This window comes from Pongo abelii, chromosome 12, assembly GCF_028885655.2.
Source record: "Pongo abelii isolate AG06213 chromosome 12, NHGRI_mPonAbe1-v2.0_pri, whole genome shotgun sequence".
Classification (NCBI taxonomy): domain Eukaryota; kingdom Metazoa; phylum Chordata; class Mammalia; order Primates; family Hominidae; genus Pongo; species Pongo abelii.
In genome coordinates, this window is record NC_071997.2 from 42641275 (window position 1) to 42712390 (window position 71116).

The following is a 71116-nucleotide window of genomic DNA, read 5'->3' on the forward strand; positions in this document are numbered from 1 at the left end:
AATTAGCCAGGCATGGTGGCAGGCTCCTGTAATCCCAGCTGCTTGGGAGGCTGAGGCAGGAGAATCGCTTGAACCAGGGAGGCGGAGGTTGCAGTGAGCCGAGATCGCACCATTGCACTCCAGCCTGGGCAACAAGAGCAAAACCATGTCTCAAAAAAAAGAAAAGAAAAGATTGAATCTGAATATATCTGGCCCTAATGGGTTCAGATTAGGAATTGTAGACCTGCAACTCCCAAGTGTGCCTCAGCCCAGGCCTCCCCAGCTCATGAATGGGGCCGTTCACCCTCCTGACAAGCCCCCTTCCTTCTGGCATCCCTGGGTGGGTGACCCCACACTCTTCTGGCTCCTTAGAATCTAAGCCTCTTCCCTCACCAAGATCCCCTACGGCTCATCAGTTCTCAAGTCTTGACTAAGGTAGTGTAGTGAGTCTCTGGCCTGACCTCCCTTCTCTATTTCCCATCAATTCAGGCTCTTGGTAGTGCCTTCCTGGGCTACTGCAGTGGCTTCTCAGCAGCTCTGCTTTATCTGAGCTTCCAATGCCTCCTTGAGCTGACACCAGGGGCAGCTTTAGAAACATGGTGGAGCACATCCTCATCGTGCTCAGGATGCTGCCTGGCTCCCCACCACCTACAGGATCAAGGTCAAGCTCTTTAGTGGAACACAGGAGCCTTCCCAATCTGGCCTTGCTCCCTGCTCCCATCTCCCATGGGTCCCTGGGACTGGATGTGGGGGGTCACACCCCTTCTCCCTTTCACACCCACTGTTGTTCTGCTAAGAATTCTTCTTGTGGTCTGCTCAGGGGGCTCCTGTTCAGTTTTCAAAAAAGAGTGGGCATCACCTTCTCCTGGAACTGCCTTCACCCCGGACCCCTACAAAGGCCAGGTTTTTGGTGAAATACAATTCTCCTGTTGATGTCCTGCTTCTATATCTTATGCCCAAAGCCCCATGACTGTAATGGGGCCAGGGGGATCGACCCTTCTTGCACAGGGGACCAGGTCGCTCTCCCTCTTGCCACTTTCCACATATGGTCTGTCGCCTACAAGATAAAGTCCCTGGAGAGCCACTGCAGCGTGCCCCAGCTCACCCCTCATGCCCTTCTGCTGCATTCCCAGTCACGTGTGTCCCCCTTCCAGCCAGGCCTGTCTGCCTGCGATTCCTGCCCACTGGCCAGGCTGTCGCTCAGCACCATTCGTGGACACCCTTGCGTGAGTGCGGCTCCACCCGCCCTTGCCTGGCGGCTTATCCTTCAAAGCTTCCTTCTCCTGAAAGCACTCCCTGATCCCCCTGGGTGCTCAAGGACATGGGCTCATCTTTTCACTGTTTCCTAGTAACATGTGTTGTCTGTCTCCTCCTATACTGTGAACTCCCTAAAGGACAAGTGACACATCTTACTCATAGTTTTGAACCCAGCTTCCAGCGTGGGCGTGGCGGGAGGCAGATGCGTAATCAATGCTTGTTGTCTGACTAGGATGGTTTATGAATAGGAGCTGCCTGGAATACACAGATCTCGGACTCCCACAGCTTCCTTTGCCTCTGAACTCTGCCCTGGCCCCTCCTCATCTCGCCCACATCCTGCTGTGTAGATACTCGTCCCTTCCGACTCTGAAGGTTGCAGGGAGGGGTCCCGTGGCTGTCTGTGGGAGGGTGCCCCAGCTTTGGCTCTTGGCCTCCCCTGGCTGAACCTCCGTGGGAGCTGAGCAGGTTTGCCGTGGCCTTGGATGCCCTTCCTTCCGCCCCAGATCTTGCCTCGGTGCTCTCCTGCAGCTCCCTGCCCTCTGCTGCTGGACTAGGAGGCCTCCAGCACCCTCCCTGACATGTTCCTCCAGGAGAGGACACAGCTGTCTCCTGAGACTCCGGTGCCCTCCACCTCTGTGATCCTCAGATGCTTCCCTGGGGAGACACGACCTGTCAGGACTGCACAGCTGCTGAGATGAGGGACTCCTTGGTGTTCCAATTCAGGAGTAAATAAGGCTTCGCCCCCTCAGGGGTTAAAGAGGAGTCCCAAGAGCCTTGCACTGATGGCACTTGGGGGAACTCTTGGCTCCTGGTCTCCCCTGCCTTCTCTGGGCTGTGTAATGACATTCCTGTCCCCACCTCCCTTCCACCTTTCCCTGAGACTGTAGGCTCCAAGGGCTCCAGCCCAAGCTCAGGGTCAGTGTCTGGCACGCCCTCTGCCCAGCCCTGGTCCCAGCACGCCCACCCAGGTAACATAGGTGCACCCCGTTACCCACCCCCGCACCCACGCTCACACATGCATGCAGGCAATCACACACGCTGACAGCCACACTCATGCACATGCATCCTGCTCACATGTGCACATATACCCACACTCACACATATCCCCCACTCACAGACGGACTTACACACACACCACAAACTCGTAGCAATGTCCATTGTTTTGATGGAAGGAAAGACAGGTTTTTGGAAATTTCCTAATCTCTTACCCCAAATCTCTCCCTCCATGACCCTGAGCCCCTAAAAGGGGCCAGCATTTGCCCTGGGTAAGGTAGAATTGAATCTGGGCCATGGTGCCCCATGTCCCTGACTCATTATCTGACCCTCCCGGCCAGTAGAGACCACCCTTTGGTCACAGACTGGTCGGAGTCCCTTCCCAGCCAGCCTAGAACATGCCTTTTAGCAGTGTGGCCACATCAGAGGGGAGCAGACAGCTGGGGACCATAGCAGGGCTGGACGGCCGTTGCCCTCAGAGCAGGTGCCATCCTTTGCTGTCCCCTGTGGTTCGTTTTCTTTCTGCCTCCCAGCACTGGGCTCCTTGCTGGCTACGTGAAATTCCTTTCTCTTCTAAAGTAACTAATAAAAATCCTACATTTTCTTTAATACCTCATCCAAGACTCTCCTCTGTTAAAAAGACTCCCTGGTGTACTGGTTAGGTTCCCCCCTCAATCCCTCTGTACCAGCTGCAACTGTGCGAGGAAGGCCCTGTCTGGAAGGAGGTTTCTGGTCACCTCAATGGTTTCTCCAAGCTCAGGAGAATGGAAGTTGCCCCATCCTCAGGCCACAGGTTCCGCACTGCTAAAGCTGTGGTAGATGCGATGTGGGGATCCGGAATTTTGCCTCTTACAGAAGGTGAGGGGAGACAGCCACGCCCTGCACTTGGTCCCTGCCCCACCATGCACCCCGGTTCTGGTGACCTCTTTGAGTGCAGGCAGTAGTGGTGAACAAAGCCTGCTTGGCCTTGACACTTTTTGTTTTTAAGAGAATGGGTCTCTCTCTGTTGCCCTGACTGGAGTGCAGTGGTGCAATCATGGCTCACTGCAGCCTCCACCTCCTAGGCACAAGAGATGCTCCCCACTCAGCCTCCTGAGTAGCTGAGACTGCAGATGTGTGCCACCATGGCTAATTTTTTGAAATTTTTAAAGAGATGGGTCTTATTATGTTGCCCAAGCTGGTCTTGAGATTCTGGCCTCTAGTGATTCTCCTGCCTTGGCCTCCTGACTCACTGGGATTATAGACATGAGTCACCGTGCCCGGCAACACTTTTTAAATGGATACAGTCTAGGTAGAAGAATCAAGAGGAACGCTGGCTGGGTTGGTCCTGTTTCCACCTCCCTGTAATAAAGGAGAGCTGCCAAGCTGGGGGCTCAGAAGAAGGTGGGAGGAAGAGGGGAAGAACTCCAGGATAGCAATAAGGAGGCCGGAAAAGGGGTCTTGGAACATAGACCTTCTCTTTTTTTTTTTTTTTTAGCTTTACACATTTTTTGACTTTACTCCAAAAGTGATATATTTTTACAAAAGTAATTTGTGCTTAATACAAAAAGATTAGAAAATAAAATGTGAAAGACAAATATATAAAAATCATCCATAATCCAATCACTGGAAATAAACATTTCGTTGTACATTCTTTAATATCATGTACTATATACATAATCACTATTTATTTGAAAAGTAAAAATAAACCTTTAATTTCTGGTGTGGAGGGCATTAGGTCCTCTGAGAGACTCCTCCAAGGTAGAACAGTTAGACTGTAGACAGAAAGCAAAACTCATGAGCTGATTGCAGAGTTAGTGGTAATGATATTTGGCTACACAGGGGCATGCAGATTGCCTTGCAGTTAGATTTTTTTTTTTAAATAGCACTATACCAGGAAAACTGAGTCTTAAACTAGCATCAAAGTGTTAGTGTTTTAACTGTAACTCAAATTAAGCCAGGACATCAAGGATGGCTGAAGTTGTTATAAGTCCAGAAGTAAATCAAAGATTTCAGCAGAAGTAGACAAAAATCAACTCTACAAAAACAGTGATCTAATTTAAGCCATATAATTTGCATAGATGAAGGTCAAGTACCAAACTCACAATCAAGGACAATCCCAACATGTTAAAAAGGCGAGTCAGCATTTTTTCTGTTTTTTTTTTTTTTTTTATTATTATACTTTAAGTTCTAGGGTACATGTGCACAACGTGCAGGTTTGTTACATATGTATACATGTGCCATGCTGGTGTGCTGCACCCATTAACTCGTCATTTACATTAGGTATATCTCCTAATGCTATCCCTCCCCCCTCCCCCCATCCCACAACAGGCCCCAGTGTGTGATGTTCCCCTTCCTGTGTCCATGTGTTCTCATTGTTCAATTCCCACCTGTGAGTGAGAACATGCGGTGTTTGGTTTTTTGTCCTTGCAATAGTTTGCTGAGAATGATGGTTTCCAGCTTCATCCATGTCCCTACAAAGGACATGAACTCATCATTTTTTTATGGCTGCATAGTATTCCATGGTGTATATGTGCCACATTTTCTTAATCCAGTCTATCATTGGTGGACATTTGGGTTGGTTCCAAGTCTTTGCTACTGTGAATAGTGCCGCAATAAACATACTTGTGCGTGTGTCTTTATAGCAGCATGATTTATAATCCTTTGGGTATATACCCAGTAATGGGATGGCTGGGTCAAATGATATTTCTAGTTCTAGATCTCTGAGGAATCGCCACACTGATTTCCACAATGGTTGAACTAGTCTACAGTCCTACCAACAGTGTAAAAGTGTTCCTATTTCTCCACATCCTCTCCAGCACCTGTTGTTTCCTGACTTTTTAATGATCGCCATTCTAACTGGTGTGAGATGGTATCTCACTGTGGTTTTGATTTGCATTTCTCTGATGGCCAGTGATGATGAGCATTTTTTCATGTGTTTTTTGGCTGCATAAATGTCTTCTTTTGAGAAGTGTCTGTTCATATCCTTCGCCCACTTTTTGATGGGGTTGTTTGTTTTTTTCTTGTAAATTTGTTTGAGTTCATTGTAGATTGTGGATATTAGCCCTTTGTCGATGAGTAGGTTGCAACATAGACCTTCTTTTTAAGAAATTTTGAAATTTGGAAGTAATTTCAAGTTTATGAAAAGTTGTAAAAGTAAAAAATAGTACAGAGACTATCCTTACAGGCTTTACCAAGATGTACCTGTTGCTAACATTTTACTCTGTTTGCTTTGTTGTTTGTCCCCTGCTCTATATGAACACACATGGGTATGTATGTATGTATGTGTATGTATGTATGTGTGTGTATGTATGCATGTATGTGTATGTATGTATGTATGTATGTGTATACACACAATTATTTTTCCTGAACCACTTGAAGGTAATTTACACTTATCATGAGCTTTATCCTAAATTCTTTAGTGAGTATTTCCCAGGAATAGGGATATTTTCTTACATTACCACAATATAGTTCATAGGTTTACATTGAGACAGAACTTTCATCTAACCCACCACCCACACTGCCATCTTATTTGTTGACCCCATCATGTCCTTGGCACTATATGTGCCTGCAGTACAGGATTCTGTGTAGGCTTGAATATTGCGTTCATTCACCGTGGCTCTTTAGCCTCCTGCAATCTGGAACATTTCCTCTGCCTTTCTTTGTCTTTAATGACATTGAAAAGTCAAGGGACTTTTGTGATGGGCCATGGGAAGAGGCGGTTTTGCCTACCGATTAAGAATACAGATGCTGGCACCCAGCTGCCTGGGCTCAGTCCCACTCTGCCATTTATCAGCCTGGTAAGTGTGGGCGAGTTGCTTAACCCTTCTGTGCCTCAGTTTGATCATTCATGAATCCAGTGAACAGTTAGCCTGTCTGTTGGGGCTGTTAGGAGGCTTGGCACACCGTAAAAATGGGCAACCATTTGCTTATTGTTATGGTGGCAAGTCTTTTCTTGAAGGGGCTCCCAGTGCATCAAGCCTCACAGGGGTGCCTTAGCATTGGCTCAGGGATCAGGACCAAGGGGGGCCTGTGGCAGCCTGCAGTCCTCCCTGATTGTACATGCGGTTAGCCTAAGGACTCTGGTCTGGACAAGCAGCCATATCCTAAGATGGTAGCAGAAACCATGCCAGCCAAAGACTCAACAGAGATGTGGCTACCTCAACAGACAGCAATGTGAGGACCTGGGACCCTCCAGGAAGTGAAGCCCTTCCCAATTACCAGTGTGGCTGGGGATAAGTCCCACATTGTTGAGTCAACCCTAGAAGAGGTACCTGGAGAAGGCACCCGAGAAACCACTGAAGTGATTTATCGTACCTGAACGTTGCTGGATGGCTTCACCAGCCTCAGGTGCAAAGAGACTTCAAGATAGAGCCTAAGTTCAGCTATAGGAAAGGTAGGTTTTGTACAGCTGCCATGATGCCTCCCAGTGGAAGGGCTGAGCAACCCCTAGAGACTTCTCCTAATCAGGTATTACTCCTCCTTCTCTTTTCTGACCTAGAGAGGAGCCAGGCAATGTGGAAAAGGGGCTTAAAGGGCTCCCATGAGATGAGCAGAGTGCATGGAATAATGGGTGGAAGGGACTCCAGACAGCCTCCTGATTTCTGAAGCTCAGTTCTCCCCTGATACCCTCCGTGAAGGCTGCTGTATATAGCCTGCTAACCATCAGCCCGTCTATCCATGAATCTACCTATCCAACTGTCTGTCCATTCACTCATTCATGCATCCACCCATTTCTCCATCCATCCTCCATCCCTCCATCCGATGAGGAAACACATATCCTACAGCCTCCATACCCTTGCCTCACCATCTTAATACAGTCATGTGGGGCTTGATCACAGGGATCTGTTCTGAAAAACGTGTCATTAGTCGATTTCACCACTGTGTGATGTCATAGAGTGCACTTACACAAACCTAGATGGTACAGCCTACTACACACCGGCTGCAGGGTACAGCCTATTTCTCCTAGCCAGCATCACCACAAACATGTGAGTGATGCTTTGCATTATGATGGTGATGAGGTCACTAGGCCATAGGAGTTGTTCAGGTCCTTATCATCTTATGGGACTAAGCGGCGTATGCAGTCCACTGTTGGGCAAAACATTTCCGCAGCACACAACTGTGCTTGCTCATCTGGCTTTGTCAAGGAAGGAGCTCTTCCGTGGATATGTTTTTCTGTTGTTGTTCCAGATAACTTTTATCCTTTTAAGAGTGCCACCTTCATTTAGTTTAGTTTAGCCATTTTAGACAGAAAGTGCTGAAACCGACTGCAAACTTGTCTTTTTTTTTTTTTTTTTGAGACGGAGTCTTGCTCTGTTGCCCAGGCTGGAGTGCAGTGGCACGATCTTGGATCACTGCAACCTCTGCATTCTGGGTTCAAGCGGTTCTCCCACCTCAGCCTCCTGAGTAGCTGGGATTACAGGCATGTGCAACCATGCCTGGTTAATCTTTATATTGTTAGTAGAGATGGGGTTTCACCGTGCTGGCCAGGCTGGTCTCTAACTCCCGACCTAGTGATCTGCCCACCTTGGCCTCCCAAAGTGCTGGGATTACAGGTGTGAGCCACTGCGCCCTGCCCTGCCCTGCCCTGCCCTGCCCTGCCCTGCCTTGCCTTGCCTTGCCTCTTTCCCTTTTTATTGATGGGATCTCACTCTGTTGCCCAGCCTGGAGTGCAGCGATCTCAGCTCATTGCAAACTCCGACCCCTGGGTTCAAGCAATTCTCCTACCTCAGCCTCCCGAGAAGCTGCCAAGAGGCTATTTTTTTTTTTTCTCCTGCCTCAGGCTCCCAAGAGGGCAATTTTTTTTTTCGTATTTTTAGTAGAGACAGGGTTTCACCATCTTGGCCAGGCTGGTCTTGATCTCCTGACTGCGTATCCACCCGCCTTGGCCTCCCAAAGTGCTGGGATTACAGGTGTGAGCCACCGTGCCCAGCCTTGTCTTTCTTTTTAAAAGAGGGGCCTGGCACTTCAGTTAAGTCTTTCTGGATGATCCAGGTCACCACTCCAAATGGAAGTCACATGCTTCGTTGTGGAGCCAGTGGTATGAGCCCTCAGGGAGTATTTAGAACTCGACACTAAATGGCCCCAGTGGCTCTGCTTTTTGACACTTCCTTTTGTACTTTCTGCCACCCCCCCATTCTGAGATCCCAGTTATCTTCCCAATTCTTATAGCCCTTGGCATGCTTCTAGCAATGTCTTCTCTAAATGGCCTTGAGCTGGGAAATTTGATAACCAAATGTGTCAGAATTGTGCATAAAGCAAGAGTACTGAGTTATTTGTTTTATCATGAGTACAGTACAGATTCTCCTGCTTTTGTATCCTGTCATTTGCCTCATTCTGGGTTCTCCGCTACTCTCCAGGCCGCTGAGGTCCATGGATGCATAAGCCCTAGGAATGAGGAGGGTGCAGTGGACATGAATTGCTCTTCCTAGATCCTTGCTGCTTTTGCTCTAGAGAAAAGGATGAGATACCAGAGCCTGTCCTGGCTGACTCCTCCCTCAAAGGGGCTCAGGGGAGATGGGAGCACCGGGTGGAGCCAGCTGGGTCAGTGGTGCCTGAAGCTTCTGAGAGAGAGGAGAGTGGCTGGGCCCCACTGATAGTGTGCAGGAGGCTGAGGAAGGGACCCTTGCCTCCTCCTCACTCTGGGTGACAATGGCCAGTGTAGACTGGGGAGAGCCCGAGGGACTGGTCTCCCCTCAAGGCCCGAAGCAGGATTGGCACCAGCGGTGAGATGGGCACCTGGGGTGGGGGCCAGGAGTCTCAGCTCATAAACACCCCACACGCCACAGCAGCACACAGGGGCTCCTTTAAATACCTAGCTATGGGGACTCCCAAAATGCAGACGAACACTTGCACTCACAAGGGACGCACTTCCATAGCTGCAGCAACCCATCAGGGAACAGACCACACACACTCCGGCAGGAGGTCCTCTTCACTTCCTTCCCTCCACAAAGATCTCTCCCCTTGACCACGGACACAGTGACATGTGCTATCCAATTGTGACAAACACATCATCTCTGAATTTGGACACTGGGGTCCCATTTCAGAAGGTGACAACCCTCACACCAACAACTGCACATACTTTCTTACAGGGTTGGATGCCTATAACACGCCTGCATGGCGGGACAGCAAGCTGCTGATCGCCCGCACACGGTCAGATGCATGCTTGCACACATGCTCACACACACTTACACGCATACTCACACTTGCCTTCAGACACACATGCGTCCAGGCAGGGCCCTGGCTTGGCCCGACCCGCTTCCCCTATCCTTTCTGCAGCTGCAGGGGGTGCTCTGCCCTCCTCTGCTGGGTTTCCACCCACTCTGTCCTTGGGCCTTGGATTCTGGGGGGCTGGTGGGCTGATGCCAACATCCTCCTCTCTCTCCCCAGGATTTTTGTCAACCGCAGCCTGGCGCTGGGGAAGATTCATTGCTTTGGCTTCAACATGGACTACACTCTGGCTGGTAGAAAGGGCTGGAACACAGCGTATTGGGAGCTGGAGGGAGCAAGGGCGGGCAGCTGGGCATCAACCCCCTGACTATGTCCTGGCCTCTGCAGCCTACAAGTCCCCAGCTTATGAGGCCCTAACCTTCGAGCTGCTGCTGGAGCACCTGGTGTGCATCGGGTACCCGCATGAGATCCTGCGCTACACCTACGACCCCACCTTCCCCACCAGGTGTGTGGCTAAGGACAGGTGGGAGGCCACCCAGCCTTGGTACCCCCACCCACAGTGCCCTCCGACCCCCGTCTGCAGGGGGCTGGTGTTCGATGTGCTCTATGGGAACCTGCTGAAGGTGGACACCCACGGGAATGTTCTGCTGGGTGCCCATGGCTTCACCTTCCTCTCGGAGTAAGGGACAAAGGTGCCGGGAGGGTGACAGGCCAGGAGGGGAGGACTGCTCACCGTGGGGAAGGACAGAGGGAGGAAGGGAGGAAGGATGCAGGCCCACGGTGGAGGCTCAGCACAGAAGGGATGCGTGGCGGTTGGAAGGGATGGCCAGAGCCTGGACAGGCCTTCAGGAGGCACTGGGGAGGGGTCATTGGCTGCACCCAGCCTACCGTCTCCCCAGGGCAGAGATCTGGAGCTTCTACCCCAGGAAGTTCATTCAGAGGGACGACCTGCAGCGCTTCTACATACTCAACACGCTCTTCAACCTACCCGGTGGGTGGAGGGTTGGGGGCACTGGAGGTGGTCCTGAATTCCGGAGCTGAGGGTCCCAGCTCTGGCCTGGTGGAGAACTGCCTGGCTCCCTGGGCTGACAACTGACCATCCTGTCTGCCCCCAGAAACCTACCTCTATGCCTGCCTGGTGGACTTCTTCTCCGGCTGCTCCCGTTACACTAAGTGCGTCTTGTGCCCTGCCCAGCCCTGGGGCGACCAGTAGGACACTGCCGCTGCTCAGGGATCAAACCCCAAAGTGGGGCCCCCCAAGGGTTCCCCAAGGGGCTGGAAGGGCTCCAGGAGGCTCAGTGGGAAGGCCTCTACTGCAGGGCAGCCCCCAACCCTGCCACTGGTGCTGCCCCAAAGGGGTGACCCTTAGCTCTGGGTGACGCCCCTCCCAGGATGGCTGGGACATAAGCCCAGTGAAGGCCCCAGTGTGGCTGGTGGGGTTGCTCTGGTGTGGGACTTAGGGTTGGAGGTCATGTCAGGCCCCCTTATTGGCCTCCGCATCTTCTCTTTGCCTGCCCCAGTTGTGACACCGGCTATCAGCATGGGAACCTCTTCATGTCCTTCCGAAGCTTCTTCCAGGATGTGACTGATGCCATGAATAATGTCCACCAGTCGGTGAGTGAGTGGTCCAGAACCCCCGGACCCCTGACCTGTCTGCTCTTGGTTCTCCTGGGCAGCCTTCAGGCCTCCAGTCCCCATAGACTTTCCATCCTCTTCTCACTGAGGACTGAGGTCTAGTCTGGGCTTCCCAGAGCCGCCCACTTTCCTCATCTTGGATACAGACATGTGGGTGGTTACACACGCACACGCGCGCGCGCCCACACACACACACAAGGTGCTTTGCTCCCTCCTGCAGGGCTGTCTCAAGGAGAAGATCCTGGAGGACTTGGAGAAATATGTGGAGAAGGATGTGAGTGGCCACAGACCCAGGGCCATGGCCATCACCCCCGAAGCAGCAGGGCTACCCCCGCAACCCTTCCCTGGCTTTCTTCGAGGTTTAGGCTGAGCTCTGCTCCCCGGATGGCTGGGGGTCTTTCTATGGGGCCTGGTGCCTACCTGCCTGGGCTGGGGTGGGCTCCCAGAAGGCTGAAACCTGAGGAGAGGATCCCCGGGCAGCTCTGGGAGTCCCACCCCTGCAAGTCCCTCTATCTCTGCCCCAGCCACGCCTCCCCATCCTGCTGGGGAAGATGAAGGAGGTTGGGAAAGTGTTTCTGGCCACCAACAGCAGCTACAACTACACCAATGTGAGTATGTGTATGGAGGGGTGGACCCTCAGCCTCCTTCCTGGCCCCAGGGATCACAGAGGCACTGCAAGCAACAGGGAGGGGTGGGGTGGGGAGCCAAGACCCTCCTACCCCCACCACTGGGCTGGTCTCCTGGGTTCCATTTCTTGGCCTTTCAAGGCCTCAGGGAAATGAGCAACTTTCTCACCATCTTGCTCCTGTGGCCACCAGTGTGCTGGGGGGATGGTGGGTGAGGGCAGAGGCAGGCGGTGGCCCAAGCTTGGAGCCCTGACCCTGCCTTGTCCTTGCCAGGCTATCACGACCTACCTGTTCAGCATCAGTGAGGTGAGTGTTGAAGTGTTGCGTGCACGGCTGGGGAGGGCTGTGCAAAGGGCTAGGGTACCAGGCTGCACCACGATGCTGAGGGCCTCTCCCACGTCCAGCCTCCCTTTGAGGAAGACCCGAGTGTGTGAGTGGTCATTTCTCATGAGTGGAAGCTCCCCAGTGGGTAGGATGCTGGGGACCTCAGCCAGGCCCTGGGAGGAGCCTTTGGGGGTGATAGGAGGCAGTCAGGTATGTGGGGAGGGGCAGCAGAAAGTGGGTGAGACGAGGGCATGGCATGTCAAAGGGAAGGGTGCTGGGAGTGACAGGTCCTGGGCACTGGGAGTGACCAGGTGTCACTGGGCAGGCAGCAGGGCCCTAACTTGATAGCCGTGCTGGTGCCACCTGTCCCCGGGTCTCTGTGCTGTGAGGAGCTCGGGAGGCTGGCCTGAGGCTGCACATGATGATCGACACCCACCTCCACAAGTTCCTTTTGAGCACTTCCTAGTGCCCAGCTTGGCTGGGGAAGCTGGGCAGCGAGACCTGGTTCCCAGGGGCTGAAGAGGTCTCATCCAGCTGGGAGGTTGGTGGGGAGAGGCAGGCTGTGGTGGGTGACCGGCTGTGGCAAGGTCAGATTTACCAGGCTGTGCGTGTGCGGCCCGTGTGCACCCCCAACAGGCTGAAGCCTCGGGCAGGCCCTGGAGGTCCTACTTCAATCTGATTGTGGTGGACATGCAGAAGCCCCGCTTCTTTGCAGAGGGGGTGGTCCTGAGGCAGGTCAACACGGTAATGGCAGGTGCAGAGGTCAGTCCACCTGCACCCATGGACCACGGTTGGGGAGGGCAGCCTGCCTGCCCCTTAGACTTGACCTGCCTTTATGGCTGGCAGCTCTGCTGGCCTGTCTGTCCCTGGAGGCAGGGAACCTGAGGCCACCTTCAGCGCCCTCTGCTGCCTCCTTCCTCCCACATCCCCATGGTTACCTCTGCCACTCCCAGCTCCCTGCGACCCTCCCTAGCTAGAGACCAAAGATGTGGTTCTCCTGGCTCCAGGGCACCCCTCTGCCCCTCCAGGACTCAGGAAAGCTCCACGTGGGCACCTACACAGGGCCCCACCAGCACTGTGCTGTCTACTCTGGAGGTACCAGCTCCCACCATGCCCCGTCACTCCTTGGGCACCCTCCCTCCCTCGACTAGGAGCCCGGGCCCCTCACCTGCCCTGAGTCACCTACCCCAAGGCAGGAAGGGCAAACGAGTGTCTGTCCTCCCCTTGGTGGGACAGGCTCTTCGGACATGGTGTGCGAGCTGCTTGGGGTTCGGGGGAAGGACATCCTGCACATTGGGGACCACATTTTTGGGGACATTCTCAAGTCCAAGAAGCAGCAGGGCTGGCGGACTTGCCTGGTGGTTCCTGAGCTGTCCTGGGAGCTGGACATCTGGGCCCGGGAGAAGGGTGAGCTGTTGGGGTCGGGAACAGTCAGAGGGGTACTGGCCTCCCATGCAGAGGCCCCAGCACTGCCTTCTCCTTTTTCCCGTTGCGGGTTAGTAGTTGTGACCAGGAATCCTGGCCACTCTGTTGTTTCTGAGGGAGGAAACAGACAAGGAAACAGAGACCCAGAGAGGCTAAGCGGCCTGCCCGAAGTCACACAGCCAGTAGGGGGAAAGCTGAGAGTCAAATCCACTTCTCCTGACCCAAGAATCCGGTGGTGTTTCTGCAGGCGGCGCCTTCCTCCTGCACCTGACCCCACCCTCCCCACCCACCCCAAGGATGTTCAGTGAGTGGAAGGTACACACCTTCCATCCAGGAATGACTTGAAGTCATCCTCCAGGGCAGGGAGTTGTGTGAGCCCACACAATTTGGGCTTTGTCCTGAAAACTGAGGCTTTAGGTTTGAGTCATTGCCATGTGACCTCAGGAAGGTCACCTGACTCCCTCACCTGTCCCATAGGGCCTACGGGGCCTATGCTGTCCCTGCTTCAGTCTGGGCAGAGTCTCACCTGATGTAAGGGGCCAGGGGTGTTATGCACACAGCTCGGGGAGTGCAAGTCCTCCGAGGGGCCAGGGCAGACACAGGTAGGCAGGGCCAGTGGGTGACACAGGCCATCACTCACCCCCACTGACCCCTGGTGGCTTTTCAGAGTGGTTGGAGGAGCTGAAGAGGCTGGACACGCACCTGGCAGACCTATGCCAGTGAGACCCTGGCCTTTCTGGGGGTGGGATGGGGCAGGGAGAAGTATGGAGGGGCAGTGGCTCACATCCCTGCCTGGCGGCGAGGTCCCGGCCAAGGTCAGAACATCAAGATCTGTTTCAGGCTGGGCTTCCCTAGCAAACTGAATGTGGGGACCCGTCTCACCCCCTTGGGACTGCTCACACTCTGTTACCTCTAGGCCCTTCCTCTGAACCCATCCAGCACTCAGGGACCTGCCCTTGCACGCGTGCACACACCCAGCCCGGCACCCCCACTGGATGCCCGCACAGTGTCCCCCAACGCGACCCCTGCTGGGGTCTAAGGAGACTGTCCTGGCACTTGGAGGCTCTGTGCCTCCCCTGGGTCACCTGGTTATTTTTGTACCAGGCACATGGATGGGAGCTGTTGTAAGCGGCGAGTCATCAGCTTCACAAAGAGAGAGATCCAGGTGAGAGCTGGGTGGCGAGGGAGGAAAGGACAGGCCCAGCAGGGGCGGAGCCGGGTTCGCTTCCCCACTGCTTGCCTGTCGGCTTTGTCCTTGGTGCCAAAGGCCCAGTTACCCGATTCTCCTCAACCTCGCCTGGGCTCCACCTGCCTTGTCAGCCAGTGCCCTCTGCTGGCCGACATTCCAAAGGGCAGCGGTGCCCTCTTGAAGGGCTGAGTTGAGCCTGATTTGCAGGCTTTGCCTCCAGTCCCACAGTCCTCGCCGATCACCCTGCCCGGGAAGTGCCTGCGTGCTGGCTGGGCCCTTATTGACGGACTAGCCAGTTCTGATAGGAAATGTGATTTAGGGCCAGTGAGCCCAGGGTCCTGGGAAAAGAGAAGAAAAGACAATGTTCCCTTGTGGCATTACTGACCGGCCACCAAAAAGCTGGAGGTGCCCATGGGTCGGCCAGGTGGAGGAAGTCAGGTCACTTGGTCATCCCAAGCCCAGCTGGGGCTGATCACAAAGGGTCTTTACAGAGCCTTTTACAAAGCACAGCCGTTTGATCTTCCCCACAGCCTTAAGAGGTGGATGGAGCAGGGATTGTCACCTTTATTTTACAGATGGGGAAACTGAGGCTCAGAGAGAGGTCATCCTGGGAGTAAATGTTGGAAACATTCTCTAGGCTCTAAAAGCAGGCAAGGAAACAGGGCCTGGTGGCGGGGTGGGGCCTGCCAGGATAGTAGGAGTGGGGCAGTGGGTGTCACCTTGCCAAGTCCTCTGTTGGACTCAGATGGTAAATGAAGCTGTGGGTTTAGTCCTGGGTGGTCCATCTTCAGGGCCAGGCAGGTGACTGTGATGGAAAGCTGCAGCGAGGCCTGTGGCAAAGTGGGGAGCTGCCCCACCTCCAAAAGCCAAGTGTGCAGCCTGTGGGTCTACAACATGCTGCTCCTTCCCTACAGAGGGGCACAGGTTTCAATGTCCTCCGGTGAGAGGCCCAGAGAGGCCAGGGTTGCCCAGAAAGGGAGTAGGCCAGGGCAGGCCTAAGTGGGCTGGGATTTCAATTCAGTGTGTTGCCCCTCTGGGCAGACGGTCACCCAGGAGCTGGACCTGTGCTACAGCACCATGGGCAGCCTGTTCCGCTGCAGTTTCCACCAGACACTCTTCTCCAGCCAGCTGATGCGCTACGCTGACCTCTACACTGCCACCTGCCTCAACTTCCTGTACTACCCACTCAGCTCACTGTTTCGGGCGGGCCTGGAGTTGGTGGGTCCCTGCGGAATCTCCACGGCTGTTCATGAACATTTATCCTAGAAGGACCCACTGGTTCCCAGCCTTGCTAGGAGCTTGCAAGGTCACCAGCCCCAATCTCCCACCTTCAGACTCAGTGGGGTCACAGTCTTGCAGATAACTGTCCGTATCTTAACAGATGCAGTTAGGTTTATACAGATAAGATGCCTCGGCAGGGATGTTCTTCCTCATGCCCAACCTTAACTCCTGCTTTAGATTGAGACCACACTATCTCATCATTTCCTTGGTAGAAAGGATACCAGTTGCAAGGAGGAAGGCACAGTCCTCCTACCCTCAGTAAACATACAGTGGCTTCCGAGGGGGTGGAGGAGGCAGCAGATGATACAGTAAACACTCTGGCTGGTTTTCCTCTGGGAGACCGGAGGATGCTTCTGGGTTAAGAACAGGGTGGTAGAGGCGGCTATGATGGCACTGGGCAAGGGTTAGCAGGAGTCATGGGACTGGCCAGCTCAGGGCTTCCCTGGAACCTGCACGTGTCAGTCCTCCCAAGTTGGCATCATCATTTCCATTTGATAAGATGTAGAGCTTGCAGTTTAGGATCTGGACTTGAAGCTAGACCTTTAAGGCTATCGCCTGCCTTCCCTGCTGCCCTTGGCTGCCTTCCAGACGTTTGAGAGGGGAAAAACCATTTATTGAGCGTCTGCTGTGTTTCCTGCACTGGGCTGGGTGCTTTTCATCGATTATGCTTAATGCTCAATATAACTCAGCAAAGTAGGTTTTATCTTTCTCGTTTTATCATTGATGAGGAAGCACAGAGAATCTAAGTGACTTGCTGTCACACAGCTAGTGGACCACACAGCTGGGATGTGAGCCTGTCAAGCTCCAGGGGTCACACTCTGTCCCCTGCACTGTGCTGCCACACACTTGGGGTAACTGGCTTTCACCGGGCGGCCTCATCTCATCTCTGGACTCTTAGATCGGCTGGACCAGAGAGCTCCTGTGGGCGAAGCTGGGGGTCCAGGCATAGCCATCTGTGCTGGTAGATATTATTGTTAAAGTAGAGACCAGACAGGTGAAGAACACACCAGCCCCCCTCCCCAAAAGTGACAAGGCGAAACACTTAAAGAAATTTGACCTTGCCAATCTTCCTGGCTTGGGATTTTTTTTTTTTTCTGGCCAAGTCTAGCTCTGCTGCCCAGGCTGGAGTGCAGTGGTGCAATCTCTGCTCAATGCAACCTCCACCTTCTGGGTTCAAGCAATTCTTGTGCCTCAGCCTCCCAAGTAGCTGGGATTACAGGTGTGCACCACCATGCCCAGCTAATTTTTATGTTTTTATAGAGACAGGGTTTCACCATGTTGCCCAGGCTGGTCTTGAACCCCTGGGCTCAAGCAATCCACCTGCCTCGGCCTCCCAAAATGCTGGGATTACAGGCGTGAGCCACCACGCCTGGCCTTGGCCTGGGATTTTTGAGGAAGTGAAGCCAGCTGCCAGAACCTTCCTGCCCCTGCTGACCTTCCGAGGCTCCTTCCTCTGCAGCAACATCGTCGGGCAGGAAGTTGGCAGCTGTGGGCAGGGGAGCCTGTGCATAGCTGAGGAATCCTGGAAGGCCGTACCCGGGACGGAGTGCTCCACCTCCACCTGCATTTATCCCTACAGATGCCACGAGTCAGTTGTGGAGCAAGAACAGGCCAGTCTGGACCCTGCCTCCTGCCTCCTCTCCTGCAGCCAGAGGGTGAGTGGCCGTGGCCGACGAGCTCTGTGGCTTGGGGTCCCATGGGCTAGAGTAGTGGTTCCCAGTGGGGTTGTATCAACCCCAGGGCATATGAGGCAATTGGTGGGGGGGCTTGTGGGCTTGTTTTTGTCTGCAAGCATAGTCATTCCTCATTATTTATGTAAAAATGCATATTATTTTATTATAAAATGCTTTTCTTTTTATTTCTCCTTTGTTATATTTAGAGTATTATCTTGATATTTTAAATTATAGAGATGATAATTGTATCGATGAATTTCAATTCAGGATGGAAAAGTAGAAGTTAAATATTTGTTTTTAAAATGGGATATTGGGGCCAGGTGTGGTGTTTCACACCTGTAATCCCAGCACTTTGGGAGGCTGAGGCAAGTGGATCACCTGAGGGCAGGAGGTCGAGACCAGCCTGGTCAACATGGTGAAAACCCGTCTCTACTAAAAATACAAAAATTAGCTGGGCATGGTGGCGGGAGCCTCTAGTCCCAGCTACCCGGGAGGCTGAGGCAGGAGAATCACTTGAACCCAGGAGGCAGAGGTTGTGGTGAGCTGAGATTGCACCACTGCACTCCAGCCTGGGCAACAGGGCAAGACTGTCTCAAAAAAAAAAAAAAAGTGGCAGTTGGATCCAAAAGGGTGACAGGTTCTGCTCAGCAGTGCTTTGTGCACTGTTGGGCCCTGCACCCCTACAGACTGCTATTGGCCAATCCATACACATTATTCCCTCCAGGGGAAGTTTCAGGACGTGCCCTCTTCCACATTGAGGCTTCCTCCCCAGACAGGCTTTGTTAACATCAGTGACCAGTGGCTCTAGCTTCAGATTTCTTTGACACTTTGTGAGGCCTGACCCGCCTCTGAGCTGAGACAGGAGTGGATGCCTGGGTTCCTCGTTGGGTTCTGCACCCCCAAAACCCTGCATAAAGGTTCCTCTTCCTCCCTTGGCTTTCTGGGGGCTCACTTTAAAAGATGTGCATCCCATAGGTCCCCTTTAGCTGGGTTGTACCAGGCACAGTGTTTGTTCTTTCAACCAGTGTTTACCGAGCACCTCCTGTGTGCTGGGCAGTTCAGAAAATAAAGTGTAAGTTACTTCATTCCTGCTTAGGAGAAGCTCAAAATTCAAGTGCATTCACAGGCTTTAATCAGTGGTTGACAACTATTTTTCTATCCTAGCCCAGCAGAGATGGACACACTCCTGTCAGTAACAGAGGCTTGCTGGGGAAGCCTGTGGTTTGATCCCTGTATATCCTCACCCCATCAGGATCCAGCCTAGGGCATTTTGACACATTATCTACCCCTGGTTGGGAGTCACTGTGTGAGCTTGGGAAGAAAATATCCATAGTCACTTTCTGTGTTTCTTATAAGGGTGAGGGGCAAAGAGAGAAACGAGGACCAGGAAAGTTACATTGAGGCTGACGGAGTTCCGGACACGGGCTGGCATCACGGGTCATCTTCTACTTGAGATATTTTTCAGATAACAGGAAAAAGCAACTGTATTGAAATCTCCTAAATGTAGCAGATTCGGAGCCTGCAAACACTTATTTTAGGGAGGAGGCAGTATTGCTCTTAACCTAGAAGGCATCCCCAATGGTCTTTGAGACGTTTGGAAACCTGTGCACAAGTGAAATTATTTTACCTACTTCTCTTGAACGCATGATGTCTCATATCCAATTTTATTTCTAAACATGTCTTTTAAAAAATAGTTATTTCTGTGCACTTCTGATTCTGTTACTAGTAAGAACAATAAAACCTGATTGGCTATGTATTGCCTCACTAACTGCTCTTTCATTCTGGGTCACTATGAAAGATGTTAAATGAGATAGCCCAAATGTCTTTGAGTTTGTGTATACACATTAAAACACATAAAAAGTCATACTCATGATTTTAAAACTTGACTCTCGAATGTGTTAGTAGCTTCTCTGTGGTATTAAAGCGCTGAAGCATCATTGTTCTGATGTCACTGATTTCAATTTACTCCTACAGTTTACTTTTTGTCTGTTAGTGGTATTATCTGGCATTCTATGGAGACCTAGGTTGAATCTGCATGTTTGAAATGACAAAGTAAACCCTTGAAGGAACAGGTCTGAGGACACACTTCATTAGCTTCATTTTCTGTGGTTAAACAATGGCAACACTTGGATACCTGAGGATAAATAAGGGACAACAGGCCATGGAATCAAGAGAGTTTACTTTTTTTTTTTTTTTTTTTTGAGACAGAGTCTCATTCTGTCGCCCAGGCTGGAGTGCAGTGGCACGATCTTGGCTCCACCTCCTGGGTTCAAGCAATTCTTCTGCTTCAACCTCCGAGTAGTTGGGGTTACAGGCACACTCCACCACACCTGGCTAATTTTTGTATTTTTAGTAGAGACAGGGTTTCACCATGTTGGCCAGGCTGGTCTCAAACTCCTGACCTCAAGTGATCCGCCTGCCTCGGCCTCTCAACGTGTAGGGATTACAGGCAAGAGCCACCGAGCTTAGCAATTTTTTTTAAACATCTTCTTTGCATTTCAGAAGCTTCCAGGTTTGACACTGCTAAGGCCTTTTCTTCCTTTCCCTGGTTTGACTTTCAGGTCCCAGAGCCTGCAGGGGCAGGTTCTCCAGTAAATACCAGGTCTCACTGGCCTGTGTCTTTAAACACTTGATTCTTACTCAAGGGCTAAAGGATAGTTTTATCAGAAAAACTGCTCAGACCCTAGAGCCCATACTTTTCTGGAAAGGTCCTGAAATATAGTGTAGTAGCTAACACTACAAAAGTCAAATCTTAGAATTCCTACCCAGGGTAGAGAGGATACAGAAAAGGACTGAGGGATAAACAATCTGGCAGAAACGCCTTAGGGGATCCTAGCAAGGGAAAGGACAGAGGTGGCCAAAGGGCCTTTCTTGTGCTTTTCCTATGCCTGGCCCATTCCCTGCCTCTTCTCCCTGTTACATCTGCTCTCTCCTCAGCTAAGATCCCTGACTAGACCAGTTTCTCATTAGTCCCTCGCTCATAGGCCTCTATTTCTCAGGACTTGGAGTCTTGCATTTGTGGTTCTTAGATTAACATGTGTCCCCACTGGACTCGCAGCTCCAAAAGGTAATGTCCTTTTGGCTCACTGTTGTGTCTCTGGCGTCTACGTACCTATGTATTTTATTCAGAGACTCATGTCACCCAGTTTATTATTACTCTTGTAGAACTGCAGGGAAAGGGGCAGGACAAAGAATATGAGAAAAGAGAAAGTGGAGAAAGGATATAAGGCTTTGGATTAGAATGCTGCTCCTAAACTCTCAGGAACATGTCTGGGTAGGAGGTAGGACAGATACTTCTATTTGGGTAGTTTTTTTTTTTAAACTTGATGTCACCTCTACAATCCTGTTTTATCTATACCTTAGAGACAGAAGCACACCATTGCTTCCAAGACTGTGTGCAGACACTGACATTCATCTCCCATTTCTGGAAGAATTTTTAGCTGGGCATGTGGCCATCTGATACACATTTCCCTGCTTCTTTAGATGGGTGGGGACATGTGACCAAGTTCTGGCCCCTAAATTCTGGACAGAAGTAATGGTCCAACTTCCAATCTGTGACCTCAGGAGGGGCATGCCTTCCCCTTCCTCTCTTCCCCCTTCCAGCTGGCTGGAGAGTGAAGTTGGTTGGGAGCCTTCTTTGGCCACATGGACGAGGCTGCCTCCAAGGGCTGGTGGAGTCAAAAGACAGACATAGCCTGGGCTTGGCAGTAGATTAGCATTGGGCTGTCACTTGGATGGCTGATGTGAGAGAGATGCATTTCCATTTGGGACTATGACAGCAGCTGAACTGACATCCTCATTCTGGCATCGTCTTGAGCAGTCAGTAAATGAAGAGAACAGAAGCAGCATCTCTGGGGTAGTGAACTAGTGGTAAAAATGTGATCACTTATTTGTAGAATAAATGACAGTACTTTGGCTGTCACAGTGATTCCTGCTTGGTAAACTGGGAACAGTTCAATAATTTATCTTGCTCAGATGTGTTGTTTCCTTATCATCACCTTAGTCCTCATTTCCTTACTTTAAACAGAGATAGGAGTTAAAAGTTCTGAACCTGGAGCCAGACAGCCCTGACTTTGAAATTGCAGGACTGACATTTATTAACTACTGTATTTCCATAACCACGTCATAAAGCTATTATAAGGATATAGTGAGATAACGGACATGGAGCTTGGCCAGAGTAAGCACTAAATAAGTGTTTTCTATGCTATTATAAGTGTGTGTGTGTGTGTGTGTATGTGTGTGTGTACATTAGTCAGGATTTTTTCTTTAGCAACTGAAGGAAACCTAATGAAACTGGTTTGAGAAAAAAGAGAATTTATTGGTTCATATAACTAAAAAGTCCAGGGTCAGCCCAGCTCCAGGCATATCATTAACCAGGGAGTCAAATCAATGTCATTGGACATAGCTTGCTCTCTCCAACTCTCAAGTTTATTCCGTGTTGGTACTATTCTCTGCCAGGTTTTGTCCATGAGGTTATTAAGATGGCTGTTCCCAAACTCCAGATTTCTATCTTTATCGTTTCAGCAACTCTACCAGGAAGCGTCTTTCTAATGAAAGTCTGGGAAATGATGCCTCACTGGTTGTGACACTACCCCAACCTCCAATCAATGCCACTGGCCAGGGAGATGCCAAGTTTGGCTTTGCCAGGCCTGGGTCACATGCTCATACTGGGGTTGAGTCCATTCTTCTTAACCACGTAGATTGTCAGCAGGAAAGAGGTGGTAGTAGGGAAATTGGGGTGCTTTTTTTGTGAGAGAGTCTTGCTCTGTCGCCTAGGCTGGAATGCAGTGGCGTGATCTCAGTTCACTGCACCCTTTGTTTCCCGAGTTCAAGTGATTCTCCTGCTTCAGCCTCCCAAGTAGCTGGGACTACAGGCGCACTCTACCACACCTGGCTAATTTTTGTATTTTTAGTAGAGACAGGGTTTCACTATGTTGGCCAGGCTGGTCTTGAACTCTTGGCCTCAAGTGATCTGCTCACCTCAGCCTCCCAAAGTGCTGGGATTACAGGCATGAGCCACCATGCCCAGCCTCAGGAACAGTATTTTACAGTATGTAAAAGACTCAGCTGAGTGCCAGGCATAGTGAGCACTAACAAATGTGAACCATCATGCCTCTCCTCTGTCTTCTGGTTCATGGTCATTCTGCACAGAGATGCTATATATAATCCCCCCACCCCAGCTTTTTTTTTCTTTAAAACTTGCTTTACACTCACCTCCTCTAAAAAGCCAACCCCGAACAACATTAGACTTATTTCTGCAAAGGCCCATATTTCCACTACAATTCCCTATGAATCTCCTTCCCAAATCATTAAGGGCCCACCTTCTTTCCTTCCCACTCTCCCTCCTTCCTGCTCCCTATGTCTAGGAGCAGCTATTTACTAAACAAGAGGGTTACTATCTACAAAGAGCCCCAGAATTAGGGTGCAGTTTTCTGCAGCTGCAGTACTATCCACAATCATTTCCACATCCTTTTGTGTCTGGAAGACTCTATAGTCTGACGAGGCTGTTCAAAACCTCCAATTTGCCATTTTGAAACTTATACATTATTAGACACCAACACTTCAACCTACACTGTTATTGTTGGTACCCAGGGTAATACTGTGATACATCCTGCAAGGAACTAGCAATAAAGAAAATAAAACTGCTCTTTTGAGAACTAAGCTGTAATGTCAAGACAATGGTTTTGAGAAGAGACATAAAACCACCATAAAGAGACAACTGACTCCTAGGCCTGGGGTCAGGGGAGGGATTTAGGTAGCAAAGATGGACCATTCGAGAAGCCAGAAAAAAAGTAAGTGCACAAGCAATGGATGGCAGTGCAGGATCGATCACGAGAACCTGGTCGACGGGCTTAGGACAGTGTCTGAGGTTCAAGGCAAGAATATTCCTAACATAGGACTCACTTCAGACTCTCTAAGCCTGGTGACTTTGAATATTTGATTCCTCTACGTCCTATGTTCAGATTTTGTGATTTTTAAGCAGCCCTCTGAGCATTACTTGGCTTCACAGGCAAAGTTAACTCTAATTCTTGCATTTTGGTGACAATTTTATTTTATTAGGTATATTTAAGATTTACAACATGATGTTATGGGATACATATAGATAATAAAATGGCTGCTACAGTGAAGCAGATTAACATTATCATCTCAGTTTTTTGTGTGATAAGAGCAGCTAAAACCTACTTAACAAAAATCCCTAATACAATTGTATTAACTTTAGTCCTATCTCTAGACTTGTTCATCTTAACTGCTATTTTGTATCCTTGGCCTGCATCTCCCCATTTCCTCTTCCCCAGTCTGTGGTAAACGCTGTTTCTCTGTGTACTTGAGCTCTTTCTTAAAAAATTAAATATTCCACATGTGAGATCATGCAGTATTTTTCCTTGTGTCTGGCTTATTTCACTTAGTATAATGTTCTCCAGGTCCATCTATGTTGTAGCAAATGGCAAGAACTCCCTCTTTTCCAAGGATGAATACTATTCCATGGCATGCATATGCCGTTTTTTCTTTTATTTATTTGTCCATTGATGGCATCTAGGTTGTTTCCACATCTTGGCTATTGAGAATAACACTGCCACAAACATGGGAGTGCAGATATCTTTATGAGGTGATGATTTCATCATCTTTTTTTTTTTTTTGAGATGGAGTCTTGCTCTGTAACCCAGGCTGGAGTGCAGTGATGCAATTTTGGCTCACTGCAACCTCCACCTCCTGAGTTCAAGTGATTCTTCTGCCTCAGCCTCCCAAGTAGCTGGGATTACAGGTGCCCGTCACCATGCCCGGCTACTTTTTGTATTTTTAGTAGAGATGGGGTTTCACCATGTTGGTCAAGCTGGTCTCGAACTCCTGACCTCAGGTGATTCACCCACCCCAAAGTGCTGGGATTACAGGTGTGAGTCACTGCGCCCGGCTGGTGATTTCATCTTCTTTGGGTACATACTTAGAAGAGGGTCAGATAACAGTTCTATCTTTAATTTCTTTAGGAGCCTCCATACTGTTTTCCATAATGGCTGCCCCAATCTACATGCCCACAGTGTACTAGGGTTCTCTTTTCTCCACAATCTCATCAACATTTATCTCATGTCTTGTTAATAGCCATTCTTATAGATGTGAGGTGATAGCTCACAGTGGTTTCAATTTACATTATTCTTATGATTAATGATGCTGAACACCTTTTCACATCTATACCTATTGGCCATTTCTTATGTCTTCTTTGGAGAAATGTCTGTTCAGGTCCTTTGCCCATTTTTAATTATTAGTTTTTCCACAACTGAGTTGTAAGAGTCTATCTCTTATTGAAAGTCTGCTGGTATTACAGGTTTATAGCTCAGTTTTTTGAGCTTTATTATAAATCTGACTTTCAGAAATAGATCTGCTTCCCTTAAAAAAAATCTAGTTCCTGGATGAGGCTGATAGACCTTTGATCAAAGTCCATTCTCCTTGGTAATGAATGCTCCTTGTGAGGTTTCCTAGGACAGCTAACTGGTGTATCCTTAGACAAACTCCTAATCCTCTATGCAAAGCCATTATCATGGTTTTCTATAATAAATAAGATAAACAAGCAGGAACTAATAGAAATTTAATGTTAAGATAATACTTAAATATTAAGAAAGCTAAAATTTAAAATGTGTTGACTAGGTTTTTCTACACATTATATTTACATAATGACTAAGGTAAAACCTTTCCACAAATAGTTGCCCAGGAGGAAGAAAAAGCAACCTACAACAGTCTCTGGGGCTTGCACTGCCTTCTCAAGCCAGCTATCCCCTAGCTGAGCAAAGAACTGAAGCGAAGAAGCAAGTGTCCACTCCCCACCCCTCTCCCCTGCCCCCGTTTTGTTACTTGAAGTGTTTCTGAGTAACAAATGCAAAACTAGGTTTGGACATAAAAGCTAGACGACCACGCCAATTCAGGATTGTGTTTCATCTGAGGAGACCTGGCAAAGAAAAAACAAGAATTCTCTCTCATTTACAAGGATACTGCGATGGAAGTCAAAGATCACACATAAATTTATGATCTCTGAGCAAAGGCACAGCTAGCATAAACTCATCTGTAAAACGAGGGGTTTTGACTTGGCCACCTGTCAAGGTCCATTCAGCCTGTCAAGCTAGCGTCAAAGTTCAGATCTTCCACGATGAAAGAACTTGCCCTCTGCTAAGGTGGATGCAGAAAGAAAAGTCCCATTATATTGTGGGACCAACCTTCTGATATAAAAAACTATGTTGGGATTAAAGTAGATCAATAAAGTATAAATATTTATCATAGTTGTAGGGTAAATATTCAAAAGTTTGAAATTTATGTATACTGTAAAACTGGCAAACTAGTCTTAAACACATAAAGCAAAGATTTTCCCATGGGGAGATAAAATTTGAGTAAGCCCAGTGAATTACTTAAGTCCTGAGCATCCAAAATCTGCATCCATGATGCCTCTCTATTACACTTTTTTCCAGGTCACTTGGACAAGAATATTTCTTGTCTTATGGAGGCTCTGAAACACCTTTTTTAAAAAAAGCATCAAGAAATTATGATTCAGGGGTTTGAAACCCCAATGTTACAGGCAGCGCCTCATTTCTACGGAATATAAAACATTTTGTTTCTTCCACTTCTAACAGTTCATCAAGAGAAGCCACTACTAAATCGTGTTCCTGCAGCATTTCCGGGTAGCGGGACACTGCTCGCTCAATCCTCGAAGAACGCCGTACAGGAGTTATAAGTTTCATGTCTTGCACTTCTGGCATCCCATTTATTCTGAGAGACAGCAAGAGATGCATTAAAAACCTTATCATTTAAAAAAATTCTCTTTATTATTTTTTGTTTCTTATTCCATAATAAAACAGGGAAGACATTTTAACATAGGGTGATACAAGAGATATGTCTAGAGCAGCTTTCATCTTTTGGCTTTTTCCAGGAGTTCGAGACCAGCCTGGGCAACATAGCAACACACTATCTCTACCAAAAAATATAAAAATTAGCTGGGCATGGTGGCACACGCCTGTAATCCCAGCTACTCAGGAGGGTGAAGTGGGAGGACTGCTTGAGCCCAGAAGGTCAAGGCTGTAGTGAGCTACGATTATGCCATGGTACTCCAGTCTGGGCAACATGGCAAGACCCCAGTCTCAAAAAAAAGGCTTTTCCCTGATTTCTGGAATTTATTGGGTGGTGTCCATCTGTTCTTGGATGGTATAAGCATAAGAATTTCTTGAATGAAGTGTGGTTTTTATTTCAAGTCAAATATTTGGCAGTTGGTGTTCATTTATTCTATGAACTTTCAAAACAGATGATAAGTTTTAAGGAAATGGGGTCTAATACCAAATTTGGTTGAATTAATGAATTCCAAGATTCTTTCTAGCTTTTTCTTTTTTTTCTTTTTAAAGACAGGGTCTCACTCTGTTGCCCAGGCTAGAGTCCAGTGGTGCAATCTCAGCTCACTGCAGCCTCAACCTCCTAGATCAAGGGATCTGCCCACCTCAGCCTTTCAAGCTGGTGGGAGCACAGACGTATGCCAGCATGCCTGGCTAATTTTTTATTTTTCATAGAGTTGGGGTCTCCCTATGCTGCCCAGGCCACTCTTGAACTCCTAGGCTCAAGCAATCCTCCTGCCTCGGCCTACCGAAGTGACAGGATTACCGGTGTGAGCCACCATGCCCAGCCTTTTCATTTTTTTTGAGATGGAGTTTCACTCTTCTTGCCCAGGCTGGAGTGCAATGGTGCAATCTTAGTAGACTTGCCTGCTAGTTTTCCTTAGGCTAATGTAATTAGTGGTTTTGTGAATTCTAGAGCCACTAAGAGGTAGTTTTTGGATTAACTGTTTTCATCTACTTATGAGCTGATGTAGTTCATCCACTTATGAACTGAACTGTTTTCATCCTCTTATGAGCTGACTGTAGTGGGAAAATGGTGTGTCTCAGAGAGTTTAGGATTGGAAGAGGTTCAGCTGTGCTTTCCAGGGAACTAAAACACAGAACTGTTGTCTTGGTGCCCTTGCTTGGAATTCCTTCCAGATCATGATCAGAGAAGAGTGGTGCTACACTCACATTTTAGAAAATGACACTGACACCCTGACATGGCTCCTTAAATTACTATGGATTCTGCCTTAAATTTATACTTGTTAAAAAATAAAACGTTTCTGACTTTATGAACAGTCTCTGACAAGTACATACTCCACTGCTCTCCGTTCTTAAAGGGGTATTCACTGTCCCTTTTCTCCCACAGCTACAGAGTTTGCTCCTGCTTGGGACTTTGTGCCCCATCTTATCACCCCAACCATACCCAGCTGTGTCAGGACTTGCAGGAAAGGCAGATAGGATCTGCAAGTGCAGGACAAATGAGAATGAAAAGGTAGGAGAGACCGTAGGAGGACAGCGGTGAATGCATTCTAATACCCCTCCTGACTCTGGCAGCACCTTCCTCACTGCAGGTCAGGTCTCATCAGGGAGGTGAAAGGGGGATGGTGTGTGCAGAGAAAAGACACAGACCTTCCTGTCAACGGTTCCAACTTCCCCTCATCCTCAGTTCTTTCCTGAATGCCAAAGATGGATTAAGCCACTTGAACCTCATATTAAGGAGAAATATCTATAAACTGCTGTTACTCTAGATCTGTGAAGGAAAAATTGAGACTTGGACTAGAATTAAGTCTGTGAACACAAAGTCTGCTTTAGAGTTTGCTTACCTAGGGATTGGACCAATCTGTAATTTGATACCAGGATAATTATGCTGTTCTGCCTTGGCTATTCGGGGTGTTGCCGTGACTTGTTCCCTCTCTTTTGGAGAAAGACAAGACTTCACAGATTCCATCTTCTTGGCCAGCTCTTCCACTGATGTTATACTAGTTTCAGCAACTAAAGAGTCAGAAATAACCCCTGTATATGTAAGATCATGAAGGAAAGTAAGATTTACCAATTTAACACTTCAACTAAAAGTCAATAACATGAAAAATACATACATACAATGATTTCCCAGTGATCTTCATGTGCTCCACATACTGAATAGTGATTGATTTGAAGTGTGACTTATAACTTGTTTTTTCATGTTAAGCTCTGTAGCAATGTCTTGCTACATCAGGCTACCCTCCTAGCCAGCCCCCCAGACTGCTGTAGGTAGATTCTTGACACCCTTTCAAGACTCTGAACATATCTCCAGTCTCCTATTCACTCTCAAAAGAGCTCTCTTAGGGACTAATCACTGGCCTTCTACCCTTACACCACACCTTGGATCAATTTTCTTGACTCACTAAGGTTAACTCACACAACCTCCCAATCCCATTCCTCCCCAGGATGACCACATGGTTACTGCCTTGGACAGTGGGTAAAAACTGTCTTGCGTTAATAGTTTTCATGGTAGCCCAAACACAATCACCAAAATGAAAAGAAGGAAATCAGACTGTGCCAGGCACACTGTGGCTAGAGGCTGACACCCTAAGTGAGGTCAACAGGGTGCAACAAAGGCATGGATTCCTGTCTTCTCTTTTTATTCCTTTTAAGAACACTTCCATGTTTTAACCAAATAACTGAATTGTAGCCTCATTCTCAAAGAATCTACTATTATCTATTTTATGTCCTTCTTACCACATGTAGTGGGTTACTTAGCTACACGACTTGATTGTTCCCCAGTTAAATCTACTCTTTTTTTTTGAGATGGAGTTTTGCTCTTGTTGTCCAGGCTGGAGTGCAGTGGCGCGATCTTCATTCACTCCAAATTCCACTTTCTGGGTTGAAGCGATTCTCCTGCCTCAGCCTCCTGAGTATCTGGGATTATAAGCACGCACCACCACAACTGGCTAATTTTTCGTTTTTTTTTTTTTTTAGTAAAGACAGGGTTTCACCATGTTGGTCAGGCTGGTCTCAAACTCCTGACTTCAGGTGATCCACCTGCCTTGGCCTCCCAAAGTGCTGGGATTACAGGCGTGAGCTACCGTATGCAGCCTAAATCTACTATTAAAGGAAAAAGATTTGTCACCTTTTAAGATAACAAGAAGAATCCAATTTATTTTCTAAAGATAGCTTGTTTTTTCTTTCCATTCATATAACAAGTATCGTAAGCAATTATAATGTCACTCGTGTTTGGCACAATATATGTCTCATAGAAGAGTCTTCTAAAGGTTATGACCACTGACAGTAATGGTCAACCAATTGAAGAGATTCCTGAGATAGCTATTTTTAAAGCATAACACAAATTTAGATGAGTATGTTGGTGGGTTTATTATGATTAAACATGTAACTTAAGGCATTTCTCCTTTCTGCCTCAGTCTCTTCTAGTAAAGAGCCGTTTGTCTTCTGCCATCTAGGATTCCAAGGAAGTGGGACACTCCAGTCTAGGCTGTTTTGGTGGAAACAACCTTTGCTCAGTATTGAGCAGTGTATTTACTTGTAATAATACAAATAAATCAGCTGATGACAATGGCTCAAAGGGCCAGGTCATGGAAACCAAGAAGTGAGAAGCATTTCAGGGGATGATTCTTTTCTTCTTTTTCCTATATGTCCTGGATGATTTTTTACTGGTACAGCTAAAGAAGATGAATTTAAATACAAAAATAATAGTACCTTCTGTGGTTCTGTTTGAGTCTTGCAAGATATTAAGAACAACTTTCCGCAACTCTTGTATTGGCTGGAAGGAAGGAAGAAAACATACAAAATCTTAAAAACATTCATGGAAAAAATTTGCTAAGGAACTTTAACTTCAAATAAATGTTTTATAATAAAAATGTTTCCTTTTAAAATCTCTTGTCTAACTATAAATCTTTTGTCTAGCTTGACAGTTTTATAGCTTCATGAGAAAAGTAAAGGAACGGAGAAAATTCTGATTAAGTGTTGGCACACTCGACTTAATGAACAGATGTATTTAAAGTTGTCCATAATGTAATTTGTTTACATCAAATTCTATTTTCCTATTGATTTGTATAATACTGTCAAATATGTATTCCTATGTAAAGATTCTGGCCCAATGATGTAAAGCTAGCCACACAGAAAATGCATTTTTATATATATATATACATATAGATATAGATATAGATTTATTTTCTTGAGACAGAGTCTCACTCTGTCCCAGGCTGGAGTGCAGTGGCGCAATCTCGGCTCATTGCAAGCTCTGCCTCCCGAGTTGAGTTCATGCCATTCTCCTGCCTCAGCCTCCTGAGTAGCTGGGACTACAGGTGCCCACCACCACGCCCAGCTAATTTTTTGTATTTTTAGTAGAGATGCGGTTTTACTGTGTTAGCCAGGATGGTCTCGATCTCCTGACATCGTGATCCGCCCACCTCGGCCTCCCAAAGTGCTGGGATTACACGAGTGAGCCACTGCACCTGGCCCCAAATACAATGTTTTTGAGATGGAGTCTCTGTCACCCAAGCTGGAGTGCAATGGTGCGGTATCAGCTCACCACAAACTCCACTTCCAGGGTTCAAGTGATTCTCCTGCCTCAGCCTCCCGAATAGCTGGGATTACAGGCATGCGCCACCCCATCTGGCTAATTTTTCTATTTTTAATAGAGATGGGGTTTCGCTATGTTGGCCAGGCTGGTCTCAAACTCCTGACCTCAAGTGATCTGCCTGCCTCAGCCTCCCAAAGTGCTGAGATTACAGGGGTAAGCCACTGTGCCCGGCCCAGATACAATCTTTGTAGGCATTTTGGGTAATTTTCTCCAGCTTTTCCTGTCTTTCTTCTTTTATTTGTTAACATACTTAGAAAAAAAAAACCTTTATGGAAAAGTAATTTTCTGATAAAATTATGTGAGATAGGCTTTATTTTTCAAGTATGTAAACCATACCATGAAGCAGAAGCTGCACTTTCCCACAAGAACATTATAGTTGGAGGTTTGTCTTCCTTACCTGGAACTCTGTATCAAATAGATATAAACTGACAATAAAGCATAAAAGCAAAGCTTTCCATACATTTTTTCAAAACCCAAAATAGAATTATGATTTCAGCTAAATGAATGGGAATAAATGTACAGAATATATTACAAAGAGTGAATTCCATAAAACATTCATCAAGCATATTTTACATTTGTATAGCCTTCTGGTTAATGATGGTGGATTAAATACACGTTTATTTCTAATCTCTCTTGAAAATCGACTAAAAGGATAATAAAGGGATTAAAAAGAGGCAATAACCACAAAACATAGGAGAGAAGAAATGACAATAAGGTTTTGGAAGCTGCAGTGCAGAAAGAAGAGAGGTAAACAATTTGATCTACTTGAGAGAGTTGAATCCCAAGCTGGCAGTGTGGCTAAGAAACAACCTGACAGAAAGGCTAAGGAATTGGTGGTAGGGCCCAAATTAGGAAGACTCTTTAGCATCTGTTCAAAAAGCAGTCAGACCTCCAAATCCACCCTGCACCCCTAAACTCTATGCAGCCTAGTAACTGTGTCTGACTCCCTTCATCCTAACAGAAAACTGGGAATGTATTCTCCAAGTCTCTGAGGGATATCATGCAAGATTAGGATAGGGTGCTTTCTGAGAAAAGGCGATAAGCAAAAGTTTCTATGTTGAGGGTTGAGACTCCCTGCTCTCTTCTCTCCCACAGCACTGGCAGCCTGGTGTCTAGCTCCCAGGAAGGAGATTGGAACAGATTTCTCCAGATAACTTGACCAGCTTAAGAGGAAAGACCTAAAGATACTAATATTGAGGGTTTTCTAACTAAGAAACTCAGCCAGATCACCCTGTGGTGAAGCCCCATCCATGTGTCTCGGGCTTTAAATAAGCTTTTTCAGACCCACCTTTTATATGTGCAAACAGCCCAGTTTCACCAGCATCTGTGTAAAGCCTTTAAAGAATAATAGAGAACAAAACAAAAAGAACAAACAAACAAGAGAGAAAGAAATGAAAAACACTGGAGAAGAAAAATAGACAATGTAGGAAGAAGAAAACTAGTATGGGTTCTAAAAAACAAGGGATCCACCCAACTTAAGAAGGATGTAAAGGGAATCTAAAGGCGATGGTAAAGAGATCCCAGAAAGACAGCTGGTGAAGACGGCAGTAAAAAGTAACTTGTTCAGTCTGGAATAAGCCAGAACGGTCTAGGAGAAAGGTCTCTAAGAAAAAGGAATCAATAGAACATCTGATGTTTTCAAAGTATTGAGGAACTTAGACAATTAGAGAAGAGTTTGTGAATTAATTATATAATAAATACTCAGAAAACTAAGCAAAGGCAAAACAAGACAATAACTCCAGGAAAAGTAGAAAGTTGTGCTTGAAAGGCAAAGTAATCATAGTATATACTACATGGCTCAACATATTCATGTATTCTTTTTTTTTTGAGACGGAGTCTTGCTCTGTTGCCCAGGCTGGAGTGCAGTGGCGTGATCTCGGCTCACTGCAAGCTCCGCCTCCCAGGTTCATGCCATTCTCCTGCCTCAGCCTCCTGAGTAGCTGGGACTACAGGTGCCCACCACCACGCCTGGCTAACTTTTTTGTATTTTTTAGTAGAGACAGGGTTTCACCATGTTAGCCAAAATGGTCTCGATCTCCTGACCTTGTGATCCACCTGCCTCGGCCTCCCAAAGTGCTGGGATTACAGGCGTGAAACACCGTGCCCAGCCCATATATTTCTTATATATTCATAACAATGTGAATGCTAAATAGTGACCAGAATTTCCATGACTCTAATGAAAGTACAAGGAATGGCAAAGGTCTATAAGGATGGTAAATAGGTGTGTGTATTTGTGTGTGCTGGGGATCTGTGTATGTATGTGTGAAAGAGGGCTAAATCTTCACTCTGCATAGCTGGAAGTCCATAAATCATATCTAAAACTGAAAAATCAAGAAACAGAAACACGTTTTCTGAAACTATAGAGGTTAATATAAATAATCAGTTTGCTCTAGGAAGGGGAAAATGGGAGGGAAGGAAGGCAGAAGTCTTATTGAACGAAACTTATCAAACTACTTGACTGCTTAAACTATGTGCATGTACAATTCTGATTTTGAACCATTATGGAAAAAGGTATCACACAGAATATGGAACATGACACGGAAAATGACATTTTAATGAAAAGCATTATAAAACTATTTAATGCAGTTTTTGTAAATAATAATTATATGGTTTTTTTTTTCTAAATTTTAGAATTAAAAGTTATTTCATGCAATGGCTCTGAATTATTGATTTAAGGATGTTGATGTATTGGGTTTAATATATTTTTAAGTTCTTTATGGTAAGGTATGACTTTATAAGTGTTGGATATTGATGTTGCAAACTTCTAACCATCATATTACAAACAACAACAGAGAACTCACATGAAAGAGAATTTAAAGAAGTTACCCACCCAAGACAGATACTCACTGTTGCCCCATTTTTAATGGCCTCTTCATATAGCCCAATAACATCAAAGGTGCCTTTACTTGCCAACAACTTTGCTTTGCAGATCCAGAATTTAGCAAATTTCTCAGCTTCAGGAATGCTGGACAATATGTTAAGTATTTCATTAGAAGGTACACCCTGAAATAAACCAAAATATCCAGAGGTAATTATTACCACTTCACTGTTAGTCTCACATCTCCTGATATTTATTACAGCAGGTATGCAGAAATTGGTTTGATCACTATTATTTTTGAACTTTTAAAAAAATTTCAATTTTACTGAGGTACAATGTATATGTAATAAAATGCACCTGTTTTAATTATCCATTTGAATGATTTGAGATTAATAATAATTATTTTTTTTTGAGATGGAGTCTTGCTCTGTCATCCAGGCTGGAGTGCAATGGCGTGACCTCGGCTCACTGCAACCTCCACCTCCCAGGTTCAAGCAAGTCTCCTGCCTCAGCCTCCCAAGTAGCTGGGACTACAGGCACATGCCACCACATGCTCGGCTAATTTTTTGTGTTTTTAGTAGAGATGGGGTTTCACCGTGTTAGCCAGGATGGTCTTGATCTCCTGACCTCGTGATCCGCCCACCTCAGCCTCTTAAAGTGCTGGGATTACAGGCATAAGCCACCATGCCTGGCCTAATTTTTCTTTTTTTTTGAGACAAGGTCTCACTCTGTTGCCCAGGCTGGAGTGCAGTGGTACGATCACAACTCGCTGCAACCTCTACCTCCTGGGATCAAGCAATCCTCCCACCTTAGCCTCTTGAGTAGCTGAGACCACAGGCATGAGCCACTGTGCCTGGCTTCCTCATCATTAAATTTTAAGAGTTATATGAGACCAAATAGAAAATGTTTATCATAGCTGAAGGTAAGAAATATGTTCATTTTTACATGGTACAAAAACAAAACAGATCCTAGAGTAAACATTTACATATTCATAATATTCCATATTTACAATAACGAGAACACTGAGTAGTGATGAGAATTTCCATAGGACTAATAGCAGTGTAAAGAACGACGTAGGCATGCGAAGGTCATAGGGGTGTACATGTGTAAGTGTCACGGATTTATGCAGGTGTTTATGAAAGAGGGTTAAATCCCACAAAAAGATACTTTGAAATGGATTCACTGGTTTGGTTCCCTTCTGGCTTGTGCCACAAGCAGGACAGTGACATGGACCCAGAGGAATGGGGAGCATTACCATGCCCAGAAATCCAGGTACTGGCACACTCAGCCAAGCAGCACCTTCTACTGCTAGAAATGGGAGAGACGCAAAGGTAAGTTCACAATTGAATCACTAACATTTGAGAAAACCAACACTACATGAAAGAGGCATAAAACTCAACAAACAAGAATGAACACTGGAGCAAAGAGGAATACTTTTAAGAGTATCACAGTCAATATCTTCAGAGTGATAAGAGTATTGCTATCCTAAAACTAGAATGGGCTGTTATGAAAAATAACCAATAGAAAGGCAGAATAACTGCATGGACAGTGCTGAAGAATACATTTGTGAGCTGAAAATTCAGCTGTGAAATCCTCCTAGAAACCAGTGTAATAAAACAATGAAGTGAACAGTATAAAAACAACATTTAGAGTTCTGAAGGATATATCCATTACTCAATAATTCCAATATCCATCTAAGAGAGTTTCTAGAAGGAAAAAAGTTACACACACAAAGTGGTTGTAGAAGAAGAATTTCAAGAAATGAACAAAGAAGCAGTTGTTCAGGTTGAAAAGGCTCTCAGATAGTTAAGCAGGATGAATGGGAGAAAAAATATAATAGAAAACTAAAGATAAAAAGAAAATTGTACAAGCTTCCAGACAGGGGAAGAAAAGGATTACCTATAAAGGAATGAGAATCAGACTGATGTGACACATTAACAAATCAACAACTCCAGATGCAAGAAAGAAAATGAAGCAGCCACTTAAATTTTTCCAGGGAAAACAAGCTGAAATTAAGAAATTTCCCCCAGCCAAACTATGATTCCAGCATGAAGGCAAAATAACAAGTTTCACGAGAATACAGACTCAAAAGGTTTGCCATTCAAAAATCATAAAGTACTAGTGAGTAAACTTTAGAATTCACATGAAAGACTTGAAATAAAAGTAACTGCAGACCAGGCGCAGTGGGTGGTTCACACCTGTAATCCCAGCACTTTGGGAAGCTGAGGCAGAGGACTGCTTGAGGCTAGGAGTTTGAGAGCAGCCTGGGCAACACAGTGAGACCCTGTGTCTACAAAAAAATGTAAACTATAATGGATGTAGTGGTGTGTACCTGTAGTCCTGGCTACTCAGGAGGCTGAGGTGGAGGATCACTTGGGTCCATCCAGGAGTTCAAAGTTGCAGTGAGCTATGATGGCATCACTGCACTCCAATCTAGGCAAAAGAGTGAAACCCTGTCTCTTAAAAAAAAAAAAAAAAATGAAAAAAGGAACTGCAAGAAGAATATGATATATATTCTGCAAATCATGTTTGAGCTTACATCTACCATTTTATTTTCATTTCAGTGTATTTTTTTCTTTATGAAATAAAACTAGATCAAACACAGAAATGAGGAAAAAATAATTCATGTAAGCTAAATTACAAAATAAAATGGCAGGCATAAGTTTAAACATACAACTAATCATAATAAATGTGTACGAACTAAATTTGCTTTTTAAAAGCTGAGAGTTTCAAATTTGTTTAAAAAATTTAACTGTGTGCATTTATATGAGACATACCTAAAATAAGTCAGCCCATGAAGGTTTAAAGTAAAGGGATGGAAAAAGAGCTACCAGACATATTCTAACAACAAAAAGCAGGTGTGGCAAGATTAATCAGACAAAAGAAATCAAAGCAAGTCATGAATCTTTCTGTACCTAACAACATAACTTTAAAAAATAGAAAGTAAAAATTGACAGACATATGAAGAGAAATTGTCAATGACTAATCACAGGGCCAGTGAGAGACTTTGGCATATTTCTTTCAGAAAGCAATGGATCAAATAAACAAAATAGGATATACATTATTTTCAAACACTTTTGGAACATTTACCAAGAATGATCAGATATTAAGGCCACAAAGAAAATTTCAACAAAATCCATGAAGTAGAGTACACATAGGCCGCATTCACCAACTACAATGCACTATAATTAGAAATTAACAGCAGAAAAAAAAATCTACAAATCTGGAAATTAAAAGATACTCTTCTATTTTTTGGGTTAAAGAACTCAAAATGGGAATCTCAAGCTATTTAGAAATGAACAATGAGAAGATATGTCAGTTATGAAGCTTTTGTGTATGGGCCCCAAACCCCATCCTCTGCTTTGTGATGCTCGGGATGAAACTCTGTAATACACTTTCTGCTGGGCAGCAGCTCCCTGCTCAGCTCTGCCAGCAGAGGGCACGAGAGGGAGGCTGCAGGGATGGAGAAGGAAGACACTTGCTTCTTCCTATTTGCTTTCATCACCCCAGCAATGGTCCCCTCACCCTGGCAGCAACAGTTGGTTCTAGCATCTTTTTTTCCCCCTCAGAGCCCACCTCCCTGTGCAGCTTCAGAGCAGGAGCACCAAACGGATAGCATCTTTTCCTCAAAGTCTGACCCCCAGCCCTGCAGGGCCTCTCCTCCATCATCTGCTGGGTAGTATGCCTTCCTTACAGTTGGAGTCCCATTTCTACCAGGGTTTGTCTCTCCTGCTTCTTGGTTCTGATACCCTAACCTCTTTGTTCCCCTAGAAGCAGTGGGTACAAGCTGCTTCCTGCAGTTATCACCACATTACCTCAGGTTCCTCTGTGCTGTCAGCCCTGTGTGTAGCACCCACACCCCTTCTGATCCCTTCAGCATCTTGTGCACACAGGCTTACTGTGTGCTTTCACAGCCAGCATCTGTGCTCCCTTGTACGTACCCAGAGAGTGAGAAGTGCCTGACAATTCTTGTCCGCCCGAGGCAGCCATGAATAAATGACCATGGAAGCTTTAACACTGTAGCTCCCTTGCCTCTGATCAGGATGACTCTGAAAGATGTGACGGACACTGTCTCCAGAGCTCCCCCATGGAGCTGTGCCAGAGTCACCATCCATGGATTCGCTTTTCTGATCCTACAACTTCACTCCCCTCCTAGTTTTCCCTGGAGTGTCTTCCTAATAAACTACTTCCACACGGATTCTCCTCTTAGGGTCCACTTCTAGAGAACCCACATAAGATACTGTGTAACCAATTACATTCTTTCTGTGGTTTGTTTTTCAGACTTGATCCTGACTGATAAAGAGCATTACTTAGTCAAATCTAAGGGATATGACCAAAGTAAAATTCAGAGGCAAATCTGCTATAGCATTGAAAATATTTATAAAAAAAAAAAAACTCACTTTTAAGTGATCTAAGGTTTCAATTAAAAAGCTAGGAAAAGAGCAATAAATATAAAAATAGATGCAGACATTGATGCAAGAGAAAAAATAATCAATAAAACCTGAGGTCTTTTAAAAAGATTAATGAGAAAAAATCCCTTTAAAAAGTCACAAAATTACTAAAGTTGACTCAAGATATATGAACTCTAAATAGAGCAATGACCCCATAACAAATTGAGAGGATATATACAAAATTATCCTCCAAAGAAACATGGTCCAGATGATTTTTATGGGCAAGTTTTTATCAAACCTTCAAAAAATAAAAATAATTCTCATGTCATACAAACTATTTTCAGTGTATAGGGCAAAAAGGAAATACTCAACTAATCTGCCTAAGTCAGCATAACATTGGTACTAGGAAAACACAAGAAAAGACAACCAAAGTACATAAAAATGTGAATAAAAGAATTGCAACTCACAAAAATATAATACTTCATTTCTCTACATACCTATACTGTATGGACATGCATGAAAACAGAAAGAATGACTGGCAATGGTGGTCATCTCCAGAGAGAAGTTTGGGATGCCTAAGTATATATGTTTGTAGAGGGAGAGGGCTGATCATTGATCTGCATTGCTTGAAATGATTGCAATAATAAAAAGGTACTCATTTTTTAAATAATACAACAACAAAAAAAAGAGGATAAGAAAAATAACTCAAGTTTAATTCCACAAGGAGAAATAGTTAATATTTAACTGGATGTTGTGAAAATGTTGCCTGGAGTAGACTTAAACTGAAATTTTCCCTTTTTTTGCTGATGTTCAACATTACCAGCCAAAGGACCGAATGAGTTTTGCTTTAGGCAAGGATCTTAGTATAGAAGTTTATTCCATCATTTTTTATTAATACATTTTTCCTTCAGGAAAAATTTCTCCTAAGGATCATACTCTTTGCCTACCATCTATTTTATCCTTATCTGCAGAATCCAAGATAAAATTTAAATACTATTTGTAGCTACCCAGAGTATTTAGAATACTCCAACTTTACATAGAAACTTGCCTTCTGACCTCAGTTTCATCAATGTTAAATGTGTACTCTTCAGAACTTGATACCCAAAGAAGGCAAAGTTCCTTTTGGAGCCAGTTTGTTTGGATTAGTTTTCCAACTTCTTTGTGCCTCAGTTTTGTTTGTAAAGTGGTCACAGTAACCGTGGTTATGATAATTATGTGAGATAATCTTAGCTAAGTGCTTATAAAAGCACAGATACACAAAAGCCACTGTTTATGGGTATGTCATTATTATTATTACTCTATATTTACAAGAGTAGCTAAATTTCTACTTAGATGAAGGCTATCTCTCCTATATTATATTTAGGAAAATGTTTAAAAATTATAAGACTTTGGGCCAAAGCTGGAGGAGCTTATCTTCTTCACTTACCCCTTCGATGAGGTTCAGACATTCTGTCAGAGTGTTGTTAATTTTACTGGATAGTTCGAGTTGTGCTTTCTTTTCTTCCTCTTCTTTTTCAATGCTCTTCCAGAATGAAATATTCATTTCCTTTATTACTTTTCTTTTTGTTTTAAGTTCCATAGGGGGCCGTTTATAGGTTTTTCCCTTAGATTTCTGCCATTCTTCTAGTTGTTTCCTGAAATTCAATTAAAGGGAGAGTGGTTTTATTTATTTATTTTTAAACATAGTCAAGCTGCTAAAGTATATGATATGTATAGATACAGTATAATTACTTTCAACTACAGACAAAATCAGGAGAATGGAATTAAAAAATTTACAAATGCGTAATGGCAGCATTGGGTTGCGCCCACCCACGAGAAGGCAGACACCAAGATTCTAAGATCACACGTGGCCAGCACTTCAGACTTCAAATAGAATTCGTGATTATTATTTTTCTCCGAAAGTTTTCACTTCACTATATGCTACTTGACACTTGCTTTCCTAAGACATCCCTCCATTTTTGAGATGACTAACTCAGCAATTCATTTCTCTCACCCATAAGCTGTCACTCAACCCAAACCCACCAAGCCTGCATTCTACCCTCAATAAGGTCTTGGTGTGTAAACTGACCCACTTCACCTAGTTCCTTAGCCCTCTCTTGACCAGACATGACTCTTTCATAAGCTAGGCCTATAAAGTCAGGGCTCTTAAGTAGCTGGTCTCTGATAGTGCCAAGTGTCCCCCACTGTTCACATCTTCCACTCTAGCTTCTAACAGGTGACAGACTGCTTTTTGGGGGTAGGGGCACCAAGACATGTAGACCTCATGTTTGGATGTAGGCGCTCCAGTTTCTTTAAATTACAACTACATATTAATAATGACTTCCAAGTGTACATTTCAGTCCAGATCTCTCCCTGGATCCCCAAACTTTGTAAAACCCACCGCCTAGTTGATATCTTTTGATGTCTGACAGGCATTTCAAATTTAATATTGTCGCAAACAAAGTTATTGATTTTCATCTCTGCATCTGTTCCAAATTTTTCTTACTTTGGTAAATGGCACCGCAGGCTGTGTCACTGCCAAGAACTTTCCACAGCTCTTGGAATAAAATTCAAAATATTTTCCAAGGCTGAAAGGCACAGTGTAATCTGGCTCCTGCCTACCTCTCTAACCTCGTATCACACTAGTCTCCCTGTCACTCACTCCCTCCAGGAGCTCAGGTATCCTTGAAGTTTCTTTCTTTCTTTTTTGAGACACAGTTTTGCTCTGTTGCCCAGGCTGGAGTGAAATGGCATGATCTCAGGTTACTGCAACCTCCGCCTCCTGGGTTCAAGTGATTCTTGTGCCTCAGCCTCCCAAGTAGCTGCAATGACAGGCGCGTGCCACCACACCCGGCTAATTTTTGTATTTTTAGTAGAGATGGGGTTTCACAATGTTGGCTAAACTGGTCTCAAACTCCTGACCTCAAGTGATCTGACCACCTCGGCCTCCCAAGGTGCTGGGATCACAGGCGTGAGCCATTGCACCCTGCCTCCTTGAAGTTTCTTGATCCAGACTCATTCCTGCCTTAAGGTCTTGCATCTTCAGTCCTCCGCTCAAATGACACCTCCATGAAGAGGCAATTACCTGTAATTACTGTGTCTTATTTAGTCAATGTGTTGGTTTTCTGTCTCCTCCACTAGAGTGTAAGCTCTATGAAGGCAGAAACCTCGGCAGTCCAGTTCCCAGCACAGTGCCTAGCACACATAGGTATTTAATAACACACAGTAAAATTCACCTTTTAGTGTGCAATTCTGAGTTTTGACAAATGCATGAAGTCATTTAAGCCTATTATCAAGCTTTAAGATGGTTGCAACACCATCAATAATTCCCTCACGTTCCTTGGTAGTCAGTCTCACCCCTAACCCCCAGCTCCTGGCAATCACTGATCTGTTTTTTGTCTTTATAGTTTTGGTTTTTCCAGAATGCCAATAACTAATTTTTGAATGAATGAATGCTATTAACTCTCATTTCTGACTCCAGAGCAAAATCCATGCAATATTTATTATTTCAGCCCCAAATACTGCCCCCCTCACCTTCACTCCAACCACCTACTTGATGATACAAGGTGAGACATCTGGCATGTGCTTCCTCCATGTTCCTAGCATTTTTCCTATCTCCTTAGCCTTCCTTCTAATCATAAACGAAGAGTGAACTTTCCCTTTCTAAAGGCAACTTACTCCTAGGACCTCAATGCCATAATTTTGTTTCTCTAGTACTTTCTACATATACACCAAACAATTAGCTCCAGAAAGGTAAAGACTCACTGTGTGCTCATTGCTGTGTCTCCTAGCGCCTGGCACACTGCAGGTGCTGAAGAAACACCTACAGAATGAGTGAATGAATCTCTCCCTCTCTAGACTCCCTCTCTTTTGTAATCAAACATGTTCAACATGCAACACAGTCTTATGACCAATCCTCTGTTGTCTGACCTAGACTGTGAGTTCCAGGGCTGGGACCCTGACTTCCTTATTCACCACCTCAAGGTCTCTGCACTCACTTCTCTTTCTGCTCAGGATTGTTTTTCTTCTTGTCACCAGTCTTTTCTCAGACTTAGGTCTCAGCTCAGACGTTGCTGTTGAAAGTACCTCTACTGATCCTTTTATCTAAAGCAGCCATTCCAGCCCTACTCTCTTGATCATAGCACCCTGAATTAAGTTGTTTACTTACTGTCTCTTCAGGAGGGCAAGCTTGGTGGTGGTGTTCAGGGCTGTACCAAGCTGTACCTTGCTTCACCCTGCTACACTTTTTAGCAACCATCTAATTTTACATGCTCCCTTCACTCTTGTCAGAAATTTCCTTATTTTCTACTTCAAGCAGGTATACATATGTGCTTCTCCTGGGAGGCTCACCCACATCATGAGACTACATTTGGTCCTGGGTAGAAAGTGTACAAAATCCACTGGCTCAGTTTTAATCAATGTATGTTAATATTAACCAACCTGAGATCTTGATTTCCACGCCTGGCTAATTTCGTATTTTTAGTAAAAACAGGGTTTCTCCATGTTGGTCAGGCTGGTCTCGAACTCCCGACCTCAGGTGATACGCTCACCTCGGCCTCCCAAAGTACTGGGACTATAGGCATGAGCCAGCGTGCCCGGCCTGAGATCTTGATTTCTACCGTCTGAACTCTGTATTTGAACTGTATTGACTGCTCCTGCTTGAGCTTACTTGCCAAAACTTGGCCCACTCAGACTCATGGAAGTTTCTGGTTCTTCCCTGGTAACTTTTCTGAACTTAACCACTGGTTTGCTTGACAAGAGATTACCCTCTTCTCACTTCCTAGCTATGTGAACTCACTTATCTGTTTTATTGCTGTTCAGTCTAGCACGGCACTTATTGAACAAGTGTCTACATCTGCACCAATACTTCTTACTCATCCATTGTTTCAATTTCTTAAAAAGAAAAAAAAAAAGCTATTTTAAGCATACGATTACAGAAAATGTTTTATAACATTATGTATGTACCACCTAGCCCTGTCAAGTCTTAATATTTGTTATATTTGCTTCAAATCTTTTTTCAGACTGTAGTTAAAAATTACTTAGGAGCCATTATTTACGGCCTATTTCCTGACCTAGTCTTCTTGATGGTCAATTTGCCTTATCATCTTAAGTTGCAAAAGCTTAGAATTAAAGCAAAGTACCTCCGATCCTCTGCTGTTGCCTTCTTTTTAATATTTGGGTTTGTTTGGGTCCCATTTACAGTTGTGACATCAGCTTGAGTTTTGGGAGCTGTCTTGTTCAGAAAATGGTTCTGGGGAACAGCCTTTTTCAACTTGGAGTCCAAAGTCTGTGCTTTTTGCTGAAAGCCATTATTGCTATGTTTATTACCACTGGTTCCATTTGGTCTTATGCTAGGGGTGCTTGGAATGGCTGAATTAAATCTGCCAACTGTCAAATTAGGCCTCTGGCTTATGGCTTTTGATTTTTGCAGTACACATGATGTCTGAGGTATAGAAAGTTGGTTGGACTTCTGATCTTGCTTGATGTTTGGATGTCTGTTGTTATATTCACCCTGAAGCAAACTGGGGTATGTTCTGGGTTTGGTATGCTTCACTCTCTGTTCAATAACAGGGTATGACCATATCTTAGTTTCATTTGGTCTTTCATATTTACCCCTATTAACCTTTATATCTTTGATGTTCTTGACCACTGGTTTCTTTGATGACTGAACTTTACTAAGGGTCTGAATTAAGTGAGAGGGAACCGTCCTTGAGGGTTTTACTCCTGGTCTTGCAAGATCTGCTCCTCTAGAGAGTTGCTGTGATTTTACTGGGAAAGTCCTGCTTTGTGTTTCTTTAACAAATTGTTTATTAACTCTATCTTTCAGAACAGCACTATTAACTGAACTTTTGCCCAAGGCTTGTTTAGGAACTAAACTGTTCTTGGTTTGATTATAAGAGTCAGTCTTTGGCTTACTTCTGGTACATAATTTAGGATCTGGCTTCCTCTCAGGTTCTGTTGAGATATCGAGCAAGTTCTCTTTGTTTGTTTCTTTTAGAAAGTTATCGAAAGATTTGTTTTCAACATGGGTATTATTCACAGAGTCTATACATTTAGCATTTCCTTGATCTGTTAACTGCTGCTTTGTAGTTTTCAATTGCTCTATATTAAGTGATCCCACGGGTTTTCTTGACAGTTCTCCTGTTGTGGACGATCCAGCTTCACGCTGTTGAAAACTCTTGCTAGAAGGCTTAGAGTATGGGTTAGAAGAAACACATTTTGAAGTCAGTCTTTTGCCCAGAAGTTTTGGTGGCTCCAACTTCGGCTTCTGGGACCCTGTAGTATTAGGTGGTCTGGGCTGGAGTTTAATGCTGATGGACCTTTTAGGTTTGACAGGCAAAACAACATGGTTCGTAACATCATTTTTGGGTCTAACAGTCTGAAAAAACAAAGAAAATACATATTAAAAAATTCTTAACATATCTTATTGTTTTTAAAATAATAACTGTGTTTAACACATGCTAAAAAAAATCATTTTTAGAATTTCATCTAAGAAAGTTTAATCCTCAGAAAGTAAAGAAAGAAAGACTCACTAATAGGTAGTTTTTGTGTTTTTTTTTTTTTTTTTTTTTTTTTTTTTGAGACAGGATCTTGCTCTGTCACCCAGTCTGGTGTGCAGTGATGCAATCTTGGCTCATTGCAACCTCTGCCTCCTGGGTTGAAGCAATTCTCCCACCTCAGCCTCGCAAGTGGCTGGACTACAGGTGCATGTCACCACACCTGGTTACTTTTTTGTATTTTTAGTAAAGATGGGGTTTCATCATGTTGGCCAGGTTGGTCTTGAAGTCCTGACCTCAAGTGATCCACCCGCCTTGGCCTCCCAAAGTGCTGGGATAATAGGCATGAGCCACCGCACCTGTCCTAATAGGTAGTTTTTATAACTTGAGTTCCTATCAGAAATATATTAGAATCTTTTAACTTGACAGAATTAAGCAGAGATGCAGTGAATATACAAAACTTGCTCTTTCAAAAATGAATTTGCCTCAAACAGTAGTTGTTGAATGCCTATTATATCCTAAGTGCCCTCCAAAGGACCCTGAAAAAATACATACATAATGAACTTATGTTAGGGTACCTCCCAACAAATCTCTCCTAGTACTTTGTATAGCCACATAGTTTCTTAAACCACTGCCTTTGTAAACATCACAGTATCACTCAAGAACCTCTGTCTCATCCCTGGAGATCGATGACAAGGAGATAGGTGGCAGATGATGTGAGGCCTGAGATATGCTGCCACAGCTCTCAATAAACATGTAACATCTTAATAGTCATATTTGTAAAATCAGCCAGGACAGGGTTTTAAGGTTAGAGTCTATGTTAACAATAAACAAATGTTTAGTCATGTGATTTAAGTTTGGATAAGAAAGGTAGGACGAGATTACAGAGAATTTTGAAAACTAGGGAAGGGAGTTTAGAATTCATATGCTAAGTAATTGGGCAAGCCACTATGAATTCCTGAGCATCTCTCATGAAAGCAATTACTTAGAAAGGAGAATTTCACAGAGATTTATGGAATATGTTTCCAGGGTAAGATATGGGAATGCTAGAGTTACCACTCTATTTTTGATTTGACAAATATTGTGAAGAATCACTACATAAACTTGGCGAGTATGTAAAGGATGTCTAACCAGAACCATTTGGCGTTAAGGGCAAAGAGATGTCTACTCTGGATGACAGCGGTGTGTGTGGTGTCGTTAGGTGTGAAATAGGGGAGTTGGGAGTGGGAGGCAGAGAGATAGATGGTATATCCACAATGGCTATATCTGGATTAATCTTTGAGCACCAACATTTATATACACCTCGGATCTCTCCATCATTGCTTACTGAAGAGGTGGAGGGATGTTGGCATGAAAGCTTCCAAATGTGTGTTTTTTTAGTTGCTTTATTTTATATTAAAGACAAATTGATATAATCCACAAATCATAAAATTCACCATTTTAGTAAGTGCACAATTCCATGGATTTTAGTATAGTCACACTATTATACAGCAATCACCACTGTCTAATTCCAGAACATATTCATCACCCTAGAAAGAAACTTGATTTACTTGTTGGCAGTCACTCCCCATTTTCTGCTCCCTGCAGTTCTTGGCAACCACTAGTCTACTTTCTGTCTCTATATGTCTATAGATGTGCCTATTTTAGATGTGTCATATAAATGGAATCACGTAATATGTGGCCTTTTCTGTCTGGCTTCTTTCACTTAGCATGTTTTCAAGATTTACCCACGTTGTAGCATGTATCAGTACTTCATTACTTTTTAAAATTAACTTTTTTAGAGCAGGTTTAGATTCACAGCAAAATTAATAATAGTAAAAGTATCTATTATCTAGGAAGGATGCCATATATCCTGGTTTTCACAAGATAGTTTTGATTTATGCCTGTTGGTCAAAGAGTACTGCTTTTTATTCTCAAGTGTCCTGGTTTGGACATTAAAGCATATGGCCAACTTCCTCACAGGGTTGTTCTGAGTGAGGTAATGTATATAAAGCGTCTGGGTGTTAGTTGTTGTTGTCATGTATCGAAAGTGTTATATAAATTGTCAAGCATTATATAACTGTAATGATGACTATTATTTACATCGTGCTTTTAGTTTCTCCTAAATTCTGTAATTCTCTTCCTGAGTTCACTTTTTACTTTTACAACTGTGTAAAGCAGATAAGGTAGGTATCATCCTCATTTACGAGTTGATGTATTGAAGTCAGTATTGTCAACTTCCAGAGAAGCCTCTGGGAACTCTGAATGAGGGCCCTTTCCAGTAGCTTTTTCCTTAAGACTTGCATACTATACTGGTTCAATCTGCATAAAGTAAAAGTGTAACCCAGTGCTTCCCAAACGTTAAATCATTGTTCATAAACTTTGCCTTGTATACATTTTGCTATCCTTCAGTGTCTAATGACGTCATGTATACATACAACATATATATGTCTATATATGCATATGCATATGACTGAAATATGACTGAAGTGATTTGGTGAATGAATCATTAAAACTTATTAAAATTCTCACCAATGAGAATGTTTCACTTCAGGAAGCACTATTTTAGTTACATTTCAAAACACAGATAAAAACTATGTTTTAAAAAACTAAAGGTGAGATTTTTATTGCAGATGAATAATCTGTGCCTCTTTCAGAGGGCTAATTTCTTCCATTTAAATTTTAAGTTAAGGATCCTTTACCATTCTATCTAATGTAGCTAAATTAAACTGATTAGGAAGCATATACTTGTTAAGTGGCTTGGAAGGTTCAATGCAAATGTCCTCTTTTAATGACTACTGAGCTATTTAACTTCATGGCAGCATACCAAAGTGGTTAAGATCACAGGCTCTCAGCTTTGTCACTTAATAGCTATGCAACCTATTTAATCTTTCTGTAACTTAGTTTGCTCATCTGTAAAGTGGGGCTACTAATAGTAGCCTCTTAAGATTGTGAAGACTCAGTGAGGTAATGCAAGTCAGAAAAGTATCAGGCACACAGTAAGTATTCAATAAATGTTAGCTATCAAGAGGACTAAAGTTCACTTGAGGCTTTTCTTGGTTAATAAAACTAAACTACAGTATGTCGTACTTTTCAAAAAATGATTGTCTCTTATTAAACCAAACTGTTTTTATATCTGTAAGAAATATCTTTCAAATACATGTTCTTTAGGTTGCTAACATCTTTATTATTTTTATTACTAATCATACTTATGAATGCATATTTTTAAAAAGACTAATTTCTACTTACAGATTTAGAAGGTGGTGGATTCTGGCAATTATTCTTGGATTTTAGATAAGGCCTATAAAAGACAAATTAAAATTAATCCTCAGCACAGAAGGATTCTAAGCTAAGCTTGGGAAGTACAGTGATTAAAAATTATGAATAGAATTTTAAATAATTAGAATTTCTGTAATGGCAAAATAATTCAAAATTATATTCAATAAAGTCTCCTTATCATCATTTCTTTAGTTCTGTATCCTCCCCCTTGGAGACCACCAACTGCTCCTACTCTTTTTTTGCCTTGTGATCCTTAAAGAGACTGTCTATACATTAATCTAGCATTCTCACAATATTAATGAGATATATGTGTTTCCTTCATATTTATATAGTCTTACTCATTCAAACATCATTCCTGGAGCACTGCAATGTGCCAGACACCAAAGACACAATGCCAAATAAAACCATTAACTGTTTCTTTAAAAAATTTCCGACCGGGCGTAGTGGCTCACGCCTGTAATCTCAGCACTTTGGGAGGCCAAGGCAGGCGGATCATGAGATCAGGAGATAGAGACCATCTTGGCTAACACAGTGAAACCTCATCTCTACTAAAAATACAAAAAAATTAGCCGGGCATGGTGGCACATGCCTGTTGTCCCAGCTACTCAGGAGGCTGAGGCAGGAAAATGGCGTGAACCTGGGAGGCAGAGCTTGCAGTGAGCCGAGATTGCGCCACTGCACTCCAGCCCGGGTGACAGAGCGAGACTCCGTCTCAAAAAAAAAAAAAAAAAAAAAAAATTTGCTTGTTTTAAGTATCTTCAAATACTATCTTTTCTAACTTTCGGGGGGAAAAGAGATATTTAAAAAAAAAAAAAAAACCAAGACACACATGAAATATAGCTAGTGAGACAGGAAATGCAGAAAAAGGATTGGAAAACAGAGGCGAATTTAGAAGGAATCAATCTGCATGGACCAAAAACAATTGCTAGACTAACAAGGACTTTGATTATGACTTGTTTGATGTTTGTCTCTCCCATCTACAGCATAAAGCCCTGGGAGGGCAGGAATGTGTGTCTTGTTAAGCGCCATTATCTCTAGCATCAGAAGTGACTGAGACGTTATAGGTACTAAATAAATATTTGTTGAATAAGTGAATTAGGTTCATTTAATCAAGGAAATAGAGGTGAGTAAACACCCAAGATAAAATAAAGGGTGAAAGCTAACTTTGTAAAAATTAATTTTCAAATAAATATTTAGCAACTCAAATGGGGAAAAAATTAATTAATGCTAAGAAAGAAGGACAAATAACACGACAAAGATGGTAAGAATCTACAAAGGATAAAAATGAAGTGGTCATGTTCTGTCTACCTTAACAGTAAATGCTAAGAGAATGACCCAAGAGCACCACTAGGCTGGAGGGTATCACTCTGCTACGGAGGATTGATTGTAACTGGCTCTCCTGCCTTAGCAAGAAATGCCAGAACCATGGTCATTCAAGTTCTTGACCAAAAATTGCCTTCATGAGAATCAACTTCCCCAAGAAAAGAAAAGCAGAAACAGGCAAAGCTTCCAGCATGGTAGGTAATACTGACCCTTCTTCCCTCCTTCCTTTGGAGATTCACACAGTAACAATGCATAAAGCTTTGCCAATGGACGAAGCACTGCCCAGGGGTTTTTGTCATGCCTGGACTGAAATGCTCTTTTTGCGTTATCATAGAATCCCAATGCAGTCTGAGTACACTCTTAAGCAAAAGGGACATGTTTCAAAAAGGCTTTAAATTGCTAGTACAAAGAAGGCAACAAAACTTGCATAACTGTGGACAGATAAACTCACTTGGTGTTTTGGCTCTTCAGTTTTCCCTTGGCTGCAAGGTACTCCTGAAGCTTCCTCTGCCGCTCTTCTGCAACACAGGCAAGCAAACAAACGACATAACTTTAGTTCAAGATTTTAACCAGTTCATTAATATTCTAAAAGATGACACTTTTCTCTAGTGATTTTGGCTTTGCAACATGTTATAAAATCCCTAGTCCTATAAATGTGCCTTCAAGTTAACATCAACATCAACAATATCATTTATATGCCAGGCCTACACTAAGTCCTTTAAACTTACTACTTTTTTTTTTTTTTTTTTTTTTTGAGACAGGGTCTTCCTCTGTCACTGAGGTTGGAGTGCAGTGGCACAACCACGGCTCATTGTTGACTTGATCTCCCAGGTTCTAGCAATCCTCACACCTCAGTCTCCTGAGTAGCTGGGAATACACGCGTGTACCACCACGTTGGATAATTTTAAAACATTTTTTTGTAGAGACAGGATCTCACTATGTTGCCAGCGGTGGTCTCAAATTCCTGAGCTCAAGTGATCCTCCTGCTTTGGCCTCCCAAAGTGCTGGGATTACAGGCGTGAGTCAAAGCACTCGGCCTAAATTTACATTATTTCTTTCAATCCACAAAACAATCCAATGAGTTTTTGCAATCTGAAATTCAGAGAGGGTAAATGTCATGCCCAAAGTTACCCAGCTAATATGTGGCAATTCCAGGACTTGAAAACAGGCTTTTCTAACCCTGGAGCTCACAGCCACTGTTCTCAGATACAACAGTCTGTTTTGAAGAATTTCTGTTACTGGCCCACCTGAGCTGGTGAGCTAGGCCTGGTCTTATGTCTTTTGTTTTTTTACAGGGATGATGATTTTTACCCACAAACCCGTATATGGCTTCCTTTGTTGGTACTAACGATAAAATATGCCCGGTCTGCTCACAGCAGACACCTATACTATGGTGACTTTCTACGCAAGCCATTTGTGAGGGGATGACAAGTCAATAATTTCTGCCTTCAAGAACTTTCAAACTAGTAGTGGAGATAAACACAGCAATAATTACAGTATAAGGTAAAATCTAAGGGCCATAAGAGCGGAAAAGAAGTATGGGAGTTCGGAGGTGGGGCATAAATGAGGGGAGTAGGTGGCTGGAAAAGGTTAAAATTAAATAATGATGTGAAGGAAGACAAAAAGACGACAGGGGTGCCAAACGACTCTCAACCTCATCTGAACGGAGTTGCCCTGTTTTGCTCTCATGCTCATGTACCCTTAGAGACAGCTTGGCAGGCAATGTAGAGCGTAGGGGCTGACATAGGGGGTTGGGGTCCCACCTCCGTGACTTCTAGCAAATTAGCAAACTTTGCTGCTGCTGAGCCTGTAAGGCAGACAGAAATGCCTATCTTTAAAGCTTGTTATGTAAAGTGCCTAGGACCTCGTAGGCATCAACAGGAATAATGGATGAAACATAACTACAGTGCGTATCTTGGAGAAAGTGGCATCTGAGCATGAGTATTTTGAAAGGTAGGAAAGGGCTCCAAGCACATCTAAGAGATTAGGGAACGCAAAAGCCTTAGCCCTGGGTGCAGATTTAACCAATCAACTTCTAACCACCGCAAGCTGAGAGGTGTGGAGTGAGAGCTCCGGGCTTCAGCCAGACCCCGCCTCCTGGCACAGAGGATCACGCCCGGCTCTGCCTGGAGCCAAATGTGGATCAAAACAGCGCGCTGCTTCCCACTGCTGGTGAAAACCCGAGCAAGGGGCCTCAGTTTCTTTATCCAGAACGTGGTGACAATGACATCTCTTTGCAAAGCTGCTGCAGGGCTTTCTGGAAATATGCTCGTGAGGTATCTGAGCCTGCGCACAGCCTCCGCCGCCCAGGGCCCAGACGTCTACCTGCGGGCCGTGGCCGGGTCTGCGCTCCCGGGATGGAAAACGCCCAGGGGAAACTTAGGCAGGCGAGCGGACGGGCACCTTCTGCGGGAAGAACTCACTCGGTGGCCTCCTACTTCCCCGGCCGTGTTCCAACGCCTGAGAATAACGGGAACTCATTCGCGGTCATACTCACCGACAGCTGCAGCGGCGGTAGGCCCGGGCCCCACCATGACTCTTCAGTGACGGTTTTTCTTCAAACGCCGCGCCTGTAGCCAAGACCGGCGTGCCGCGCGTTTGCGCGTCCTCATTGGCTCCTGCGGGTTTGAAACTCGCCAGTCGTCAGCACGGGAGGGCGGGACAACAGGCAATAGGCTCTTTGCGGTTGGCTCTGGCCTTGAGAACCTGACCTTGGGGCTCTTTGATTGGAAGAACGTGCAGCGCACCTCGGCATTGAGGGCGGCTTCCTCGGGGCGCGGCGCCGCCCGCCTCTGAGTGCACCTCCCAGTGGGCATAGGGCCCTCCGTGGGGGCCTCAGCCGGGCTGGCGGTTGGGGGGCGGTTACGCTGAATCCAGCTGGGGTTGGCGCTCTGGGAGTCCCTGGGCGGAGAGACAGGGCGGTCCTCCCAGGATGCTGGGGCCTCTACCTGGTTCTGTCCTTTCAAAGTCTCAGACTCACAGGAGCTATGAAAAAATAATATTATAAAGAGGACATATGGGTCTTATGCATCTAAAGTTCTTAGTACTGCAGGGTGGCTCCTTTAATTGTGGTAAAATATGCATAACATCATATATACCATTTTAACCATTTTAAAGTGTTAAATTTTTCAAAAATATGCAGTTTAGTGGTATTAAGTACCCTCACATTGTGGCACAGCCATCACTACTGTCCTTTCCAGAACTTTTTCATCTTCCCCAACTGAAACCCTGTACCCATCAGTAACTCCGCACTCCTCCCTCCCCCAGCCCCAGGCAATCACCATTCTAGTTTCTGTCTCTATGGATTTGACAACTGTAGGTGCCATATAATTAGAATCATGCAGTATTTGTTCTGTGACTGGCTTGTTTCACTTAGCATAAAGTTTTCAAGGTTCATCCATGTGTAGCATGTGTCAGAATTTCCTTTCCTTTTAAGGGGTAATAGCATTCCGTTTTGTGGACATGCCGCATTTTGCTTCTTGGTCCATCCCTCTCTGGACACTTGAGTTGCTGCCACTTTTTGGCTATTGTGAATAACAATATGAACATGAATGTACAAATAACTCTTTGAGACTCTCCTTTTCATTCTTTTGGGTATATACCACGAAGTGGTATTGTTGGATCAAATGACAATTCTATTTTTAATTTTTTGAGAAACTGCCTTATTCCTCTCAGGGTGATCTCTTGTTCAAGGTATATTTTCAATTTCACCTCATCAGCTGACTATAAGGCCATAAGGCTAATGGAGAAAGGGACAGTGGATGGCAGGCCTAGTCGTCCTGAGTCCCTAGACACACTTCACTCCCCTTGTTTTAATCCTAAAATTTTTTTCTTTTGAAGTTTGTCCTGTTTCATCTATTCTCCAGTTTCTTAAAGAGGTCTGGAAAATGCTTTTGGCTGCTTGCGTATGAAGGTTCCTCTTCCATGGATGCTGGAGTGGTCGTGTGTAGAGGGGCAGTCATATCTGGGCACCTGTTGGCCAGGTTCAGCTCACCAGTTGGATACTCAGCAGGGCATGAAGCCACTGCAGCAGCCCTTCTCTTTAGCCGTAAATAGGGAGTTTGGAAGAGAGTCAGGGTTTCTGGATTTATGCATTTTGATATTTTCAATAGTGTATTAAATGTTTAAAATAGGAAAACTGATCATTATTTTTGTTAATGACTGAGAAAGGGACTCCTTCACCAACAGTTTCAGAAAAGTGAAGACGGTTTTGTTTTGGTCTTTGTAGAATCTAGGTGGTTGAATGCATCTCAGTTTTAGAAGTCCTGATATCCCACCCAGTGCTGGAGTATTCCACAGACCCCATGTAGGTATTGCACCTTTGCAGGAATACTGCTGGTGTTGGTGAGCTGCCTTATCTGTCCTGTTATTGGAGACCCCTGCTTATTAGGAAACTTAAAATGAACTCAAATGAGCTTCCTTGCTTACTGGTCCTAGTCCTTTGGAGCAACATAGGCCAGTTCTACCTCCTTTTTTCCATCCTTTGGGTATTTGAAGGTCTATTTTGTAGGACACAAAATGTGGGAAAATAGCTAGGCAGGTTTAAAAATTCTCAACTCTACCAAGCATGGTGGCTTATGTCTGTAATCAATCCCAGCACTTTGTGAAGCTGAGGCAAGAGGATTGCTTGAGCCCAGGAGTTTGAGACCAGACTGGGCAACATAGCAAGACCTCGTTTCTAAAAAAAAAAAAAAAAAACAAAAACGAAAATTAACCAGGCATGGTGGCACACACCTGCAGTCCCTTCTACTCAGGAGGCTGAGGTGGGAGGATCACTTGAGCCCAAAAGTTGAAGGCTGCAGTGCACTGTGGTCATGCCACCACACTCCAGCATGGGAGGCAGAGCAAGACCCTGTCTCCAAATAAATAAATAAATAAATAAATAAATAAATAAAATTCTTAACTCATTCATCAAAGTATGCACTGTAGCTCTCCATGATCCTGGTGCCTTTTTTTTTTTAGAAGGATCTGGCTCCATTGCCCGGCTGGAGTGCAGTGGCATGATCTCAGCTCACTGCAGCCCCCACCTCTCTGGCTTAAGCGATCCTCCCACCTCAGTCACCCATCTGGGTAATTTTTGTATTTTTTGTAGAGATGGGGTTTTGCCATGTTGCCCCAGGCTGGTCTCGAACTCCTGGCTCAAGCGATCCACCTGCCTCCATCTCCTAAAGTGTTGGGATTACAGGTGTGAGCCACCACACCAGGACAATCCTGGTGGCTTTAACGGTTTTCCATTGCTCTCAGGCTAATGACCTATGAGCCCCTGTAGGGCTTGGCCTTTTACTCCCTCAGTCTTAGTCACCTCCCTTAGCCTTAGCCCACACTACTCTCACCTTGCTCAGTGTTATCCAGACACTTTGTTTTTTTCTTTCCACACTCCTCTCTGTCTGGGAATCCAACCTTTCTTTCTCATTTCTCTTAGTTGATTATTATTATTTTTACTCTAGCAGACTTATTGAGATATTCACATACCGTACAATTCTCCCACTTACAGCATACAATTCAATTTTCTAACATTTTCATCACCCCCTAAAGAAACCCTATACTCATTAGCAGTGACTCCCCATTTTCCCCTCCTCTCAGCCCCTAGAAAATATGAATCTACTATCCATCTCTATAGATTTGCCTTCTGGACATTTCATATATATGAAATTATGCAATTTGTGGTCTCTGATGGGCTTCTTTTGTTACCAAAATATCATGGGTTTGGTCTAGGTCCTGCTGCTCGCTGCACAGAAAGCCAATCACTGAGATGACAAGTATTGCCAAGGAAGAAGGCTTTAATCAGGTGCTGCAGCTGAGGAGATGGGAGCTCAATCTCAAATCCATCTCCCTGACCTAAAACCAGGGGTTTAGATAGCAGGGAAGAAATGTAACAATGCATAAGAAAACCGGAACCAGGGAGGGGCAAGGAAGCAATCCTGATGAATGAGTGGTCCAAAGTCTCATTGCCTGGATGTGGTGATCTGGCGAGTTTCAGTTCTTTGATACTTTTTTTTGAGAGGCCTGAAGGTCTTTTCCCCAGGAAGGAACTCAAACAAAACAAATGTAAGCTTCGAGCTTTAAGACCAGAGGCGTCAATTTCTATGTTTAACTGAAAGAACAGTCTATGGGACTATTGGTTAAGTTTCACTTTCACTTAGTATGCTGTTTTCAAGGTTTATCCACATAGCATGTGTCAGTACTTCATTCTTTTATGACTGGGTATTCTATTGTGAGGATATACAATATTTTATTTACCATTCATCAGTTGATGGACATCTAGGTTCTTTCCACTTTTTGGCTATTATGAATAATGCTGTTATGAACTTTCATGTATAAGTTTTTGTGTAGACATGTTTTCAGCACTCATGGGTATATACCTAATGAGAGGAATTACTGTGTCATATGATAATTCTATCTTTAACCATTTGAGGAACTGCCAGACTGTTTTCCAAAGCAGCTGCAGCATTTTACATTCCTACCAGCAGTGTATGAAAGTTCCAGTTTGTTTACATCCTCAACAACACTTGTTATTGTCCATCTTTTAAATTACAACCATCCTAGTGGTTGTGAAATGGTATCACATTGTGGTTTTTATTTGTATTTCCTTGATGACTAATGATGTTAAGCATCTTTTTATGTGTTTACTGGCCATTTGTATATCTCTATTCAGAGTCTTTGCCCATTTTTAAATTGGGTCAGTTGTCTTCTTACTTTTTTTTTTGAGATGGAGCCTCACTCTGTTTCCCAGCTGGAATACAGTGGTGTGATCTCAGCTCACTGCAACTTCCACCTCCTGTGTTCAAGTGATTCTGGTGCCTCAGCCTCCCAAGTAGCTGGGATTACAAGCACCTGCCACCATTCCCAGCTAATTATTTTCTTTGTGTTTTTAGTAGAGACGGGGTTTCACCATGTTGGCCAGGCTAGTCTCTTTGTTGACTCTTAATCATCTTTCAGTCTCACACAAAACATCCCTTTCTCTAGGATTGTGATTAGCTTGATTATTTGCTTATCTTTCTCCCTGCTAGTCTGTAAACTGAGGGTAGGCCACTATATTCATTGTTCTTGGCACAAAATAGAAACTAAATTAATGTCTTTTGAATGAATAGGGCTTTCTCCGTTTAAAGATCCCTTCAATACAGTAACCACACTATGTATAAGTAGCCACAAGCCCATTCAATAATACTACTAGCTCTTATAGCCCATATGTCTCTGCCTTGTCTACCACAATATCAGTAGAGACTTTGCTAAATGCAATGGTAAAAATCAAAATACAGGCTGGGTACGGTGGTTCATGCTTGTAATCCCAGCACTTTGGGAAGCCAAGGTAGGAGGATTTCTTGAAGCCAGGCATTTGAGACCATCCTGGGAAACATAGAGAGACCCCATCTCTATGAACCACACCCGCAACCCTCCCAGAAAAGAAATAAGTATGGCTGGGTTGAAGTCACCAAAGATGGCTGACTGGCTGGTCAAGTGACTTTACCTGATGGTTTGTAGAATATTTACCTTCACCCAGGTGGGAAAATTGCTTGAGCCAATCCTCAGTGTGGATTCAGAACTTGATTTAATTGGTATCGTGATTGTGGATTAGATTCTCAGGGATGCATTCACTAAGTAAAAGTGATAATAGCTACTTTTAAGTAAAATAATGAATGAATCAAACACTCTAAATCCATGGTGCTATGCTAAGCTCTTTCTGTATTTTATCTCATTTGATATTACAAATATTTGATATGTTAATAGTAATGACTATCTCCATTTTTACAAGTAAGGAAACTGACATTGAGAGATTAAAAGACTAGCCCAAATCACAAAGTAAATGAGATTTGAATCCAGTCTTGATTCCAAACTCTACAGTATTCTAAATTCAAGGAGACTAAATTATAAGATGGAGAGCCAATTTTACTTTATAACAGGGTTAGAATGGCAGAAGAGACCTGACATTCACACCTCTAGCCAGTGCATCATCTTCCTGTAGGCAAATATGCAGGAAATCTATAATAAGAACTTCCTTTGGTGAAGGCCAGGTGCAGGGGCTCATACTTGTAATTCCAGCACTTTGGGAGGTCAAGGTGGGAGGGTCGCTTGACGACAGGAGTTTGAGAACAGCCTGGGCAACATAGTGAGACCCTGTCTCTACAAACAAAAACAAAAACAAATACAAAACAACTTCAAGAAAACTCCTTTGGTATGGATCAGAACAAGACGAATTATCTATCTGATCCAAATGCTTAATGACATTAAGCCACAGTCCACTAACTGCCACAATAGAGATATACCTGCCAATGCCACTCAGGTAATCCCATCAAAAGTGGTAATGAGGTCTGCAGCATGACTTGTTCTTAGTGATCCCAGCCTGAGACCTTGGGATTGCAGCATTTTATTCTACATATGCACAAAACATCTGTTGAATAATCCTCTAAATTGATGCAATACATTCATATCAAGAATACCTGTCTGTAATCTCCATAAACCCTCTCCTTTCTGTTTTAAAAAATAGTAACAGCATTTCTCCTTACATGACAAAGAAATGACTTCACCATCTACGAAATAGTGAATAGGAGCTGTGTGGAAGGAAATTAGCTCTACTTCTTGGTGGAGATGAGAAGGGAGTGTTCCTCTGAAAATCAAGGCTCTTGTCATGCTAGGAGCCAAAGTCGTTTTTTAGAATGCGGAGAGTTGAGAAGATAAGACAGGGACCATCCACTCATGTTTTTCTTATTCCATAGGCCTCTCTCAATTGGGCAAAGCACTCCAGACCTTTTGGAAGAGTGACGCCAAAGGCAAGCACCTGCTTGGCAGGCCCCTCAGCTGCTACACAAGTATAAGTGAGTATATAAAATGGGGGTACTTGTGCTGTTGAGTACCTTATTTCCAAATGAGGCCTGCCAGTGGCCCTGTGGCTGTGAGAAGGCCTCTACTGAATTGGTGGAAGTTGTGTGTTCTAATCTCTTCTAACCCTGGATTGACTTGCCCAAAGGGAAGCCATTATTAACACTATAATAAAACCATCCTTAATCTGGGACTCTCTTCATGCAGTGGTTCTTAACCAGTGATAAACATGAGAGTTACTTTTGGAGCTTAAAAAAAATAAGATGCTCAAGGTCTACCCAAACTGACTGAATCTCCAGAGGTGAGGCCCAGGGATGTATACTTTTGAGCCAGACCTCAGTTTTCCCTCCAGAGCTTAGCCTCTTTGCTCATAAGGTTGCGTAACACCCTTTGTTTGTCTGTCAGCCACTCTGATAAAAAGAAAAATTGGTAAGGAATAAGTTTTAGAGAAGGAGCAAAGGTGTTCTTGGCCAGTGAGAGCCAATGACAGGGAAATGCAAACAATGTATCCACAAGAAAGGTAAATTACCCTATAGAGCATTTTAGGATAAATGAACATCTCATGCCTAGGGTTGAGAGAGGGTACAAAAAAAAAAAAAAGACCACTCTGCATACACAACGCAATAAATGGAATAAAGAGTTTTTTCCTTGTAAACTAAAAAAATCCCTTGTTACTGAGGTATAATTTAATCTATTTTATGTATAGTCCAGTGAGGTGTTGTAGATAATAAATTTTTTGTAAATTGTTATATTGTCATATACTCATACATTCATTTTTAAAAGTCAGAAATGTATATAACCATTAAACTTATAAATCGTTCAGTCATTCAGAGATATAGATACATGAGCATATTTTATATCCACCACAATAATTATTACCATCTCAACAATTCCATCACCCCTCAAATTTCAAGTGTAGGTGTTTTTAAATGTCAGAGGAGTCTACTCAGTGGGAGGAAGGTTAGGGAAATATCTTTTGGCTTTTTGCTTCTGTCCCTTGGGTTTAAAGGCAGGGATTTGGCTTTACTCTCATTGATTTGGAACCTGATATATAGGACCGTAAGAAAAGAAATAGACTGTAACAAGTTCTGTGCTAAGACTGTTGAGTCTCACCATGGTGACTCTCTTACTGTTTAGGCAATGAGGGAGGTGGGGCAGACCATAAGGATAGCTGGCCTGGGAGAATAACACTCCAAGGCCATTTCTACAATGATTCCGTATTTCACTGTTAATCAGAGACTGAGCAGCTATTATACTTTTTAAGATTTCTTGAATTTGTGTTGCTTGCTCAGTGTTTTGTATTTCCTTATTTCTTAAAATATATTAATATTAAAATAATTCTTTAATATTTCTTAAAACAAAAGGACAGTAAGGAATCAAGTCTTACTTAGTCTTGCTCTAGCCAGACTTGGGGTAAGGAAGCCCTAGGAAAGTCATGGCTGCTAGAAAGAACAGGGTGAGACAAATGAGAGACCAGGTCTCTGTGGCACTCTGTATCAGTTAAGCTAGATTTGACTGCAAGTCATAGCAAACCCAGTGAAAATGGCTTAATAACAGTAGCATTTCTTGTTTTCTTAAAATCTGGAGGTAGGTTCTTGGTGTAACAATGTTGTCAGAGATGCTGGCTCTTTTTCTCCTTCCACTCTGCATTCTTCATTGTGTGGCTCTGACTTCCCAGTCGTTGCAAGTTGCTGACCACAGTTCTGAGCTTCACTTCCTCATAGAACATATCTCATTCAAGGAAGAAGGAAGATAAAGGATCATCTATATGGCTCTTTATTTTATCAAGGTAGAAAATCTTTTCCAGAGGTTGTTTCCAGATCGACATCTCATTTGATAGGATTAAGTCAACATGACTTAGTCATGTAAGAATAGAATGAACATAATCTTAAACCAATTGGATTCATCCACTGGGGAAGGGCATGTTGACTTCTCAATGAAATCAGGGTTCTGTCAGTAAGGAAGAAGAAGAGATGGCGATTGCATGGACAACCAACAGTGTTCACCATATACTTCTCTTCTCCCTTTGACATCACTTTTAGGATTTTATCTGCTACATACCTACTGATGTCTTCCATATCTATATATAGTTACTTTTCTGAGTTTCAGATATGTTATCATCTCCCCATTGTACATCTGCAATTGAGTGTCCTTCTAGTAGCTCAAATTATATGCCTAAAATTTTACTCATCATTCATCCTGGAATGGAGAAGACCTCCATATTTCTACCAAAAATATGGTTAAGACGCTGCCACTCATCCAGTCTCCAGTACCAAGAAACAGGGTCATCTTAGACTACTCCTTACCCAAATCTACCACACCTAATTCCAAGATCCCTTGATTTTAACCTTGATTTTCCAACGAAATATATCTTGCATCCATGCTTGGATCTATTAGTTGTTCTTTTAAAATTCTCTTTTGTATTTTTTTAACATTTTAAAAAATTTATCTTTTGAGACTGGGTCTCACACTGTCGCCCAGTTTGGGGTGCAGTGGTGTGATTATGGCTCACTGGCCAGCCTCCATCTCCCAGGCTCAAGTGATCCTCCCACCTCAAGCCTCCCGAGTAGCTGGGACTACAGGTGTGTACTACCATGTCCAGCTCATTTTTTTATTTTTTATTTTTTTTTTTTGTAGAGATGAGGTCTCACTATGTTGCCTAGGCTGGTCTTGAACTCCTGACCTCAAGTGATCTTCCCACCTTGGCCTCCCAAAGTCCTGGGATTACAGGTCTGAGCCACCGTGCCTGGCCTGCTAGTTGTTTTTAATGTAGCTCTGTAGGTGTGAGTTTGTATAAAGATGGGAACACATGTTTTGTGTATGTGTAATGTGAGCTTTAAGCGAACCCGGAAATATTATCATTCTTAATGCCATTTATGCATACTGGCAGCTAACAAAGAGGAGAAAAAAATATAAAATCTTTGTTTGATTTTGTAAAGTAACACTAAATACAATTATTTATGTAAACGTTTACCATTTGTCCCTAATTACCATGCAGTAAAAGAATGATTAAGACAATGAATAACTATGTGTCAGAGAATTTTGTTGCAAGCTTTATTCAGTTATGACTGATAATACTCTACCAATCACTATTGTTGATAATAATGTAACATTATGGTCTGATCACAATTTTTAGAACCTAGAAGAAACATTGATTACATTCTAGAAAAGAAAGTTTTGATAACAGTGGTCTCATGGTTATCAAAGTTGAGTTCATCTAATTTTAGCTTGTAGGACTTGATTGCAGGTGGAATTGAATGAAACAAGAATGCCCAGGTAAGTTTAATGGCAAAAGAGTCAAAGATCAGACCGATTACTGGCTCAAAGTAATTAATGTACATTTATTATATGATTACAGGTCTCCCAAGTACTAGAATGCAGAGTTTCCTGGCTAGGGGGTAAGCACAAGTTGGACCAAAATGCCCTGTATTAATGAAATCAAACTTACTCATCCCAGAAAACACTGTCTGCTATTGTGGAGGATGCCTGGTCACACTCAGGATGAAGGGGCTCCCATAAATACAATGTTATAATTATCTTAAATATATTTATAAATACATATATAAATAATAATTAAAAAATAACATTTCGTGCTTTGCCTTCATCTTGAGGCTCGGCTTCAAGAAGTATTTTACCAAAATGACCTCCCTGATTAGCATAAAAAACTGTTGCAGCAGGAAGGCTTAGGTATTATTCCCTCCATTTTGAAAATGATAAAACTGAGGTCCCAGAAACTTATGCTATTTGATTAAGAGTTCATCAGCAACTTAAAAGTAGAAGGCAAACAGTTGAAATGAAATCCTAGGTCCATGGCTTCTTATTTCAACTGCTGTTGTGCATATTTCTTAGTTTTCTTATGCCTTAATTTGCCCATCTGTAATATGGGTAGAGTCTTTTCGGTAGCCATAGTCAGTAGCTCTGGTCCTCCTAAGATTGTCACGAAGAATAATAATTAAAATGATTGGTACTACGCAAAATATAGGGTGTTCTTTAAATAACAAACAACATTATATATTAGTGTTGGTTCCACTCTTACAAAGAGTCTAAACATTCATTTAGAATTACAAGGCTCAGTACATGCTCAGCAAATGACTAACAGTAAAGGATTTAGTTTCTTCATGTACATGGTACATATGAACTGCCAACACTGCACAAGTGAGCAGACTCCAGACCTAAGCCTGGTTTTCCAGTATCTGAAAGTCAGTGATAGAGGGTGGCCCCCCTGCCAAGCACACCCAGTAGTCTTGCTTTGTGGCAATAAACAAGTTTGGATGGGCAACTGATGTGAAGTAGTTCTTAGTGCCGTGAGTTTCCCAGAAGAAGAGGAGGTTGGTCTCACTACCTGTGATGGTTTTGGGTATTTCAGGCATCTCCTATGAAGAAAAGAAGAGAATTCTGTTAGAGAACAAGATGTTAGAAAAAGGACTGAAGCTCAATCCCTTGGCATTTGGCCTTCATGAGAAACAGCACTTTAGGACTATGGCCGTAACGTGATGCTATAGGCTCTTCATTCATTTGTTCATTCAGCAAGCATTTATTACATGCCTAGTAGATGTGTGGCCCAGTCTATTAATAAGAGTTAATTTCCTTAGTTGATTGGAGAGAGATCTAAATTAGTTATGAAGATTGCCAGTGACACTAGTATCTCACTGTATCCAGGCAGGTAGGAGGGAAACATTGTTTCTGTCCTGCCTTCAACATAGGCCTAAGACATTTTGCATCAAATCTGAGCACTGGTGATTCTAAGCCCCCTAAACGTTTTGATCTCCAAGTGAACAAATCATACCTTTGGGAAATCAATTTAGCATGTAGATGACATTTATCTCAGTATTTAAGTCAACAATTGAAGGTTAAACACACACACACACATATACACACACATACACACAAAATTCCTAAGTATATCAGTAACTAAACTCTTTCAATATATTCTCTTTAGAATGTACTTTCCTCTTGAGTATGAGTAGAATTTACCAATACTTCTATGGAAAAATAGATTTCAAATTCCAAGTTGAGATGCTTGTTTCCTACTCTTTTAAATCTAAAGCAAGTAAATATACTTTTGAGGCTTCCTTGGGGTTTCCAATGTCAGCAGAATTTATTTCCCAAACCTATTCCTCTCCTAGTTTTTCCCTTCTCAGTAAATGTTGTTTCTCCTCTTCCTTCTGTTGGTTCTATCTCCAAAATATAACCCAATTTTGTCTGTTTCTTTCCACTTCTTTTCCTTACCCCACCCCCATGACTGCTGTGAAACCTCCTCATTGGACTTTCTGCTTCTCTATTGCCTTCCTTCTTATCTGTTTTCTATTTTAGAAAATATAAGTGAGGTCAGGCCATTGCACTGTCTGAAACCCATTAATGGGTTTTCATTGTACCTCAAATGAAATCCAAATGCAAGCTCTGCAAGCACTAGTCTCTGCATATTTTTCCTCCTTCTCAAAATGCTCCAGTTCCAAGAATGCTTCTGATTCTTGGAGCTGTCCTTACCATCTTGAAGTTATAGGGCCTGGGTGCATTCAGACTCCTCTGAATGTCCTACCCCCAAACCCACAACCATGACCCGCCCCCTTCTGTCGGCAGCTCTCATCTCACAAGGGGCTTTGTTCTTACCACTTTGTCTAAATAGCACTCTCCCACTTTTCTCTATCTTAGCACCCTATTCTTTTTTTTTTTTGCAGCATCTTGCTCTTTTGTTGGTTGTTTGGGTTGTCTGTTTTCCATATCCTCCAGAAGACTAAGTTCTATGAGACTAGAGGCTTTGATGCACCACTGTCTACACTGCTGTTGGCACTATGTCTGAAAAATAGAAGGCTCTCAATGAATAATGCTTGTTGAATAAGTTCATGAATGAAGCTACTGCCCTACTCTGTAGACATCACTTGATCCAGGTAGAAAAGCACAGGCAAGCACATAAATTCTAGTTGGGAATAGAAGGTCTTGGATTATATACTTACAAATTGAGTCACCCACTTATCAGTGGAGAAAACATCTAAGGCTGTTGTGTGTGTGAGTGTTTGAGGGGGAAAGTGGTAGTGGAGATAGGGCTGGGACGAAGGATAATGCTGACATCAATGCAGAGAGAGGGGCACTGGAAGCAGCAGGCCCCATTTTGGGACTTGGCTCCCAGCTTGTTGCTTTGTGCCCATTGGCAGGTGATTAATCCTCTCTGATCTCAGTTGGCTTATTTGAGTTTCTTGGAGGCAGGCCACATTGTCCTAATGTCTAGTATTGTGTAGGTCAGATAATAGATGTCAGTAAAGATCAATGGAATAAATGGATGCTCTGGGATGGGAGGTGAATAAGGTCAGGCAGGGAGAGGAAAAAGAAAGAAGGTAATTTTCCTCTTACTCTCTGTTATATTTTCTCATAGATCCTGCCTAGGCATGCCTCTGGAATCGATGGGAGTGGGGTGGGCAGGTGGGGGCTGTGGTAGGAAGGAAAGAGGACGGTGTCACCTTGTTAGAGGTGTCTGCCTATTGGGCTTATTTACAAACATATGAGATGTAAATGAGGGCAAGTTGGAGACAAAGGACAACTGACCTTCAGCAGCACCGGTTGGTCTTCATCTTGGGCACTCACATACAATTGAGTTTTTGAGATTCTTAGAATCACGGTAATTTTAGCATCATCCTTTGATGACTTATAAGCACCCATGTCAAATTTCACTGGTGAAGAGAAGAACCAAAAAGAAAGTAAATTCATGTATTTGTATAAAATCAAGTGTTGATGTAGATTGTGTGTGCATGGTGTGTGTATGTGTGTATGTGTGTGTGTAGTTAGATCCCCACCTATGGTGTAAATACCTGGAAGTCAGGAATGGAATTCTATACATCTTTGTGTCCTTCACAATGTCTTCCACACTCACCAGGCAGGTAAATACTTGGCTAATGTTCTTAAAATTTTCTACATTGAATGAATCCTTGGGGGCTGAATAAGTGTTGAATTTCTTATAATTTCATTAGTGGGATAAGACCCTGTAAGTTGTTAGATCATAAGTTCATAATGACCTAACATGGAGGGGTTTAGGAAGCTGATACACTCATATGTTGCTAGTGATACTGAAAAGTAGTTCAGTTTTTACTTACAGAATAACGTTTAATAAGAGCTGTCAAATTATTTATGCCCATTGATCTAGGCATTCCACTTTGGGATGTGCTCAAATAAATTACCAGATAGGAGAAAAAACAATAATATATACAAAGATATTTGCAACCAAGCTATTTAAAGTAAACCCAAGGGACCAACATAGCAACCTGATTGAATTGTCTAGTGATATTAAAAATGGCAAATACATATGTGATGTCAATATTGGGAAAATTGCAGAATAATATTAATAGTATTAAGTAGGAAAATAGAACACAAAATAATTTGTAAATGTAGAGTTGAAAGCATGTTAACTGAAGTGCATCCAATCAGAAAAAGTCTTGCTTGTTTGTTGCAAAATTGCCTCTCTGGACCTTTGAAAATATGTATACTGTTGAAACTGCCATGAAAATTGGATGTGTGTGATAAAAGTTTTTGGACACTAAACTTCATCCTTTAAGCCATATTTGTAGCTTATTGGAGGTTTTGCCTCACAAATATGTTACCAGAGATAATAAAGAGCTTCCTAGTTTGGTGTTACTTGTGAGTTTGATCAACAGACTTTTTAAAGGAGAGTGATTGTTCTTCATTGGCTTCTGGGTAAATCTGAGTAAATCATTTAATATGTCTGATAGTCAGTTTCCTCAGTTTTAAAATTGAGGGTAAGAATGTCTGAAAGAACCAAAGAGGTAGTACATCAGCTAGCTTTGTGCACAACCCTTTACTCTCAAAGATAGGAAACTTCTGTCTTGTGGAACTTCCAGATTTAGTTGAACCTTCTGCCCTGGCTTGGGATTTTTATGGGGGCGCTGTGCTTCAAGGTATTCTAGAAGAATTGTGCAACCCAGAACTCTGAAGAGGTATGTTTTTTGCAAGCAGAAAGATTGAAATAAATAAATAAGTAAATGAAAGGAGGGGAGGATGACAGAAATGTCTGGTGCCGTTTTAATGTACCTGCTTCATCCAGATTATGTAATGCAGCAACTGTGAGGTACTGATCATTGGCTCGAATTATACTTTGATTGAGGGCATCATTCAGGATGAATTCGTGTTTGATGATCCTCATAAAGTTGTATTTCACATTGCTCAGGAAGCTGAAAGGTGCTGACCTAGGCTTGATGATTTCTAAAACCATGATCACAAGTGCAGATTAATGTCTATGTACAAACACAGATGATATACACACTCTAGTACAAGCAGGGAAAATAGTTCTGGAGGGGGTATTAGGAATATTCCAATCCAGACGAGGAAGCAAAGAGAAGTGAAATCACCTAGTCAGCAGTAGAACTGGTTTTCTAGGATTATCCTTGTTGTTACTTATGTGCTTCTTTTTAAACATCAATTCCTCAGGCAATAGTTTCGTTGTTTTTAAAGACTATTTGCGCAACTTTCTCATTTTTCATTGTTTGGGTGTTTCTAACTGACAAGGAAGACTACCAGTATTTCCCATCTATGTTTTCAAACAAATGCACTCTGAGAAAAAAATGAATGCATTAAAAATAATTATATATGTCACAGAGAGTGCAGATCCACCACATTTCTGCAAAGTGGCACATATCAATAGCGTCACAAATCCTCATGGCTCTGGGAAATTCTACTTCTAGGAATATATTCTAAGGAAATAAAGGGTGAGAGAAATGAATATTTATTTATACAGATGTTCATTGTTGCATTGCTTATAATGGTGAAAAACGGGTACTCTAAAATGTCCTCAATACATTGCTAAGTAAGAAAAGCTGGATATAAAGTTGTAAATAGTGTGGTCTTGATGTTAGACATATTTGTTCACATGTAGGTATGTGTATAGCAAAGATTTTAAGGAAACATACCGTAGTGTTGGCAGTAATAAACTCACTGATAATATGAGTGATTTTTATTTTCTTATATTTTGTTACATTTTAAAACCTTCTAGGTGAACACATGTTATTGCTTAGGTATTATCTTAAAAACAGGAATATTGGGTTTATAGTTCATGTGGAGGCTTGTACAGTAAAGGGATGGAGGAGAAACCATGATTTTTTTACTCAGGTAGAACTGAATTAGATTTGAGGCTCTCCTACTTACAGATGTGTGCCATTGGGCAGTTTACCTCTCTCAATGAGCTTAGTTTCCTTTTATGTAAAATGAGAAGGTAGGATTCTTGTGAGGTTTAGACATAATCCAGTCATTAATAAATTAGTATTGCTGGTAGTATTCATATAGGTGTAGTAGTAGTAATAATAATAATAATAGGCCGGGCACGGTGGCTCACGCCTGTAATCCTAGCACTTTGGGAGGCCGAGGTCGGTGGATCACGAGGTCAGGAGATCAAGACCACGGTGAAACCCCGTCTCTACTAAAAATATAAAAAATTAGCTGGGAGTGGTGGCGGATGCCTGTACTCCCAGCTACTCGGGAGGCTGAGGCAGGAGAATGGCATGAACCCAGGAGGCGGAGCTTGCAGTGAGCCGAGATTGCACCACTGCACTCCAGCCTGGGTGACAGAGCCAGACTCGGTCTCAAAAAAAAAAAAAAATAATAATAATAATAGCTAACATTTATTGGGTGCTTACTATGTACCAGACATTATTCTAGTCCAGAAGTTAGGGAATGTTGACTCATTTAATCTTTATAACAGTCAGGAGGACCCAGCTAACTCAGTCTGTAAAGCCTGAGACTCTTAATCTTTACAACAATCCAATGAGTAGGGGATTCTGATTATCTCCATTTTACAGTAGAGGAAACTGAATCACGGAAAGATTATGTAACATGCCCAAGGAGGCATAGTTAGTATGAGAGGAACATAGCTTGTAAGTGGTCTTATTACTGCTTTCTCCTGAAAGGCTAAAAGTCACACGACCTTTACAATATGGCTAAGAAATAATGGCTGTGAGCAAGTATTCTCGATTCAGGCCACTGCTCATCTCTCCCTCCTGGAGAAGGATAAAAATTAATTTTCCTTCTGGATGGTTACCAGACTAATGCTTGGTTGTCTTCTTGTTATTCTGACTCCAGTTTTAATTTTCCCCTAAATTCTACTGTCCCTACTTGCTTAAAACTGTAAAAGAAAGATATTATTGTGCTTGACCCCTTACCTTCCTCTGAGCCGTTGGCGATGGCCTGCAGGTCATCATCAGTGATGGATTGGCTTAAACTCAACCGTCTCTTCTTCAGAACCTTCCCGTTGGTCGCTACTACCACCATGCTCTCCATGAAGGTAAGCCTGGATGTTTTAGAGGTTTCAGAGATACTCAGAGACACAGACTGATCCATGCAGCCTTCATGGAGTGGGCCATAGCTTACATGATAGAAGGATTTCTATGAGGAAGGAAGACAGAAACTGAGAGGCTGTTCACGGTCAGGGAATGAAAGTTCTTTCAGTAGGTGCTGTATTCAACAGATGTAGTGAGGAGGATCTCCATTCTGGTCTTAGGTAACTGATGTTTCATTAGGCTTCCCTCCCTCTCTCCCTTTTGTCTCACCTTCCTTCCTCCTTCCAGGATAAAAGATTTTTTTAGGAAGACTTTTTCATTTATTTGCATGCTCAAAGATGAGATGTTGTAACTAAATAGGTTAACAATGATTGTAGTGAGTGGTAGCTTTCCAATTAGTTCCCTCTCAGGAGGTTAAAAATCTGCTTAACAATGCTCAAGATATTTTAGAAATACTCCCTTGGGGACAGCTTTTAAAGCCAGTACTGAAGACATACCAGGCAGTACTTATAGTGTCTATTTGTGGTCTCCAAACACAATAACACAGATTGGTGAGTGGCTGTAGATTTCTCACTTTCAATTGGCTTGCTTCCTCTCTCTCAGCTTCATGTTTGGAGACTTTCTCTAACCTCTGATGCTGGTGTCAGAGAGGACAACCACAACACATCATGTTAGGAGACAGACACCTGGTGAAACGGCCTGCGGGGCCTTTCTCAGGATGGCATAACTAACATCCTGATAAAGCCTGCCCCAGGAGACTCCAGTTCTCAGGGATTTGGGATAGTTCTGTTCTGTTCTGGAAGAAGCCAATGCACATCAGCTATTAGTTTAGAGAGGCAGCTGGTCTCGCTTATAATGAAAGACAGGTCTCTGGACCTCTAGTGAGGGTAAAACAAAAGCATTTAAGATTCAAGTCATTGCTGTTCTCTCTGGATGAAGAAACCACTGTGTAAGAATAGCAGTACCATGAGAATTACAGTCATTTGCTTACCTGATTCAGAGACAGATGATCAATGGAGGAACTGTCTTCTTCATTTTCACTGTCAAAATAAGATGATGAGAATGTAATTGTTATTTCAGTGTGGTCTCTGGCCAACGTACTTTAATGACCATGATAGTTGTGGGTCACACACATACACATGGCCATTACTGTCATCTTTGAAATTTAAGGACTTCTACACATACACATAGGTAGAGTAATTCCTACCTTACTAATCTGGAATTAGTAGTCATCAAGACAGGCTTTGAGCTTTACCTGTGCTTTATCTGTAAAAATTGGACTTGGCTAACAAATTGAAGAGCTTTAATTGAAGTTCAGGGAAGAATGTTAAGCTCCTTAAGAGAAAAGAAAGGTTTTGAAGCACTTCATTTTTATTTTAACCAAACAGATTGTATGTTACACATTGCTTTCATGTATTCACTAAAACAGATTTCATAATTTATACTTAGTAAAATATCTAGGCAAAATTTTGACAGCCTAGTTTGTGTTAGTATTTACTACAGATAATGGAAACATCATGTTAGTTTAATATGTTCCGTAATTTTATCTTTGTGTTCATTTACCTTTCTTCTACACCTGAGTGAGATTTGCCTGCATATGTGAGTTCATATGCCCAGCTTGCTGTGGAGCCATTTCCTGTTCTTGAATGAGATCAAGTTTTCCTGAGAATGGACCAGTAAAACCCATTCTTATATCAGGGCATGTGATCTCAACAGAGGCTGTGTCTAAGTTGATGCTGATATTCATGTAGGGCTCAGCAGACCTCAAAAATAATTTTTCTAAAATGGCAGTCTCCCTGCCAATGTAATCTCAGTTTAACATGCTGAATGCTTAGTTTTTCTGGGTCTTCTCTGAACCTTCTCTGACTTCAGGACTAGTACACATCTCTACAGCCTCTGCCAGCCTGCCCCCATGCTGGTCACTGTTATGCCTAGGTGGATTCTGGTGAGCCTTGAAACCCTCATTAAATCACAAGAGATAAATCTTATTCCTTACCTGTAACAGTTCTTCAGGTCTTCAAACATGTCTGGAACTTTGGCCATCTTGACTTCTGCAACAGAGAACACCAGCCACCATCAGCTCAGCCAGCCTCTAATCCAGATACCTGTGAGGGGAGCCTCTCCTCTTTGTGCTTCCTGAAAACTTTGTTGAATGACTTAGTCCACATTCAGCATTTTCTCCATCTTCTAGCTCCTTTGAATTAGTTTGCTATGTACCTGTCTCCTTTGTTAGATCGTAAACTTCTTTTAGAATGTTTTATTTATGTTGGTATTCCTTATGTGCCCAACCTAATTTATTGCACAGAACAGGCATTCAATCAATGAAAGTTTGAAGAGGTTACAAAAACACCACAAGAATAAGGTATTTGCCTTACACAGAGGTAAGAGAGAGACAGAGTTGGAAATGTTCAATTTTCTCCTAATAATTTTGGATAGTAGAGATTCCCTCCCATGAGAAGCCTCAGTTGTATTCACCCATGCCCTCACAGGAAACTAGTTCTGCCATCCCTCAGTAAAACGAATCAGTCCTTATCAGCAAAATGAGAGAATCATTTTCTGAAATCTGACTGTAATTCTAGGTCACATACCAAACCAGGGAGGGACAAGAAAAGAAAGGAGAGGCTGTAGCTTTAGAGAAGGCAATGTGAGAGAAAACAGCCAAAGAGAAAAACAACAACAGAAAATACTTTAATAGCCAGAGATGTGAGGACAATACCTTTGCTGACTCAAACGCCAATGAAATGACTCCCTCTCTGGCTGGCAGCTTAAGCCTGAGTCAGTCTTCTTCGCCTTTTGTAATTGT

The 71116-nt window shown here is 43.5% G+C and overlaps 3 protein-coding genes across 4 annotated transcripts; 1 reads left to right on the forward strand and 2 right to left on the reverse strand.

Moving 5' to 3' along the window:
- The first annotated feature begins 8859 nt into the window (after nt 1-8859).
- On the forward strand, nt 8860-19283 carry NT5DC4 (5'-nucleotidase domain containing 4). Its single transcript, XM_054547939.2, is given in 18 exon segments — nt 8860-8933; nt 9598-9671; nt 9766-9883; nt 9962-10057; nt 10262-10268; nt 10270-10369; nt 10494-10551; nt 10899-10992; nt 11234-11287; nt 11538-11621; nt 11913-11945; nt 12600-12707; nt 12992-13058; nt 13200-13370; nt 14056-14107; nt 14493-14564; nt 17438-17513; nt 18888-19283. Coding segments are annotated over 18 exon segments (1383 nt in total). The 3' UTR covers nt 18933-19283.
- A 4282-nt stretch (nt 19284-23565) lies between these two features.
- CKAP2L (cytoskeleton associated protein 2 like) lies at nt 23566-54077 on the reverse strand. Of its 2 annotated transcripts, none has more exons than XM_054547938.2 (9): nt 51720-54077; nt 49674-49740; nt 47870-47921; nt 43286-44523; nt 39592-39799; nt 33804-33959; nt 30071-30134; nt 28201-28369; nt 23566-26279 (listed from the first exon to the last, which is right to left on the reverse strand). In XM_054547938.2, exons 1-9 carry the CDS (start codon nt 51754-51756, stop codon nt 26054-26056), a joined length of 2217 nt encoding a protein of 738 aa, XP_054403913.1. In that variant the 5' UTR covers nt 51757-54077; the 3' UTR covers nt 23566-26053. The 2 variants fall into 2 exon arrangements, with proteins under 2 accessions (XP_054403913.1, XP_002811833.1); XM_002811787.5 differs by having other exon boundaries at nt 28201-28390.
- Nucleotides 54078-61079: 7002 nt separating this feature from the next.
- IL1A (interleukin 1 alpha) lies at nt 61080-71110 on the reverse strand. Its single transcript, XM_002811788.3, has 7 exons — nt 71030-71110; nt 70310-70364; nt 69305-69353; nt 68197-68419; nt 66077-66247; nt 64580-64704; nt 61080-62412 (listed from the first exon to the last, which is right to left on the reverse strand). The coding sequence occupies exons 2-7, from the start codon at nt 70354-70356 to the stop codon at nt 62212-62214; spliced, it is 816 nt and encodes a 271-aa protein (XP_002811834.2). The 5' UTR covers nt 70357-70364; nt 71030-71110; the 3' UTR covers nt 61080-62211.
- Between the last annotated feature and the right edge of the window lie 6 nt (nt 71111-71116).

Excerpts from the sequence above, each read along its gene's own strand:
- CKAP2L (XM_002811787.5), bottom strand. The coding sequence starts at position 51,756 with ATGGTGGGGCCCGGGCCTACCGCCGCTGCAGCTGTCG. Across the intron at positions 49,741-51,719 it reads TACCGCCGCTGCAGCTGTCG|AAGAGCGGCAGAGGAAGCTT; the intron begins GTGAGTATGACC and ends CCTGTGTTGCAG. Across the intron at positions 28,391-30,070 it reads CTCAAACAGAACCACAGAAG|GGGTTATTTCTGACTCTTTA; the intron begins GTACTATTATTT and ends TTACATATACAG.
- IL1A (XM_002811788.3), bottom strand. The coding sequence starts at position 70,356 with ATGGCCAAAGTTCCAGACATGTTTGAAGACCTGAAGAACTGTTACAG. Across the intron at positions 64,705-66,076 it reads ACATAATCTGGATGAAGCAG|TGAAATTTGACATGGGTGCT; the intron begins GTACATTAAAAC and ends TCTCTTCACCAG. Across the intron at positions 62,413-64,579 it reads ACCAACCGGTGCTGCTGAAG|GAGATGCCTGAAATACCCAA; the intron begins GTCAGTTGTCCT and ends TTTTCTTCATAG.